This window comes from Oryza brachyantha, chromosome 6 (genome assembly GCF_000231095.2).
Source record: "Oryza brachyantha chromosome 6, ObraRS2, whole genome shotgun sequence".
In the NCBI taxonomy this organism is placed as follows: Eukaryota; Viridiplantae; Streptophyta; class Magnoliopsida; order Poales; family Poaceae; genus Oryza; species Oryza brachyantha.
The window spans coordinates 13,345,871-13,417,959 of record NC_023168.2 but is presented as its reverse complement, the minus strand read 5'-3'; the positions used below and the strand labels follow the sequence as shown (position 1 = coordinate 13,417,959).

The window sequence follows — 72,089 nt, the reverse complement described above, 5'->3', positions numbered from 1 at the left end:
CTGTTGTCAACAAGTATGCTATTTCTCTTTTGAAAGCACAAGATGGACCTAAAGCAGCAGCCATGAAGCTGACAGAAGTCGCCCACTCTCGGTTCTCCCTAGATAACATCACATGCATTGTGCTGCAGTTTCAACAACCAACAGCAAGTGATGTTAACAAAGTTGTCACCTTATTCGCAGGTCTACAAGAATTTAGCAAGCATGCCTTATTAGATTGGTTGATACTATTATTATTTAAAATGTAGGAAGCCTTTACAGCATGAGGGCAGGAGGGCGTCCACACAAGAAGATATGCTAGAAATGGCTAGAGTGTACTTCCAGGAGATGATGGCTCCGATTAATGGGGAGGGGGTCAACCTGAACCTGGGGGAGTTGGGTGTGCAGACGGCATATCTTGGGGAACTGGATGTGCCGTTCACAGCGGAAGAGGTCTGGTCGGCGGTGAAGGAAATGCCGGGTGACAATGCGCCGGGGCCGGATGGCTACACCGGCCTATTCTACCAGACTTGCTGGGAGACCATCAAGCCGGAGGTAATGGCGGCTGTGCAGAAATTTGGGGCGGGAAACTCACAGAACTTGGAAAGGCTGAATAGTGCTACAATTGTGCTTTTGCCAAAAAAAGGAATCCCCGACGCTGTTAAAGGACTTTCAGCCAATAAGTTTGATACATAGCTTTGCCAAGCTAGTAGCCCAGATGATGGCAACAAGACTGTCGCGCAGAATGCCGGAGTTAATCCCCTTCACCCAGTCGGCATTCATCAAAGGCCCATCCCTGCATGAAAATTTCCTGTTTGTGCAACGGTTGTCCAGGCGGTGCCATGTCAAACGCAAGCCGATGGCCCTCATGAAGCTTGACATCTCGCGAGCTTTTGACTCAGTTTCCTGGCCCTTCCTCCTTTCTCTCCTGCAGCACAAGGGGTTTGGGCCGAGGTGGTGTTCATGGATTTGCTCTCTCCTCCTCACATCTTCAACAACAGTCACGATGAATGGGGATCAGTGCGAGACAATAAGTCCCTCCAGAGGCCTACTCCAGGGGGACCCTCTCTCGCCATTGCTCTTTGTCTTGGTAATGGACGTTCTGCAGTCGCTGATCGAGAAAGCCATGGCGGATGGAGTGCTCGGGGGGGTTCAGAGGAACTGGCGATCACCTTCGATCTCTCTGTACGCCGACGATACTGTCATCTTCCTGAAGCCGACAGCCAGCGACGCGTATGCCGTGAAAGCAATCCTTGATGTTTTTGGGGCTGCATCGGGTCTGGCAGTAAATCTATCCAAAAGCACAGTGACAATGATCAGGTCTTCCGTAGAAGAAGCAGGGCTGGTTCAATCCATTCTAGGTTGCAAACTCCAGCCGTTCCCGATAACCTACCTGGGGTTACCTCTCTCCCTCTACAAGCCAACAAAGCCAGAAATCCAACCTTTGTTGGATAGATTCAGCAAGGAGCTTGCTGGGTGGAAACCCAAGTTCTTATCCACTGGGAATCGGTTAGTGCTGATTAAATCGGTTCTAATGGCTCTTCCCGTGCACTTTCTCGCGGTCCTAGAGCTGCCGCTGTGGGCGCGCAAAAGCATCGAGAGCAGATGTCGGGGTTTCTTATGGAAGGGGCAGGAAGAAGTAAATGGGGGCCATTGTCTTGTCGCCTGGAACACAGTTTGCACGCCTGTCGTGAACGGGGGTCTTGGGATAAAGGATCTAGCACTACTTGGTAAAGCAATGCGACTGAAATGGTTAGCTCTCCGGCCGGAGCAGCAGGAGCAGCCATGGGCCTTGCACCCGGCCAAACCCGAGACGGAGCTGGTCGACCTATTATATTCAGGAACCAGGCACATAGTTTGTAGTGGCAAGCAGACAAATTTCTGGCGCTCCGACTGGTTGCCAAGTGGCAGAATTGAGGTCACTAAACCACTACTCTACAGCTATGTAGAGAAGTCTGGGAAAACAGTGGCAGAAGGTTTGCATGATCAGGCCTGGGTAAGAGACATTAGAGGAGCCCCTTCTAATGAAGCTCTGGCAGAGTACTTGTTGCTCTGGGATGAGGTACAGCAAGTTCAACTGGTCCAACAGGAGGACGATTTGATAATTTGGAAGACGTCGCCCAGCGGTGTGTTCTCAGCTGCAGAGGCTTATAGCATGTTCTTCGTGGCCAGGACGAAGTCGACTAGTGGTGAGCTAATTTGGCAATCAAAAGTGCCGTCAAACATTCGCTTTTTCATGTGGCTTGCAGAAAAGGAACGATGCCTCACTGCAGATAATCTGGAAAAGAGAGGGTGGCCTAACCAACATTTCTGCCGGCTCTGTTCTAGCGTGCCGGAGACCTGCCAACATCTGTTCATCAATTGCACATACACGGCGGCGGTCTGGGCACTGATCAGAAGATGGGCAGGCGTGGCATTTAGCTTGCCGTCGGAAGCAGGAAAATCGTTGGCCGACTGGTGGGTTGATGAGCGCCTGCGCTGCCAGACGAGATACAGGAGTAATTTTGATTGCCTCATCCAGCTTGTTTGTTGGCTGGTGTGGAAGGAGAGAAACGCCAGGGTTTTTAATCAGTGCAGCAAGTCGCCGGCGCAACTGGTCCAGCAAATCAAAGAGGAAATTGCAGAATGGCGTTTTGCGGGAGTCTTGCGCGAATGCCGCGAGTAGTCCGCATGAGGTAGTTTGCTGGGCGGCCTACGCCCCCCCCCCCCCTAATCTGCCTGTAATGTCATGTAATGACTGTACATTCTAAAGCTTAATGAAATTTGGTTGGCCTCCTTTTCGGCCAACCCGGCAATTTACATGTGACCTGCCTGTTTAAATTGCAAAGTTTACCAGCTAAACGTCTGATGATTGTTCAATTTTGAATTTCCTGTTATTAGGGTAGCCGGCACCGTATTATCAGCTAGGGAATAAGATATGTTCCAAAAACATTTAGGAGGCTCACAACATATATCTGTTGGTTACTGTGTTTCCAAGCTCTGGCGGTTGCCACAAGCAGCTGCCATTGCAAGCTTATACCAAATTCATATATTGCACGAAGATCTCAATTTTCAAAGATAAAAAGGGCTACCTGTATGGGAAATGCAATTCTGCTTATGTATCCATGTATGTTCATAGACTAACCCAAAAATTTAAACCGCTCCAAGATTGTAGTAACTAACATCAAATTATTACGGCTGGACAGTTATCTAGAGGCTGTTTGGTTGGTGCCCTGGTCTGAGAGCCCTTACTCAGGTAGGTGCATCCTACCGTATGTGCGCAAAATTGGATGCATGATATTGATGTCCGAGTCACGATTTTGATGGCACCAAGCAAACAAGCACTTAATAATCTCAACTTTGCATCAACATTACAATAATATATGGATGTCCAATTTACATGACCAAAATGATTCCATCTTTGTAGTATTGGACGAGTTGAATGGTTTGCTATTGATATGGTCATTTTTTATAATATACTGATGAGTTTGTTAATTGTTTTACAATATGTATTTTCTTCAAAAATACCTAAAACACCGTAATATACATGTAAGATTAATGATTGATTTATACCCTTATAGGGTTAAACAAAATTATGATTTTTTTTACAACCTCCTTGCACGACAGAAGTTTTACTTCAATGTTTTCTTTTCAAAAAAAAAATGTATGCCACATTGCATATAACAGATAAATTATATTTTAAAAGTAAATAAAATACAAAAAATCTTGAAACTTATAGAAACTTCATGTCATGCAAAGAGGCTACACATAAAACTTTATAAATTTTTAAAACATCTAAGTGTATAAACCAAATGTTTAACTTGCAACTATATAATGGCATTTTTGTATATTTAAAAAAAATATTCCTAGCCTAATGGTATATTGTAGAACAATGGATAAACTCAATGATATATTATAGAAAATGACAGCATCGATGATAAATCATTGAATTGAGGCAAACTCATTGATATAAAGGAAATTGTCTCATAGAGATAAGATTGAAGTTGAAGCAACATATTGTCTAACTCTAGATGAGGAAGAGAGAACAAAATCCTTACAAACACAAGAAGTAAGAAGAAGAAAAAATTCTTCATTAACACGATAGGAAAGAAACAAAAGAAATAAATCAAAGTTAATTTTCCAAAAGGTTGGACTTTCGGCTCGTTTTTTCTTTTATGAAGTTGACAATTCTATATAGTAATATTTTCTTATCTTTCATTTGAACCAAAAGAGACAACAGGATATTCTTATCTTTCCTTTGAACCAAACAGGACAATAGAATATTTCTATATTTCCTTTGAGCCAAGGGGGCAATATTGAAAAAAAAAAATCCCAAGGCAGTTGAATGCTCCAAAATTTTTGTCAGCTCTCTAATCCAAAAAGGGCTTTACACTGACAAGAAATTCAGCTAAAATGGCAGGTAACGTAACTATTGATATCGGAATGTCTATAATAAATTCCCCATTAATATTAAATATAAATTGGCTAAAGATTTATATAAAACTCAAATAAAACCTAAAAATCCATTAAATCAGAAACGATGAGTGTCCCTCAAAGTGACTTCTATTTTTTACTACAAAGTAACATCACTCATGGATACCATTAATATCGATACCATTAGTATTAATACAAAACTATAGATTTAGTGCGGAAGCTACCAAATAACTTCATTTTTTATAGTTCCACTATTGGTTTTTTAAGTTTTAAAAGTTATAGTTCTATGATAAAATTAATGTAAAATATATAATTTTGTGATAAAATGTTTTAAATATATAATTTTATGAAAAACTAATGCTAAATACGTACCCTCCGTTTTATAATGTAAGATGTTTAATTTTTTTGCTTGCAATGTTCGACCATTTGTCTTATTTAAAAAATTATAAAAATATCATTTATTTTGTTTGTGACTTACTTCATTGTTAAAAGAACTTTAAGCACGACTTGCCATTTTTTATATTTGTATTAAATTTTTAAATAAGACGAATGGTCAAACATTGCAATAAAAAAATCAAATATCTTATATTATAAAACGGAGGTAGGTAGTAGTTACGTGGTGCTTACATTGGCTGCGTTCGAAGCAGGCTATTGCAAAAGCTGATTAGCAACATGGGAAATAATAAACATAATTAGTATATAATTAATTAAGTATTACTTATTAACATTTTTAAAAAATAAGTTTATTTGATGTTCTAAAATAATTTCTATATAAAAAATTTTCGTAGGAAATACGTCATTTAGCAGTTTTTATTAGCAGTTTGAAAAGTGGTTCATCTCATCGTGCCAAAACGAAAGCAGTAGGAGTATTCCGTAATAGAATCACTCTCCATTTCTCTCAAAACCCCCAATTCCTTGGGCAGCCGTCGTGTGTTAAACCCTAAACCCTCCCACCGCCGCCTCCTCCGCCATGCGGCGCCACCGCCACCTTCTCGGCCTCCTCCGCCGTGCCGCGGCATCGTCGACGCCCGCCTCCGCCTCCCGCCCCGCGGGCCCACCGCTCCCCAGCCTCCACCCGGTCCCGCCGAGGAATGGCGGCGCCGCCGGCCCCCGCTTCTTCTCCTCTCGCGCCCGCGCCGGTGCCGGCTCCGGAGCTGCCGCGAAGAGTCTGATCGAGGACGAGGCCGAGCTCAGCGACTGGATCAGCGACCTCAAGACCGACTCATTCCACCTCGGCCTCAGCAGTGGCGACGAAGGCGACGCCTCCTCCACCACGCGCGGGCCGGCTGCCTCGAGGGGAGGCCGGGGGGGCCGGGACTCCAGGGGGCCGCCGCCGAGGTCGAGATTTGGCGGCGGCGGCGAAGGGCGTGGGTTTGAGAGGAGGGGGAGGATGGTGAGCAGCGGGATAGATGATGACGACGAGGATGAGGATGAGGTTGGGTTTGCTTCTCCGAGGGGAAGGCGGGAGCGGGGAGGGAGGTCGTCAGAATTTTCACATAGAGGAAGGAGGGGAAATGATCGGGGAGGGAGGTCGTCAGAGTTTTCTCATGGAGGAAGGAGGGGAAACGATTTTGACGATGATGCTGGATTTCGGTCTCCAAGGGGGCAGCGTGGCCGGGGTGGGAGGTTGGCTAATGCGCCGCGGAGGGGCTACGATTTTGATAATGAGTCTGGGTTCCGATCTCCAAAGGAACAGCGTGGCCGGGGTCGGGGTTACAGTGATTTGGATGATGATGAAGGTGGGTTTGGATCTCTGAGGGTAAGGCAAGGTCGTGGTGGAAGGATGTCTGGTATGTCACGGAGAGGAGGGAGGGGAAGTGATTTAGATGACAGCGAGGATGATGAAAATGATTCTATGGAGTTTGGAGCTTCTAGCAGAAGGCATGACAGGGGCAGGAGAGGTAAGGACGTGGAATCTTTTGGATCACGGAGAGGGGGGAGAGGAGACAGTGCAGATTTTGGCGATAGGTGGCCGAAGGGTGGAAAGATGTTTGATTTTGGTTCATCAGAAGATGATGGTGAACTGGAGGAAGTTGATGAGGATGATGGTCCATCAGGTTTTGAGGATGATCTCTCCGATAACGGGAGTGGTGAGAAGGATTTGGTGAAGAGTCCAGCTAAAACTTTTGCCCCTTTCGAGTCAATTAAAGGAGAGTCAGTTGATCAGGAGGGTGTGGGTGTGGTGCGCACGAAGGAGAGTGGAGGTGGTGATTCATATTTGAGCCAAACGAGGTAGCTCCTCCTTAAATATTTTCTGATGCAATATTTTCTTTGATTTTAAATGAAAACTATTTAGATCAGCAGTTTATGATCAACTAAGTTTCTATGATTTGGTTAATGCTACCTTCGTAAATAGCAGATTTGTTGCTTATTTGATGACACAACAAATTATGTGCTTCTAATTTCTTGGATCCTTCTAGTTGGGGGCTGCTACAGTCTGCAGCTTTTCCTTAACACAACAACGTCTAGTTGGGGCTGCTACATTCTGCAGCCTTTCCTTAACACAACATGATGCATCCACAGTCTGTCTGAATAATATTTTTTAGTTCATAGGAGATCTTGGTCCTTATACAGTCCTAGTTGATGAAAATGTTATAGCTTATTGAATCCATATTAAGGTATTGCTCTGCTTGCCTCAGTGTATTTACGTACTATATGGTTATGGCACTGTGCATATATCAACTGTTATTTCTCTGAATAGTTGCAGACAGACTTGTATTATAACACTGGGTATGATTGTTGATTATGAACGTAAAAATGCTGGTCCTTTTGGATGTTCTCACCTTTTACATAATAGGTTTGATGAATGCTCCTTGTCTCCCTTGACACTAAAAGGTGTTAAAGCTGCTGGGTATGAACGAATGACTGCCGTGCAGGAGGCCACTCTTCCTATTATACTTCAAGGTAGATCCTAGTATTTTTTTTTAACTGTGTGCTCAACATTGTAGTTTTACTCTATCACATTTCACTTTTTCTCTCCTTGTCTGTCCAAATTTTTATGAGTCGTGAGTTTATAGATCCACCAGACTAGTACCCACTAACTTCACATTTTTAATTTCAAATGTGTTTCTTCATATATCCATTTAACTACAAATTCTTGTTTAAGTTTGACATTGATGTGTGAAGACCACCTATTAGTTCCCATCATGTGCATGTTTACCACAGTACCACCCAAGCAGATCTCTTCTTTGACTTGACACACTTCACAGGCTGAGCTGGTTTAGGAAATGAAATCACTGCTACATGGTGTCTATAATCCTGAGTTAAAAAAATCCAAAACCGATGGATTTAATTTCAAATTTGTTGGAAGAGGTGTAGCCATGTAGCCCCCATTTGGAAACAAAGATATTTTGTAATTTCCATAGTAAATTGTTTAGCATCTTGTATGGCACCGCAAATAGACCTTTGACAAAAAATGATAATCGCAACGATCCAATAGTTAGTGAAATCCAATTAATGCTGGGTATTGTATCGTAAACATTGTTTCTTTCTGAACAAAATTTGCAAAAGCCAATATAAATGTGATTATACTACCAAAGGTAGATTGAACTGCATTATTGCTATTTGGTCTTAAGTACTTTCATGCTAATAGTATTTAAGACGTGAAACATTACACACCATTTATGAGGTTAAGTTTTTTTTGGGGTCCTAATATAGTCTACAGCCAAGATAAGATGTCTTTAGTTTGGAACTGCCTGAAGCAAGTTAAGAAAAATAAATGTGGTCCATTTTGAATATGTATTCTCAACTTGTATGCTTGGTGGGGCCTATACATTAGGTAGTGTGTTGAAGAATTTTCTATACATAGGTGGTGTGTTGAAGAATTTTGCCCACCTTTGCTGATTCTTGGTGCATGATTCTAACTAAATAGATGTGAGGCTTTTGATTGCCTCCAACTAATGTGAATCATGGAATTTATGTAGATTCCTTAATTTCTAAAGTAATTTTTTAGTCTTCTGTCTTGTAGATAACCTTGATTGATGTAGGTCAGTAGGTGTTAAAATTGGAAGAGTTAAATTCTTTATTGTCAAAACTTAGCAGATGGTCTGTAAACCTTGGTGCCTCTTAAAACCCTAAAAACATATTGTCAGGTCCATAAACTGGGTTGGTATGAGTTACCAATGAAATTGAAGAGACAAATTTGGTGAGTTGGAGGTTTGAAATAAAGTTCTCTACCATCCTAATGCAAATCCTCGATGACATAACAGAACACATCACCTGAATGCCTCTTTGTTTCACAAAATTATTGACTCAGTAAATGGCTTTGAGGTGTGAGGATGTAAGTGGCAGCAACTCAAGTTTAGATACCCATGTCACAGTTTATTTTTTTGTATCAAACTCTGGACATATGGTGAAATAAACAATGATGCAATTTTGTTGATCCTAAGGTACAAGCAAAACAATGTGCAACTTGAGCCAATCTATTTTGAAATCCGTAATTGCCTTAAGACAGCCAAATAACAAAGCAGAACATCAACTGTTAGTACTGTATTTTTTAAGATATTTCTCATGATTGCAGAACCATCTTATTCACACTTGATGACTTGAATTGCAACTTTCTAGCCCATGCCAATGAACTAACAAGTCTACTTATATCTATAGGGAAGGATGTTCTGGCAAAAGCAAAGACTGGAACTGGAAAAACTGTTGCATTCTTGGTGATTACCATGCTGGCTTAGTGAATTTTCTTTTACTTTTTTTGTTGGTAATTTGTAACTTTTCAATGTTGCATGTATAGCTTCCTGCTATTGAAGTTGTCTCCAAATTGTCCCCTATTGATCGTGATCAAAAAAGGCCTCCCATCAGTGTTGTTGTGGTGTGCCCTACACGTGAGCTCGCTGATCAGGCTGCTGCAGAAGCTAACAAGCTCCTTAAATTTCATCCATCAATTGGAGTACAACTTGTAATAGGTGGCACTAGAATGGCTCTAGAGCAGAAGCGCATGCATACAAACCCTTGCCAGGTGATTGGAATTTGGAAGTAATTTGCTGAATTATCCTGAAAATTTTTACATTTGAATTATGTGACGTAAAAATGCCGCTTGTGTACAGATTCTAGTAGCTACACCAGGGAGGCTTAAGGATCATATGGAGAACACTCCAGGGTTCGCTACTAGATTGACGGGTGTCAAAGTTCTTATTCTTGATGAAGCAGATCGCTTATTAGATATGGGATTCCGAACTGATATCGAGAGAATAGTGGCTGCACTCCCAAAACAGCGTCAAACACTCCTATTTTCTGCAACTGTTCCAGATGAGGTATTGCCATTATAAATATTTCCCTTCTATAGGTCAACACTTCTGTTTGGTCAAAATGTAATAAATTTCTACTCTTTTCTAGGTACGTCAAGTTTGCCACATTGCCATGAAAAGAGATATTGAATTTGTGAACACTGTTCAAGAAGGAAGCGAGGAAACACACTCACAGGTATTTTTCAGAACATATGCATATCACCTGTTTATTTAGATTATAAGTTACAAATTTTGATGAGACATGTTATGTTTTTTTGAGCAATCCTTTTGTTACCGTGTTCAGGTGAAGCAAACGCATATAGTTTCACCGCTAGACAAGCAGTTTTCTATCCTGTATGGTCTTCTAACTGATCATATTTCAGAAAATGTTGACTACAAGGTAAGTGAATTGGCATCTTTGAAGTTTCTCCTGTAAATATTATATGCGTACTTACAATGAGAAAGTGCAGGTAATTGTGTTTTGTACAACAGCAAAGGTAACAGGTCTCGTTGCCGAACTTCTGTCTGAATTGAAGTTGAATGTACGCGAGATTCACTCCAGAAAGCCGCAAAGTTACAGAACCAGAATAGCCAAAGAATTTAAGGAGTCAAAAGGTCTTATTCTTGTTAGCTCTGATGTATCTGCTAGGGGCGTTGATTATCCCAATGTCACACTAGTTGTACAGGTAACAAACTTCTTCACTGTAGTTCTTGAGCTGTTCATTTGCTGTTGCTTATATCTTCCAAACATGTAAAAAAAACCAGATTGATTTGTTGATCATCCAGCACAGAAAGATATTTTTCCCTATATTTGGCTTATAAACAGTTTGTTGAAATAAATATGACCTTGCACATTTTTGTCTTTATCATAAACCAATGTCAAACTGATTATCATGTTATTGCAGATGGGAGTGCCTACTGACAGAGAACAATATATCCATCGACTTGGTAGAACTGGCCGCCGAGGAAATGAGGGGAGTGGAATCTTATTATTGGCACCATGGGAAGAATACTTCTTGAGAAGTATCAAAGATCTGCCTATTACAGAGGCAACATTACCTTTAATTGATCTGGACACTAAAAGAAAGGTAATTCAGCTTATTTACTAGTCCACATATTATAGTTGGTGGCAGTTTAATGTACATGCAATAACAATCATCTCTACTATTTAAAATTGGAGTCGTCTATCCTCCTTCCCATCCCACATCACGCAAAAACCAATCGCTTCAAAAACCAGAAAAAAACAAGTGGTTTCTTTAAGATAACCGTTTCTTTTCTCCATGGGCCCGTCCATCATCAGTTGTACGAGCCGTTTCTTTTCTCTATGGGCTTGTGCAGTTCATCATCCGTTGTATGGATATATTGTAATGCACGGGTATATTACTAGTATTGTGAATACCAAGGATAGGGAAGAAAACACTTTGATAAGATTATGAATTCTTGCATCACCTAAGAATTGGAAATCAGTTGGTTCATATTAGTTGTCTTGATGTCCCCTTCTTTCAATGTATTTCTTTTGAAGTCATGTTTAAAATCCATAAACCAAAGGTGCATTATCCACCACAATGAGTTATAGTGACTTATAGCTGCTGCAAAGTGGTTGGTTGACACTATTGTTTTGATTATTGGTTCATCTGCACTGAACCGTCTACCTGGCATCTAAAATCTGCATCACGGAGAGAAAAAAAATACATCCTAAAGTATTATGTCCCTACTTAAGATTAGGGTATTCTCACAATTACGCATAACCAGTCTGGATTTCATGGTGAAATTGAGCTTGACACCATGCTTTAGTTGTACTTGTATGCATTTGTGGCTTTCAGATGGTCAGAGTCTTGTAATGTTAGCTTTGCTAATTGCAGTATTATTTTCTTGATAGGCCAAGCTATGCAAATTTCCTCTTAATATTCTTTTTACATGTTGGAAGGGATATTGTTTGAGACAAATATATATTGATCTGGAACCCTGATATTCTCTTGGGTCTCTAATGCATAGTTAGTGTGTGGTACACATATGTGTGCTGTGATTCCATTTCCAGTAATAGATTATAGATGTAATGATAAAAGTCAATTTTTGCTGGGATAACCTCTCGGTGGGGTAGAGTTGTGGGCACACAACTTAACCCACCAGGATGAAAACCTTTGTCCCCATCCACAAGTGCATTCCGTAGGAATTTTATGAGGTTCATGGGTTTATCCCTGGTCTAGCCTTAATCTGTTTGAGCTTGTGTTGGAGGAGCAAAAAAAAAAAAAATCACAGAGCAAGACATGACATCCACTATTTGGGGATAATTGTTTCGTACATATTGTTGGTTTAACCATGGAAAGGCTATGCTTCTGTAAAGTTATGTTTGTATCAGAGGTTCTTTGACCAAAAACATTCTTGAGCAGGAAAACAGAACAATTTGTTGCATTGGGCTGTGGAGCTAGTCAAGGGAGTGATACCAAATACTAATTATAGTAAAAATATCTAATTTGTCCCTAAAACTGAGGCTGATAATTGATTGTATCTAAATAGCAAAATGAAGATGATTTTAAAAACTAAACCATGGTACCAAATTTTAAACCCCATATGGATGGTTTGAGTCAATGATGTTCAGAATGTCCTTCACGTTTTGCATCTCTGCTGATTGTTCCTGCTTAGCTCCATCCTTCATTGACTGTTATACTTTGTATGCCATTTTTCGTGCAAAATACCCACAATGATATTCTAGTAGTTGGCATATCGATACATATTTGCATTTTCTTATTTTTGTAGGTGGAAAAGGCTCTTGCTCATGTGGAGGTTAAGGATAAGGAGCTTGCTTACCAAGCATGGCTCGGTTACTATAATTCTAACAAGTACATTGGGCGTGACAAATACCAGCTTGTATCACTTGCCAATGAATTCAGCAGAAGCCTGGGTCTCAACAACCCTCCTGCAGTGCCTAAGCTTGTCCTTAGAAAGATGGGTCTGAACAACATTCCAGGTCTGCGATCGAAATAATCTGCCTTGAATCAAAGTTCTCTTGAATACACACAGCACATTATTATCGTGCTTCACAAGGGTACGAGTTTTGGAGGTCTAGTTAGCAAACAGGCTGCGCATGAACAACAGTTATGATTAAGGTCATAACTGTTATTAATCTCATTCTTTTGCCGTGTAGCATGGAAATCTGCTTGATGAAGGTGAATGTATACACAAGTGATATGTAGTATTGCATGCCTTGGACAAATATTTGAGTACTGGCTGATGTAAACATCATCTGAGTTGGTGGCTCACGGAACTTTACTTGTTTCTTTTCATCTTCATGTGCCTGCATATTTAGTGGACAGGAGCAGGGGAATAATACCCCTGTGTGTGCGCAGAAGACAGGATTGCGCAACAGCTCTGCTCTCCATTTGGCATCGTCAACTGGTTTTGTTTGCAGAATGCCATAGGCCCCGTTTAGTCTGTGCTATATTGGACATTTGACTTAGATTTTAGAAAGGGTTTTTGAACACAAATAAAATAACGAATTTTATAGCTCGTCTATAAACAGCGAGATGAATCTTTTAAGCATAATTAATTTATTTGTGTCTTACTGTAGCTCTTATGGTTAATTATGAAATAATTAGGTTTAAAAGATTATCTTATGATTTCTCCCCCAGCTTTGCAATGCAATTAGTTTTTTATTTTATTTATGTTTAATGCTCTATTTAGGTATCTAAAGATTTGATGTGATGTTTTTAGGAAAAAAATTGAGAACTAAGCAAGCCTTATTAATTGCTTTGTTCGTAGGGTTAGAGAAAACTATTAAATGTAGTTTTGCTGCGTATTGTTTGTGTTAGGTTTGGCCGCATGCATGGGTTTGTCGATTATAACCACCTGTCCTTTTTTTTTTTGTCATTTCTACTTTTTTTTTGGACTATATGTATATCCCATCTGAAAGGTTTCGCGCACGACAAAAATGTGAAGAGGTCAGTACTAAGTTTGCTTCATGACAGATTAAATTCTTCGGCACGAAAGAAGAACAACGGTACATGTTGCAAAAATCCAAATATAAAGTTCGGTTTTAACCTTTACCTTTTCAGAAGGAGCAATGATTGTTTGGTAGCGCTGTGTAGTGCGCAACTGGGTTTTCGAGTTCGATACCGATGGTCTATCTAACCTAAAATTTAAATTTTTAATGTTAAATTTAGAATATATTTTAGATTTTTTTATTGTAGTTTATTTTTACGTGGACCTTTAATCACTAAAAACACATATATATATATACAAATTTTATTTGTAAATTATTTTTTATTTACATTTACGCTTTATTGGCTTTTCCTTTAAAAAACAATCATCCTGATGGCTGTTCATCCTTCTACAGTGCACGCTACCACTTGGTACTTTACACAATGTGCAGAATACAAGAGAGGGTTGGAGTGTATTTAGAGTAGATATAATAGTAGACTATAAACCAGCTATAAACAGCTATACAAATATTTTAAAGAGATAAGAAAGGAGAGAAGACAGTGTGCTATTAATTTGTAGCTAGCTACAGCACGGTCTGCAAGACATTGTATGACTTATGATATCATGTATTAATATTTTGTAGGTAACTATTGTATGAATTGACTATTGAATTGGCTATAGATGAATTGGAGCTAATAGTTGACTATTAAAACGTGTTGCGTCCACGTATTCATCGAACTTTTTTTGAGCCTAACTACTTAAAAATTAGGGGCTATTTCGTTTCTGCCCCTGTCTTAGGTTTTAATACTGATTTTGCCCCTTCTTTTTTAGGGTTTTCGTTTTTGCCCTTATTTTTTTAAATTGAACGAACCACTTGCCCCTCCTTTAGATGGAAGGACTAATGATGCTAAATGACATGTTAAAGGACTATTTTACCCCTGCATGAGAATATCATTTTGATTTTTTTTGTCATTTGTGTTGTTACCCTCTGTTCTAAATCATAGAAATATACAAAACAATATATTATTAATTCAAATGACATGTTTAAAAACTTGTAATTTTTTTAAAATATTTGACAGCGTTTCAAAACTATGTCAATTTTTTTAAAAAAATTATAAGTTTCATAGAAATATACAAAAGCAATACATTATTAATTTAAATGACATGTTTAAAAACTTATAATTTTTTAAACACGGGTAATTTTGTCATTAATTATTTTGGGAATTAAATCTTTTATTTTTTAAACTAAATATATTGGTCAACTAACAGTCAACATAACTTCCATCCAAAATAGGGACAAACGGTTCATTCGATTAAAAAAAAAGAGAGGCAAAAACGAAAACCCTAAAAAGGAGAGGTAAAACTAATATTAGACTTGAAAATTAGGACATGAACGAAATTGTCCCTAAAAATTACTAGTGGTTAAAGTTGAAACACTAAATGAAATGGTAAGGGTAAGTGGAGGTAGTACTTTTTACGTTTGGATGTCTGATCCTTGGACTTGTTTTGCATGCAGAAAAAAAAATCCCCAAGTTATGTGTTTCCAATGGTTACACTCGAATGTAAGTAGGAAACCAATAATCTTAAATACGTTATCCCATTTCATATAGGAGCACATCGAGATTCGAGCAGCAAAAACCAAGGAAATATTTGATTGTCGGATTAATTACATTGAAAACATTTATAGGTGACCCATGATTCCAAATGAGTTATTAAGGTTCTAGGACAATTCAAATATATTTTTGGCTAACTTTGTTTTGATCTACCTAGCTAGTAAGAACCAGTTATGAACATAACAATTCAACCTAATTTTCTATAAGGAAATAACTTTCCAAAAGACAATGGGCATTATATATCTTACAAAATTAATTTAACCAAATATGAAGTCACTAGTACTCACCTTCCAGAGAGAGCAAAGATTTGATAATGTGATGTAGTGCAGGATTCAAGTTTGAACTGAAGTGTCGTTCATCCTTGTACAGTGCATGCTAGGATCCTTGGTTGATTATGCAAGAGCTTTGAGTTCATCAACCTATCTTATGGACCAAAAAAATTGAGTTGCCTCTTCTAGCTTTGTGCTTTAAGTCAAGAACAATATATAATTAGTGATAATGGGTACAAGCAGATGTTAGATTCATGCAATCTTAGGCTGAACCATTTCATAGTATCAAACCGTAAAAACTAATGAAATATTTGACTAGTTGGAACACACAGAAACCACTTTAAGAAATCCATATGATTCTTGTGTTCACGATTCCTAGCTATGCCCTGCCCAATAGAAGTTCTAAGGCTCTAGGACAATTCAAATGTTTTTGGGCTAACTGTTTTTTGGTCTACCTAGGTGCCAAGATCTAGTTAGGGACATAATAAATCAAATGGAATTTTCTCATGGGAAATGATTTTTGAAAACAATGGACACTAATTATATCATAAGACTAATTTAATCAGAGGTCATGTAGCAATCTGTTGAAATTATTGCATTTGAAATGGACTCATAACCTCAATGCTACCATTTTTTTTTGTTTTTTTTTATCGGGAATCTGACAAACTAAAGATATGCAAGCATCAACAGGGGGAAAAAAGAAATCTAGGATGACTTTCATAAACAGCTCGGACGGGATGAGGGCACCACTAGTTTGATTAGTTACATAATTTTCTTTGGATGATGAAGGCAGTTCAAGACATCCCAAGATTCAACATGATAAAAAGATGCAAACATAAACGGGGTGATTGTTTGGCTTTTTCATAGAAAAACCAAACGACATATTTACAAGCAAAAAATAATTTATGAATAAAACATATATATATATATATATATATATATATATATATATATATATATATTCTTAGCTATCTAAAAGCCAATACTGAAGATAAAATTCGGTAAAAAAATTCTCAAAATTAACTCTAAATTTAAGATTAAAATTCAAATTTTGCCATATAAACATAAGCATAATCGAAAATAGGGATGAACATATGTTAGCATCACAGAAAAAAACCTAGGATGAATATGGTAAACAACTCAGTGCCCCTATCTTTTTACTTTTACTTATACTTATAAACCAAAGTTTGAATCTACAAACTTAAATTTGAAGTAGATTTGGGGTTTTTTCATCACATTTTATTTTCTAGCCTTGGGTTTTAAATCGCTAATAATACATATGTAATAATTTTTATTCATAACTTATTTTTTATTTATAAATATACTATTTGGCTTTTTTCATAAAGGACCTTAGATGCCGGAGGACAACGACAGTTCAATTTTATGGTATGAGTGCAAGACATCCCTAGACTCTACACGACAACATGAAAAAGCGAGTACTAAGTTTGCTCGATCATGGCATAGATTAATTCATCGACACGAAAGAAGAAAGACGTACAGTACATGCATGTTACAAACATCCAAACATAAAGTCCCCTTTTAATCTTTACGTTTTCAGAAAGAGCAATAATTAGATAAATGTCATGCATGTAGCCGATGAACAGGTGCTTGTTCAGTTGTGCACGCGCACCCGGGTTTCATGTTTGATACTCAGGGGCCGTTAATCCTTGTACCGTGCACACTATAGCCTCTGCACTTTACACAAGGTGAATAGGACAAGAGAGGAGAGACTATAGTATACTCAAGGAGAGATTTGCTCCGGTAAAAGAAAAGTATCTTGAGGTACCGCTACATCGAGGTACCAAATTATTTCTTACCATTGGATCTAGCTGAATAGGATGTGCGCCGTTAGATCCTACGATCAGAAACGATTTGGTACCGCGAGGTACCGGTATCTCGAGGTATTTTTTGTTACTTTTTATTGAACCGTAAAATTGCTCTTAAGGTAATGATGTTACCAAAGCGTGTTGCATCCTGATATGCATGAAAGTCTTTTTCAATGGAAGCCTAACTATTTATAAATTACTAGCCCTCAATGTTGAAACAGTAAATGAAAAGTAAATGCAAATGGAGGTAGTACATGTTTTGATATCTAAACCTTATACTTGTTTTGAACTAGGAAAAAAAACCTAAATGATGTTCTTTCTATGGTTACACTTGAATCTAAGTAGGAAAACAGTAATATTAATAAATTCTCCAATTTCATATAGGAGCATATCAATAACTAAAAACCAATGAAATATTCAACCAATTGGAATTACATCGAAAACAATCATAGGAGATACATGAGCCGAAATGAGTTATAAGGCTCTAGGACAATTCAATTTGTCTTTTTGGCTAACTTTGTTCTGGTCTACTTGGCTATTAAGTACCTGCTAGGAACGCAATAACTTCAACGTAATATTCTAGTAGGAAATAATGTTTCAAAAGACACTGAGAATTATATATCTTGCATAAATTTGTTTAACCAAATACAACATAGCAATTCAATGAAACACTTGCAACCAAAATAGAGTTAAATATATAACCCATAATACCATTTTCAGTGTTTATATATTAGGAATCTCGACAAACTAGACATATGATAGCTTCACGAAAAAGAACTACTTTATGATTACGATAAACAGTGCAGATGGCATGAGCTCGCTAAAGGTTTGGTTAATTTATATTCTTTTAGATAGGCCGCGTTCGATACAACCAATAAATTATCTACACCTTCTCTTTTTCTACGCGCACGCTTCCCAAAGATACAAGCAATTCAAGCACACAGTTTCCTTCACACAAGCACAAAGCAAATCACCGGAACGGTTATACCGCTGGTGATATATACCACCCTTGTTCTTGCTAGCCTCTTCCATCCCATCTCGATCGACCAGCTTCTAAGAGCAGTTGATCTTCTCTTCCTCCTCGTTGTTTTCACCGCTGCTAGTGCTAGCTGCTACATTCCCAGATGGACGGTGCTGCAAGAGGAGCGTCTGCAGGGAAGTTTTCAGTGACGAGCCTCCCGCGGGCGCAGTGGAGGCTGGCGGACGAGCGGTGTGAGCTTCGGGAGGAGGAGATGGAATATGTGCGGCGGTTCCACCGCCATGAGCCCAGGAGTAACCAGTGCACCTCCTTCGTTGCCAAGCACATTAGAGCGCCCCTCCAAACGGTAAGCGATAAACATATATCATCGTATATGGCTTGTGTGTGTAATCAAATAAATGTCCATGGATCATCATGTGGAATCAATTCCTGCATGTATGGTTCTTAACTGTGTTTTTTTAAAGATTATATGGGGTATTTCAGGTTAATTCTATGTTTGTGTGTTCTTGGGTGGGTACGGAATTGGGGAGTGGGTTTTTGTTGCACAGGTGGTTGATATATATGGTTTCATCATGGAAAACCACAAGTTTCAATTTAGGTGAACACTTAAATCCACACATAATTTGATAACGCTTGAATATGAGTTTTGTAGCTTTTCAATTTGTGGTTTTACCAAAATACCATCTAATAGATTGCTCTATATACCCCGTTCAGTCATAAATAATTGATATATAGGATTGCAACATGGCCACCAAGACACTCATTTTATTATTAGTTACTGGTGTAAAACATACAAAAACATAGTAACTTTCTAATATTTTAAATCTTTTTAGAGGCAAATCTTTACATACCAAATTTAAAGTTGAATTAAAATATTCAAAGAGATATTGATGGTAAAGGTTGAAACGTATTGACTGTGTGTATTCGAAAACATCATATATTTGTGACTAGAGTGGGTATGTAATTATTTTATTCTATCATAATAAATATGCATTTTTAGCATATTAATATAAAATTAGAGATCTATAAAAATATTTAGTTGTTACCACCTCAGTAAGGGAATCTTATATACCACATATATTTAATCATGAAAGTAATAATGTTGATCTAAAATGGCAACAAAAAACTCCCATCTCATCTTGCTTGAGTTGAATGTTTTTCTGTCTATTGTCTGTGCATGACAGTTTTGAAAAGATTATTTTCTCCCTTCATATATGGACTGTAATGAATCTTCCATGTTCCTCTTTATAATTCAAAAGGAAGGTATGTATCAAACATGTCCTAATTAATTTAATGTGATAAGTGTATAATGCACATTGATGTTCAAATTTTATGTATATATATGTGTGTGTGTGTGTGTGTGTGTGTGTGTGTGTGTGTGTGTAGAATTGGAGGTATTATAATTTAACGAATAGGATTGGTTTTCAACATTTTCTGAATTACTTAAACCATTTTAGAGTATAGTGTAATGATTTATTTCAACACACACACACACACAAACATTTTGTTTGGATTTTTTGATTCACATGAAAATGTGTACTTGGAAGCTAGATATAATTCTTCTTTTTGGCTAGTTAATATGCATTACACACTTTGCAATATGTGTGACAACCATTTGAAAATGAGTCTTTTGGGATCTTTTGTGAAAACCAACCAGGAAAGAAAGATTCTAAACAAACTAGCTGTATTAATTAGTATTTGACACCCTTTGATCTCTTCATTATTATTCAGGTTTGGTCAGTGCTGAGGAGGTTTGACCAGCCACAACTTTTCAAACCATTTGTGAAAAAGTGTGTAATGCGAGGAAGCATTGAGGTGGGAAGTGTGAGGGAGGTCACCGTTCAAAGTGGGCTTCCTGCCACAAGGAGCATCGAGAGGTTAGATTTGCTTGATGACAATGAACACATCCTCCATGTCAGGTTTATTGGGGGCGATCATATGCTAAAGGTACAGTTTAATCCTGCTCACCTTGTCTAAGGTTTTCGTTTGTTTGGTTATTCCTATAAAGTGAATGTGTAACACACAATATACACATTTTAATATAACACAACAATATAAATATATAAATAATTATGGAGAAAGAGTTAATAGAAGTCCATAAGTACTTGGCACCACACTGTTGCCACTAGTAATTCACGTGATAATTTTTTTTGTACATAATATCTCACTGACTAGTATGCCCTAGACCCAAATATGTTGTGAGAATGTGGGCAAATAATAAAACATGCCAAAATTCAGGGGCAAACAATCATCTTTTTTTTAAAAAAAAAAATTTCAAATATGCTTATATTTTCAAAACTCTTTGTAGTGATTCTGACAATATATGTTTTTTTTGTTATTATGCCAGAATTACTCATCTATACTGACCGTCCACTCTGAGGTCATCGGTGGTCAGCCAGGGGCATTGGTGATCGAGACATTTGTGGTGGATATTCCACAGGGAAACACCAAAGATGACATCTGCTATTTTATCGAGAACTTGCTCAAATGTAACCTTAGGACCCTTGCTGATGTGTCCGAGGAGTGCCATGCTAGCCGTTGATCTCACTCTTTCTTGTTGGTTGATTGCATGATCAAAATAATCATCATCTCCTTCAGAGAATTGGTGGAACATGTTAAAATTTTCAGAAAAAAAGCTCCTTGGTTGACACTGGTCAGGAGTGCAACTTTCTAGTTTAGTTTGCAATAAATCATGTCCCAAACTAAGCGAAAATAAAACAACTAGACACTGAAGGATTAATTGTTTTAAGACATAATGTGCCTCAATATGTTTCTGATCTTCTTGGCTATTGAAATGTTCCTTAGGTACGCCTTTGGTGTAATTTCTTTAGATTCAAGATGAGGTCGCATTTTTATATTTTGTTCTAATTATTATTAGTGCACATGTAGCTAGGCATGATTTTAGCACTTGTTTGAGCTAATATTGTCATAATTACAGCAACTACGCTTTAGTGAAGTACATCCAATTCCTACGTACACTGGTCCAAACGTACCAACAACAAGCAAAGTTCGGCTAAGAGGTGCGCTGGGCTGTAGGCCCATATGGTACCTCCCTATATTTTCATGTGAAACAACATATATATGGAAGAGTTCAATACACCCTTAGGTTCTACACGATGGAATATGTTTATGCCACAAATTTTGATTAAATGAATGTGTTGCTCCCTTGAATGCGTCTGGCTTGGTGGCTAGCTTCCTACCCCCCGCCTCACGTAAGCACGTACGATCGCCATGATTGAGCTCATGACCATCCATTCCAGTGGGTATCACCGAGGCAACAAAACAAGCCACGCACATAGCTTGTTTAACACAATTCACAAACCAGATCGCCAAGAGGACGACTACACCATTAGTTATATATAACACCCTCGTGCTTGCTTTGTACTCACTCTGTCCCCAAAAAGCCAATTCTCCGGTTTTCGTGTCCAACGTTTGACCATCCGTCTTATTTGAAAAATTTTCAGAAAATTAGGAAAAAAATTAGTCACACATAAAATACTATTCATGATTTATCATCTAATAAAAACAAAAATATCAATCGCAAAAAAAATTTGAATAAGACGAAGAGTCAAAAATTGTAGATAAAAAGTGAAAAATTGGTTTATTTTGGAACGGAGGAAGTAGCCTCTTACACTCCACCTTGCTGATAAGTCGATCTCCATCTTTCTCCTCGTGTACGTCCTTATCACTCCTGCTACTACTGCATGCCAGCCAGGAGATCGATGGATCGTTCTGCTAGAGAAGTTGATAGTGGTAAGCCTCCGGGGAAGGAGTGGAGGCTGGCAGACGAGCAGTGTGAGCTCCAGGAGGAGTGGTTCCAACGCCACGAGCCTCAAATCTCCCTCTAAACTATACACAATATGTATGTATAGCAACATCAACTAGTTTGTGTGTGTGCTCACCTAACTATTCGTTGATCATGATATGGATTGAATCAATGCATGCACCCTTCTTTATATGGTTTCAACATTGAATTGTTAGGCTATCAACATTTTTTTTTATAAATATAATTCTAGGTATTTTTATCTTTGGATTAGCACGCCAATTGCCAAAATACTGTCTAATTAAATTGCCTACATACTCCCTCCAGTCATAAACACAGCACTTGCTCTTATTATTAATTAATAGTATAAAACCAACGAAAAATGTAGGACCGACATAATATTTGAAACTATTTTCAAAGGAAAATCTATCTATATCAATTTTAAAATTTGATTTCAAAATAATCAAAATAATATTGAAGATCAATATTTAAACATGTTGAACACACATGTTCCATAACATTCCATATTTGTGACTTGAGGGAGCATGTAAAAGCATCATAAATATTTACTATTAGCATATTTATACAAGATTAGAGATGGGTAGAAATATTTAGTTGTTAGCACCTCAGAGAGGGTATCTTATACACCACATATATTCACTTATGGAAGTAAAAATGTTGATATAACATGCCCAAAAAAAAAGCCCTATTTCAACTTGCTTAAGCTGAATAGCTTTCTACTTATTATCCACACAACACTTCCAAAAAAACATGTTTTTCTCCTTCATACTTCCATGCTCCTCTTTATAATTCGAAAGAAAGGATGCATCACACTGATCCTTATTAACCCATTTTGGTAAGTGTATAACACACATCAAAGTTCAAAGTTTATGCACTATGTCAACATACACATATATGTCTTAGAATTACAAGAAGTATTTGAATCGATACCCACAATTATTTATGTTCTTAGAACAAGAAGTATTGTCAATTAGAAATAGGATCTGTTCTCCACATTTATATGAAATACTTAATATCATTTAGATCATCAAGTAATGATATATTTTAATATAGTCATACACACACAGGCCCACATTCACACATATTTAGACATGTAACTCATTAGTTTCTCACTTGACTTATTTTTATCTTCACAAGATATGGTTTACCTGGGAGCTAGCTAGTTCCCCTTGGCTACTTAATATACATTACACACTTTGCGACGTATGTGAATACCACTCAAAATAATTTTTGTTGGCATCTTTTGTGAAAACCACTTATGAACCAAAGATTCCAAAATAAATAGTTATATTAGTGTTTGATACCCTTCAATATCTTCATTATTATTCAAGTTTGGCCACTGGTGAGAAGGTTTTACCAGCCACAACTTTTCAAACCTTTTTGTTATAAAGTGTGTAATGCGAGGAAACAATGAGATTTGAAGTGTCAAGAAGGTCAATGTTCAAAAGTGGGCTTCCAGCCACAAGGAACATTGAGAGGTTAGAGTTGCTTGATTATATTGAACACACCCTTGGAGTCAATTTTATTGGGGGTGATCATATGCTGAAGGTGCAGTTTACTCTTGAACACCCTGTTCAAGGTTTTTTTTCTGTTATTTCGCTGCAAGAACTTAATTTGTGATACACAATATGAATATAGACCTATTTTTAATATAACAATATATATATATATATACACACACACACTATACAGCGCCGCAGGTGCTGTTTAGTATGTAGCGCGTGACACATTTTCCATATCCCGTCCCCACAAACTGACCGCCCCTGCTTCCAACCACCGCTTGCATGTTGACTATCACGTTAAATTTTTACTAACGACTACGACAGGCTCCACCCGTGTCCACCGCCCGAGCTTGTTGGCTAATAAGTTTTTTTTACTAACGATTGCGATGGCCTGCACCTCATGTCCATCGCCCACGCCCGTTGGATAACAAGTTAAATTTTTACTAAGACTGCGACGGTCTCCACCGCGCCCACCGTCCGCGCATGTTGTCTAACACATTAAATTTTTACTAACGATTGTGATAGCCGTAAGTAAGTTTTTTCCTCGTCTTCTTTAGATTAACTCGTCGTAAGTAAGTTTTTTCCTCATCTTCAATAGCTAAAAAAATCATGCATACATACTTATTAGTTAAGTTTTTACTAAACGTGCATAGAACGTAATACAACATATCATCTAAACACTAGTTAAATTTTTACTCATCATCACATATCAGTTAAAAAAATACTCATCATATAAACTATTTGTTACCATTGAGTCTCTGCACCTATCCTTTTTTCTCAAAACACGGATTTGGCTTAGGATTGCCCCTTTTTAATTCCAGGGTTTCTCTAGATTTGGAAGTTACCACTTAGCATGTTTCCATACCAAGGCTCAATATAATCAAGTCCGTAGCGTCTACCGATTTCGCCATATCTCCATTTTCTTTTTCTTTGAGACCAGGATTCCTTGTGCAATTTCCTCCATCTGTTAGTTTTTTTGGAATCGTTGAATTCATTAATCGATGTAGTCTAGCGGTTCGTCTTTAGTTGAGAGACTCCGCTTATTGCAATTCAACATTGAATTGATTCTATCGTTGATGTATTTGCAATTCAATGTGAATCAATACATCCCAAGGTTTTTCTCCCCCCACCTACCGCGTTACTTTTTTAGAGTATTCAAAATCATACTTGATATTCATTCTTTTTTTGCTAATCAGAATTAGCAATTTCATTTGCTATGATTCTATGTTCTCCTTAGTGAAATATTAATCATTAAATTATTAACAAATAACAAAAAAATATCTCAAAAAAGTCTGTAATGATGGACTGAAAATACCAAGAAATTCGCGTGTTCTCTTTATTATGTCTTTCATATATATATATATATATATATTATTCTTTTCCATGTGTTAGATTATTCGTCAGAGCCATATCAAATTCAAAATATCTAAAATCAAATTCAATATAGAAATTGGAATAGATTCTATTCTATTAGAAAAATAGAGTTGCGAATTAGAGAAAAAAAATAAAGTTGCGAATTAGAGAAAAAAAATAAAGTTCAAAAAAAATCTATCTAACTTTATGAAGTTCTAGTATTTTTTTTCTAAGTAGAATTTTACTCAACGCCTAAACATATCAGTTAAAAATCTACTCGTCGTATACATCCTAATCAGTTAAATTTTTCTCTCTAGTGTCCGTAGTCAGGAATCACTATGTAAAAGTTGGAAAAAACATACATCCGAAAGTAAACATTTAACTGAAGAAAAAAACGCAACACTGAAGACCTTTTAAATGCTGCCAGCATCCCTGAGTTATTTTTTTACTCAGTGGTTAAATAGTAGAAACCCAATTCTCACAGTACTAAGCGCCAATTGTTCTCTGGGTACAGTATGCGTTAAATTTTTACTATGAAGGAGGATGCGCGCGGGGGAGGTGGGGGTGAAACTGGCGGAGGGAGTCGTCTGTGAGATGCGCTACCTTGTTTCGTAGCGCACAATGCTTCTGTGTCGCGCTATGTAGCGCGACCATGTGTGTGTGTGTATATATATATATATATATATATATATATATATATATATATATATAGCCTCTATTCACTATCAGGTGTAGCTACTCTCTTCATGTCTAAGATACAAAAACACTTTCATACATATTTCTGCTTTTTTCCAACGGAAAATATAAAATTCAAAACATATAGTTGTATCATTCAAATAAGATTTAACAGTGTCTATACATATATATATATATATATATGTGTGTGTGTGTGTGTGTGTGTGTTGTGTGTGGAGAAAAAACATTAGTAAAATTTCCATAATTAGCTTGGCACCACATCCTTACTTGCCACTAGAGATTCACATGAATCCTTATTTGTGAATAGTCATTGATAGAATTGGCCAAAACAAGGAAGCAAGTAACGATATTCAGGTCATGTATTAACATTTTCAAAATCCTTTTTTTGTGGTACTAACCATTATGTTTTGGTCATTATACGAGAACTACTCATGCATGGTGACCATCCACTCCGAAGCAATCGACGACCATCCAGTAACACTAATGATTGAGTCATTTCTGGTGGATGTTGCAGAGGGGAACACCAAAGATGACCATCCAGGAACATTAGGACCCTCTCGCTGATCATGTGTCCAAGGAGCGCCTCGCTGGCCGGCCCTTCATCTCACATTGCCTTCTTGCATGATTGATGATCAGAAGAATCTAGATATCAAATTGGAGGAATTTTATTTATTAAGATGCATATAAACAAAATGTTTCAAGCAAGAATTGACATAATGTCCAACTTAGGGAAGAAACAAATATACTACATGGTTTAAATTACATAACCTCATAGCACCAATAGGAAATGAACGTATATAATACACTGTCATACTATTTTTATGCAAACAATAATACACTACATTTTTGGCTCTGAAATGATTTTTATACGTTTACTTTGAAACTATATAGAATTCTTGTGATGCACATTTTTTTATTTTTAATTGATAATGCTTTACAATATTGGTTGACACAACTTATTTGAGTTGACAACATTTTTGAGTAGCCTCTGTAGCATTCGGGTCATAAAGTGTGGCTGTTTTCTAGGACTCAAATATCAGATTCAAATAGCTGATTAAAAAAATGGAGGGGACTAGGGGGAGAAAATTTGAAAGTGAACTAGGAGACCTCTAGTGCTTCGTGATATAGAAAAAATCACCAACTTTCTTCAAAATTACTTGTATACCGCCTAACTAGCCCAAATAGGAAAAAAACAAAAATATAAGAAATGCCATTGACAGTCACCTTATTCCATGTTTTGGTATTGACGAACGTAAGTTCTAGAAAATACCATCGTGCAAATCAATTATCCAAGAGATGCTACCGCCGCTCCATAAACCATTATTTTGTCAAAATAGCCAAAGTGCTCTCACCATCATAAAAAACCCAAATACTAATTCGTGTATCCATAATGAACAAAAACAAATGACCCGCTCCATGAACCACAACGGTAGGCCAAGTAGAGCGAGGCGTTGGAGCACAACAAAATGCAAGGGCTGATTGTGTTGTTGAGGCCCTATGTTAGCCCCTAGTTTTGACAATCGGAAACCTACATGTACACAATACCAATTCCCTTGATTAGTATTTTGGTACACTCATGACATAGATGGTAGACTGGCCTTGGGTTTAAATAACTATTACACTACAGAAAGATACATATGGGGTGATCTTTGACTTTGAGGAAGCCCAAATAGCTTACAAATGATAAAAAGATAGGTAAGTTAGACCAAGCCCAAGTGTGATGGTCATAGGTTCTTCACAGGCAACGACTAGGAACTTTATCCCTATGGTGCCTCCTGCGGTTCCTCCTCCTCGGGGTAGTGAGTGTATGGGTCACTCTCTTCTAACCATGAAGAGGGGGAATTATTCAAGGATGAGTATTTAAGTAGTAAGTACTTGCAAGTCACCACTATGATACGATTTATGCACGTAGGATGTAAGGGAGACTCAACATTATACGCATACAACTAGTTTTCGCAAAGCAGTTCACAAGCCTATGCCTAGTTATTTTTAGAGATCCATAACAAATGAGTCAAGTTTAATTCACACAAAAAGTTTATATCCACCTAGACAAGCTCTGGTTGGTTTGGTTTACCTTTGAATCCCAAACCAATTTTCCATTGGCACCATCTTTTCCTCATCCCATTGCAAAAAGACTCTCAACCAATTAACATCCCATCCACATCTCTACTCAACATCTCTACTCAAGTTTAAAACATTCAAAGGTTAGTCAAGATGTAGTAGAAGTTCTGGTGCTCCTTTATCAGTGAGCAGGGCTATCCAAATAGTTTAGTTTTGCTCACACTGCAGTGGATCTTTGCTTTACCTGTAATCAGCAGCCAGGCACAACACATGTGCCAATCCAGCCTAGTCTTTCAGATCCCCTAATGTTATGGCACCAGCTCCAGAGACTAGCTATGTGCTCCAATGCACCCTTTGTCACCAATTCCACCTTACTAGTGGTGCGAGGAGTCTTTGACACAAGTGGTACGAAGGAGCAGAAGCAAAATAAAGTTTTATGGACATGCCATTATCATCATTTTTCTATCCTCTCTTCTTCGTTATCAGATCTGACCATGGCTAGAGTGCCGCCCTAATAGGGTCACTTAATCCCCCTGGGTCTATACCCATGTAAGGAATACAACCGCATTGGGTTCGTTTCTAGCCAGTTTTCTTGACTCGATCCTTTGACAAGGGGTTGATGCTAACCTTTCCTAAGAACCACATAAATAGAGACATGTCACCTAGTCTAAATCAATGGTTTTATTAACAATTTGGTTTTTGCAAACAATTTTGCATACCATCAGTGAGTGGTATATCATGTCAGCTCCCGATCAACAACAACTATTTCCTACCCGAAGTAGTCATCACCCAATAATTGAAGAGTAAAAACAAGTGTATATAGCAGGGTATAACTAACTGGCAAAACTAAGCAGTGCTACATGATCAACATTACATATGGAAACAAGATAAATTATAAATATGGCATCGATATCAAGGTTGGTAAAATGAGCAGCATGTGTCGTTTTAATATAGCATGCAATTTATTTGTAAACAAAACATTTCATAATAGATACTACCATCGATTAAAACGTGTGTTGCAAAAGAGGTCTAACAAAAGGGAAAAATAACAAATATAAATAAAATGAGAAAAATATCAAACCAGTGCCAAAAGGTAGAATCTTGATTATAGAAAAAATGTTAAAAGTTTGGTCCGAATCGAAAAGATATAACCTTTCAAAGGTTTAAATTTGAATTGAATCAAATAAATGGGAAAAGTTCACAGCTTGAAATATTTTATTTTTCAGAATTGTTTTCTTTTTAAAAAAGAATTTGTTTGGCTGGCTGGCAGTGGGGGGGGGTCCACTAGTCAGCCGAGCAGGAGTATGATTGGTCAAAGTTGTTTGACCGAGGTGAGGTCCACCTGTCAGTGAAACTGGAGAGAGAGGGAGGGGATTTTTTCCCTTGCTCGCTCTGCCACTCATGGACAAAGGGGCAAGGGCGATGACCATGGCCCGGGGTGGCGGCCAGGAGATGTGACTATTACCAACCGTGCGGGGGAGCTCTAGTGGTTATTTGATATACTTGTTCTATTTTATAATGCAATGATGTTTGATTTTTTCTTTGAAATGTTTGATTATTTGTCTTATTTAAAAAATTATAGAAATATTATTTCTTCTGCTTGTGACTTACTTTATTATCAAAAAAAAATTTAAGCACGACTTGTTATTTTTTATATTTGTACTAAATTTTTGAATAAGACAAATATTCAATATTTAAAAACGTCAAACATCTTACATTATGAAACTGACGTAGTACTGAATAATTTTAAACGAAAGTGTAACAAAGATGTATGTCTTGTTGAGATCTATAACTTAGTTATAATGTTGACATCATCTCCATTAGAGATCATTTGAAATGTAGACGTGAGGTTTTGTGATAACCCATTTGAAATTTTGTAATGATAATTTGGTCATCCAAATGATTTTAAATGAAAATTCTGTCAACTAGAAAGTTGTAAATCTCTTCGAGCTCTACAATTTTGATATACAATTAGACTTAGGCCGCACTCGGCACGAGAGATATGAGGTTTAGTTATCCGGCACGGAAAATATAGTAATTGATTAGTACATGATTAATTAATTATTAATTATAAAAAATATAAAATAGATTAATATGATTTTTTAGAGCAACTTTCCTATAAATTTTCGTAAAATATACACCGATTAGCAGTTCGGGAAACGTGCATAAAAAAACAGGTGAATCTAGAGTTAGAAGATGGATAGCCGAACGCAGCCTTAAGCCGACTTCATATGACAGATTAAAATTATAGAAGCCATATGTACACAACTATATAGGAAATTTTGAATTAGGCCCGTCTCGCCCTCTAGAAGGAGTTGAGGGGTCCAAAGTAATTTTTCTCATATACCAATAAATATATGGCTGTCATATTGTAGTTAGCGCCTTTTATAGGTCGTCTTTTAAAAAACAAAACATCTTCCTAGCGTAGGGGTATATTATGCAAATGCTGAAAATGGAAATATGTTTTTGTAATTTAAAAATATATAAAAATAAAAATATTGCTCAGAACAATAATGACCCCTGCGGGCTGCTGTGCTGTGCTGTGCAATATGCTGGTTTGAAGGGCCAACAGTAGTGATGGGCAGATCATGTCTGTCCATCTAGTTCTCAGCTATGTATACATACATACTTCCTCCAATGGAGAAAAAAAATATCTAATTTTTAAGAGACGAATCTGTATGTCTACATTAATTTGTCCACAAAAATTCGACCGCTTTGCTGAGACGGAGGCAGGCAGTATGTCACGTTAATCGATCTGACAATTAAGAGAGAAATATTTGCAAAATCTATAAATTTAATTTGCATGACAATTAAGAGAGAAATATTTGCAAAATTAGCACGTACGTACGTGCATGAACACAAGATCTGAAGCGAAACAAAAAATGATCAGTTTATCTCGCAAATGCATGCAGAAACACGTCGACTCTAGTCTAGTACCGCTCCCTCGGCCATTCGCTCTGTTTGTGCTGTGCTGCTATACTTAATTTTTCAGCTGGTCGATACTTGCTTCAGTCATGTGAATGTTTGCTGAATCTCCTGTACCAACTCTTCAGCGCTGAGCTGGCACTCGATTCCAATCTGCCCATAGATATTTGTAAATAGGAAAATCGTAAGCAATGGAGATCTTATAATTCATTACTCACAATATTAAATCATAGGGTTAATGTTTTTGACTTGATTTAAAACTTATTATCTCTGTCCCCGGAAAAAAGGAATTTCAAATCTATGTCTTGATTTGCTTTTAAAAATTTATATCTTTCTAGGACGAAAAGAGTACTGTATAAGGCAACATTGCACCTTCTCTTCTAGAAGGAAGTGCTTCACGCATAGAACCCAAAGGAAACAATTCCAGTAGAATGGTCCAAAACATTCAAGATAATCAGGAAGCACTAATATGCAGAAAATTAGTAATAACTACGGAGAAGGTCATATATAATTATTATTTTTCTTATAGTACATGTGTACCAAGATACTATAAATATAATTAATACGTGTTGCTGAGTAGCATCTCTCCTGAGAACAGTACATGGAAAAAAAATCTCCCTTTATAGATACACTATGAGCATGTAACGACAGTGAATGGTATGCGAGCTTTTTTTTAATATTTTTGAAAAGATATCTAAAAATATCATATTTTTCGACGTAAAAATTTAGTATCTCGAGATACCACGTATCTTTATATACTAAGGTGTGTTTAGATTGAAACTTTTTTAGGAGAGGTGTCACGTCAAATGTTTGATCGGATGTCGAAAGGAGTTTTCGGACACGGATGAAAAAACAAATTTCACGGCTAGCCTAGAAACCACGAGACGAATCTTTTGAGCCTAATTAATCCGTCATTAGCATATGTTGGTTACTGTAGCACTTATGACTAATCATGGACTAATTAGGCTCAAAAGATTCGTCTCAAGATTTTTTCCATAACCGTACAATTAGTTTTTTGGTTCATTTATGTTTACTGCTTTATTTAGGTGTCTAAAAATTTGATATGATGTTTTTGAAAAAAAATTTTGGAACTAAACAAGTCCTAAAATTCTAAGGAAGGCAAAAAAGAAAAAAACCCATGACATGCAGTGACGAAGTACTAGTACACTGTGTGGTCTCTGATATGTACTGTACAATATATACAGATGTCCGGCCAGAACATAGACATTTGTAGACCCTACCACATTTATGGGCAGTGCAGCTTCAACATGCTTTGGCCAGTTGCTGTTAGAGGTAGCCATACATGCATCCAATGCATGGGAAGCTCACATGAAACAAATGCATTTCATTTGATACGGCTCACTGTACCTCAAACAGTGTCCTATCAAATGTTCCATTCATCTTTACTGTGTCCTTCACTCACATGGCCGATGGCTTCAAGCAGTGTATTCTATGAGTTAGGATCTGTTGCTCGTGTATATATAGGTTTGCGTTCTTTTGATTGATAAAAGATTATTTGGTTCTTTTATTGTTATTTAAAGTATAAACAATAAAATTAATTACTATAAAATTGAAAATCTATTATACATATGTAAGATGATGAATATCTTTATAAAAAGTTTTTTATAAAAAATACACCGTTTAACAATTCGTTGAGTGTGCGCGTGAAGCTGAGAGATACTACTAATATGTTATACTATAGGCTATTTTCAGCTTATTTGTCGCTTCCAAAAGAAATACGTTTTCTCTAAACTTTCTTGTGTTCCATTGCTTAGATCAATTTGTTTTAAATTATTGGTTAAGTTTATTCTATCAAAGTATTTAATTTATCTCTATAATTAATCTATAATTAAGTAGGTATATTCTATCGATAATCTACTTTATAATATAAATCAAACACGGCAATGTAAGGAAACCTTAGCGACATAATATATCTGTCCAGGATCTAATTAATAATTATAAATGTTATGCCGATCGAATTAAAATTGTTGCAACATATTTTCTTCTCAAATGAATGGTAGAACTCAAACCTTAGTTTTGAAAAAAAGCACTATAAGGAGAAAAAGAGGGTAGTAGTAATTATTAATTCAGGCTTGATTTTTGTATAAGTATGATTAGGACATAATCACGTAAGGAGTGCAGCACACCTTGACAGTGAAGGAGTTGACGGCGGTGTCGTCGACGGTGCTGATCTTGGCGTGGAGGATCTCCAGCGACCGGCCCTCCAGAGCGGCGATGATTTTCACCGCCTGCCCCGGCGAGCGCTGCGACACCGTCTTCAGCACCAGGTTCGCGCCGGCGAACTCCACCTTCACGTCGGGGAGGAGGCCGGCCGCCGCCGGGGCCAGCGCCTGCCTGTTGCCGTACGCCGAGAGCTCGTTGGCGATGGCGTCCAGCGATGGCAGCTGACCGTACGCAGACGCCGCCGCCGGAGGCTCGTGTGTCGGGGTCATCGCCGGGGACGCGTAGTTGGAGCCTGCCGACTTCGGAGGAGGCGGGGGCGGCGGCGGAGGCAGCCGGAGATGCATGTAGGGGCTGCCGGGAGTCGGCGGCGTCCTGGGGCTGATCGGCACGGCGAGCCGCGGGCTGAGAGGCGGCGGCGGCGTCGACTTGAGCATCTGCGGCGGCAGCCTTGGGCTGAGCGGTGGGCGCGGGCTGCAGCATGACGCCGCCGGCGACGGCCGCGGGCTGAGAACCTGCTCGGTGTAGACCTTGCGCTTCTTCTTGGCCTCCAGCGAGTGCAGCACCTGCTGCAGCTCCTTGATGTAGTCGACCACTCCTCCAATAATCGACGCCTGGTCTCCCTGATCATCAACCAACATGGCAAACACATCCCTGCCCATTAATTCAAAAACACACATGCACTCGCTACGAATTGTGTGCAACTTAACTTAGTCCAAAAATCTAGCTTCAATTAAGGTTTCTCTGTTCTGAATGGAGATATATGAATGCATAGTATGCTCCTGCCGCAGCGTACTGCCTGAATTCTAAACTGAGAATTTTCATGAAAGTTCAGAGTAGCTCATACTCCTGGTTCGTTTGCTATAGGTCGGTCCACATGCATGCATTGATGCATTCATGCGTTTGACAGAGAGTGTCCTAGTACGTTACGTAGGACCGGATATGCATGCATGCCCGCATGCCTGTGACAATAGTGATGTGATATGATCGATCTAGCTTGCAGATAAGTGGTGTAGGACGAGTAGAACATGTAGTCATAAATGATTGAGTTGATACCCCAATCCATGGGGAGTGGAGATGATCTATCATTCCATCTTGTTCGTGCAGGAATATACGTACATGCTTACATTGTTATAAAGATATATATATTCTTTCTGTTTCACGTTATAATACTTTTAGATTCATACATGTACTAGTAAATATAAACACACATATATATATATTGATAAATTATATAATAAACTCAAAAGGTCTTATAATAGATTACGGAGGGATCGATTAGTATACAGCCAGAGCAATATAGGAGTAGTGATATACTACGTCCAAAAAAAAGGATTTCTGGCTTTTGTAGGTCGAGCGTTTGACCATCCGTCGTATTTAAAAAATTTAATAAAAAACTAAAAAAAATCAGTCACATGTAAAGTATTATTATTCATGTTTTATCATGTAATAATAATAAAATATTAATCATAAAAATATTTCAAATAAGACGAAAAGTTAAAAATCCTATAAAAACTCATAAATTCGTTTATTTTGGGACAGAGTTCGTAATCTTACTCGCTTGACGTAGAAGCATGGCATGAGGGAGCGCAGCACGGCGAGGTTCTCGTTCATCTGCTTCCTCCGGTTGCGCTCCACGGCGATGTGCGACGTCGTCTTGGGCGTCGCCGCGTCGTCGGTCGTCGAGGCCGCCGGAGCCGGGGAGCACCTGTGCCTCTTCTGCGGCGAGCCCTCGACGCCGCCGCCGTCAGGCAATAACGACGGCGCCGGCAGCTGCCGCTTGTTGGCGGAGAGCGGCGCTATCTTCTCGGCGGCAGCTTCCAGCAGCAGCTGCTGCTGCTGCCCTCCACCGACGGCGGTAGGGCTCATCAACGTCGCGGTGGAGGCGGCGCCGCCGCCGTTGGCACAGTCCTCCCACGTCTCGAGGATGCTGAAGAGGTCGTCGGCGTCGGCGCAGGCGTGGTGAGGAGCGACGACGAACTCGCCGCCGCCGTCGCCGTCCACGAGGAGCTGATCACACAGCAGCGTGTCTCCCATGGGCAAAAGAATATTTGCAAGATGCAGATTTTGGCTTTCTTCAAGCTGTGACGACAGGATCGATCGAGCTTTGAGGTAGACCGTTGTTTGATGACAAGAAGGGGCATGGATCATCCGAGTGAAGTGACATAAATATAGGAAATGGCCAGCATTGGCATTTGGGAGTACGGTAGGAAAGGAGAGAGAGGCAGAGTGTAGAGCCCACCATTTATGCTTTGGCCATGCTGGACAACACCTCGGGCCCTCGATCGGGGGCCAAATTAAAGCCCAGGCCGCGACTATTTTACTTACCAAAATTTTAGCAACAAACAATGAAAATTATTTCTGCAAATAAAATTGCTACTTCTTCTGTTTCATATTATAAGATTTTTTAGTTTAACTATATTTATGTATGTATCAATGTATATGTGTATAGATTCATTAGCACACATATAAATCTAAGCAATGTCAGAAAGTCTTATAACATGAAACGGAGTGAATACATCTTCTAGAAATTTCTCCTTTTAAAGGGGGAAGTCATGAGGGAGGTAGGAGGGAATAACTTTCCACGTATCCCCACCCTCTGACATAAGAACCTAAGGTTTAGGTTTCAGGTTAGGGATTGAGGTAAGGGGAAGAGGAAGATGAGGGGGTGGGGGGGGGGGGGTGTGTGGCTTAAAGGAATGGCTAGGGTGCTGCAGGACCGGCGGTGGGTGACTGCGATGGGTAGGTCGCTAGGCGGCAGGGGCGCTATTGAGTCACAGGATGGAGGCCAACAGCCGGGCTAGTCCTGACTCTTTAGAGCCCCAGTGTAAAACTAAACATAGAGGCCTGCCCTTATAATACTATATAATAATAGTCAATAGATATATACTTTATATATATATTATATGAATTATTATCATAAAAATTAAATTGCATTTAAAAATAATATTTGTATAGAAAATATTGTACATGTTATTTCAAAAATTTAGGAATGATGACACTGCGATTTGATGGCCCAGAGCAGCCGCACCTCTCGCCCCCTCTAGGGCTGGCCCTACCCAACAGTGGGTGGGGTTAGTGGCAAGGTCAAGGATCCCTATGAGGGTGAGGAGGCAACTAGGCAACGAGGAAGATGGTCGGGAAGGAGGAGGCCTCACCAGTGTGTTGGCAAGCTAGGGGACGGTGCCGAGACAGGGGAGATATATGATCGCGTGGATCGACTTGTGCTCACGTCAGAAAGGGATTGAGATCCCTTGCCATCACTGCATCAAGCCTTTGTCACTGACATGTGGGCCCAAAGAACCCCGGGCCCACATGTCAGTGACAAAGGTATGGTGACTTTAACTGCATGGGAACTCGATCCGTCATAAAGCATGGGAGAGAGAAGAGGATGGGGTGCGCGCAATCCTAGCTGTACAAAAATTTGGACTTAAATTTATGCTATTTGCACGTAACTAAAAAAGCTAGACAATTCCTTATGCAAAACTAATAACAAACCATCCAACCATGCCTGAGAATAAGATGGGAGGCACGCTGCTATAGGGCCTATAGCCTATATAGCCGTTGTTAATGGTATTTTATTATCATGTCGTTGTCATGTACACTCAGTTACTAATAGAGAGATATTATCCTATTAACTAGATAAATTTGCTAATTAAAAAAAGAGAGTGAAATATCAACATTAAGTTTAACATTGTCTTTTAGCCTCTATAAATGGAATTTTCTCAGAATGATCAAACTGAGGAAAACGAAAGAGGAGTAACAAAAATTACTTTATTAATGGTTAGATCTTTTGTTGTATCCATTGTGATAGGAAGATGAGCAGTGCCAGATCTGCGAGCGCATGGGCGTCGATGGTGAGCGGCGCTGTAGGGGTGGCCATGGCGAGTGGCGCGGAGGGGCTGGCCAGGACAAGCAGTGTGCCATGGGTGGCCACGAGCGTCCACGGTGAGCAGCAAGGGCGTAACCAGAGGGCAGTCCAGGTGGGCCTATGACTACCCCGAAATTGACCCAGCAATAGGAAACCCCACAGGCAACAGCCAACCCGATAGAAAGAGAAAGAGAAGCTAGGGTTAGATGCCTTGCGCGTGCATGCGCTGAGGCGCCCAAGCAGCGACGACGACGCCTCTCTCCCTACAACTGCGAGTAGCCGAGTATGGCCTCTGCACCCACCACCGGCCGCTCGCCTGGCCCAGCGCCCGACGCCCAGCCCCCGGTGCCCGCGGATGCGTGCTTGCACCTGGCACCTGCTTGTCCAAGTGCCTTGCGACCCGCTGCCGGTTGGCCGCTGCCCTGCGGTCCTCGCCCCAATACGGCGCTGCACGCCGGCCGCCCGCCTTCTGGCCCCCGCCTCACCGCCTGCCCTGTCCTTGCTCGGCTTCATCACCACCGGCTAGCGCCCGTCGCCCGACGCACCAGCTAGCCGATCTCCTTCTCTGCTTTGATTGCTCTCTCAGTCAATGAGACAATAACCGTGTCTAAGTAAAGTAAGCCCTTACTAGTACTCATTACTCACTCATTAAATTCCAATTTGCAATTCAAACATGAGCAGTACTATAATTACAATGGATTGGATATTTCATATTTGAATTGCAAATTGAAATTTAATGAGTGAGTAATGAGTACTAGTAAGGGCTTACTTTACTTAGACGCGGTTATTGTCTCATTGACTGAGACAGCAATCAAAGCAAAGAAGGAGGTCGGCTGGCTGGTGTGTCGAGCAACGGCGCTGGCCGGTGGGGATGGAGCCAAGCAGGGACAGGGCAGGCGGTGAGCCGGTGGCCAGAAGGCGGGCGGCCGGCGTGCAGCGCCGTAGTGAGGCGAGGACCGCAGGGCGGCGGCTGACCGACAGCGGGTCGCAAGGCACTTGGACAAGCACGTGCCAGGTGCAGGCACTCATCTGCGGGCACCGAGGCTGGGCGCCGAGCCAAGCGAGCGGCCGGTGCAGAGGCAGTAGTCAGCTACTCGCAGTCATAGGAAGAGAGGCATCATCGCCACTGCTTGGGCGCCTCAGCGCGTGCACGCGCAAGACAACCCTAGCTTCTCTATCTCTTTCTACTAGGTTGGGTTGTGGCCTGTGCGGTTTCCTATTGCTGGGGCCGATTTTGGGGATAGTCACAGGCCCACCTGGACTGCCCCTGGCTACGCCCCTGTATCTCTGTCGGCCGGGTGCTCAGGCTGGCACTGATGACTATGTCTGGATTTTGTCCAGGGCCTATACCCAGCAATGATGGAACTTTAAACCTAACACTGATGGCTATATCTGTAGTAGTAATTATATTATACTTTTATTCTAGCATTAATTGCCTAGATTAACATGAATCCTAATGAATCTAGATATATGTATAAACAATAATATACATTGATCAAAAAATGAATCTATGTATAACCAAAACGTCTTAAAACGAATGGAGTAATCTATTCTATAATGTACTATTTTTATTATCTAGATTCACATGTATACTAATGAATCTAAACCTATATATCAATAAAATATATATATTAATCAATATCTGAATCTTGAAATACAAAAAAAAACTTGTGATACAAAACGAAACCAAGAGAGTACGTACGAACGTCGATCGATCGTCCTGGAGCTTAATTGGAGGGAGAGAGAGGGGGGATGCATGCAGCATGCAGTTGCCTGCATGCATTCTGTTATCGTTAATTGGACGCTAAACTAGGGCTGGACGAAAAGCTCATGGCTCGGTAGCTCGATCAGCTCGTGGCTAGCTTGGCCTGGCTGGACTCGTCTCGTTTCAATTTCTTAACGAGCCAATCCACAATTTTAGCTCGTTTGTGATAACGAGCCAGCTCGAGTTGGCTCGTGAGCTACTCGTGAGCTAAACGAGCCGCATCAAAGTAATTTTCTAGATTATTTTGTGCCTTGATACTTATAATTTAAATAATCTTGATCATAAAATTATGGAGGCATGAAATTAAATTTAGATTATGTTTTCATATTTTAATTAAATTTACATTATATTTTTTATATTTATATTTTTATGGTAATTGTAAATTTATAGTGCAAAGAATTCATGTAAATGTTGTGGCTCGCGAGCCTAACGAGCTAGCTCGAGTTGGCTAACGAGCCGAGCCAAGCTGGTCTGCTAGCTCGTTTAGTTAGCGAGCCGAGCCAAGCTAGCTCGTTAACCAAACGAGCTATAACGAGCCGAGCAGGCTCGGTATCTAGCCCTACGCTAAACCTTAGCTCCTAGCTGGCATAGCATCATCATCAACGTTTAACTTCAATGTGCACAGATGGACCGCGATCGTCAATACATGGTGATCAGTTTTATGAGGAATGTTTAAGAACTCACGTATTAGAGCAAGTATAATGGTAGGCTGTAAGCCAGCTAAATGCTAACGTGGAAAAGAGAGTGGAGGAGAGAGATGAGAAGTGGATTATAATCTTATAGCTAGCTTGGGCACATAAACCAAAAAACTCTGTTAGAGAGATATGAGTCCTACATTAATAATAAAGAGCTAACTGCTATATGGATAAGCTAAGAAAAGACTACAAAGACCTTATAGCCAGCTTGTCGGCTATATCATAGGCACATGAGTGGTAAATTGTTAATGGTCACCACTTCTATATATAACAGTTTTACCTAATGTATTTCATATTACAAGTCCCTTTGGTTTTTGTCTAAATCAAATATTCTTAAGTTTGACTACTATAAACATACTAACATCCGCCAAACAAAATTAGTTTCATTATATCCACCTTGAATATATTTTTATAGTATATTTATTCTGTGTTACAAATAGATTTTTTTATTAACTTAGGCATCAAACTTAAAAGAAAATTAACTTAGAACAAAACTAAAACGACTCATCTATCAATTCAGGAATTCGATCACTGGCTGGCTAGCCGCCGCCACCACCCGAAACAGGAGATAAACTGGTAGTGGTTACGACACCATTAGGGTTGGCAAAATGCCCACCGAGGACGGGGCCCCGGTAGGGACCCGGGCCATCGGGGCCGGGGACGGGGAGGAATTCGGCCCCGCGGGGAATCGGGGCCGGAGCTCCGGTTTGCTTAGGGACGGGGACATGGGTCCAAAAATCCCCGTGAGAATCCCCACCGGCTCCCTGAATTTTATAAAAGATAAAAACTTTGGCCATACCCAATTAGCAAATAGAAACCTTATAATCGTACATATCGCTTCTAGTCCTCCACCGTGCGCCCCAGTCCCTCTTGGCCTCTCCCTCACTCGGTCACTCGTTCAGTCCTTCCTTAACTCGGTCGCCGCCGCCTCCGGCTTCCTCCACCGTTCACCCGCCAGTCCCCTGTCTGCCACCGCCTGCTGGTCTGCCACCCCCCACCAGCCTTCGCTACCCGCTGTCGTCCCCCGTCCCCAACGCCATCAAGTGGCTCGGGCCACTGCTTAACTCGTCGAGTCGCACCCCAATGCCGCCAATGGTCCGCCTCCTCAGTTCGCCGCTGACAGCCCACCTCCGCCGGGCGTGCGAGTTTGCCCAAGTCCTGACGCCGCTGCCGCCCGACTCCGCCACGTCACATCGCCACCACCTCACCTCACCGCCAGATGCCGCCGTTGGTCCGTGGCCCACCTCCCTACGCCCGATGTCACCTCATGTCACCGCCCAACGCCACGATTCGGGGATTTCGGGGACACATTCAGGGACAGGGATGCAGCGGGGTGGGGGCGGGGACTGGTTTCCCCCCTATTTCAATTATGGGGCCAGGGCCGGGGACTAAAATTGGGGCCGGGGCCAGGGGCATTCCAGCCATCCCCGCCCCCACCTCGCCCTATTGCCATCCCTAAACATCAAGTTCTTATTTCAAGCTAACTAAAGATGCTCAAAATTTGTAAAATTCGAGCAAGATATCACAAAATTATAAACCCTAGTGGCCTTGTATGGAGTTGTTCACGAGAGAGGCTTAATTTAGTACTCTCTTCATCCCATAATATACAGGATTGGCTCTATGTTTTTAGGGCCCTAGGCAAACTCGCTATTGTAGACCCTTGAAGCTAATTATTTTATGTATAACTTTTTAATAGTTATATAAGTCATAAGACATAATTACACAAATAAACATTAAGAACCATGAAATTAAAGTGTTAAAATAGTATGATACCTTAAATTGTTGATAAGAAATACCCATCATCTTTTATAAAAATAAACTTCTGCGAGCATTTGTTGAAGCAAAATCATCAATGATATTTTGTGAAGTAAATCGGTAATTAGACCACAACTCAAATACTATTAAAATAATCATGTACTGGCGCTTCACACCTGGTTTTGAACCAAAATCGATGGGATAAGGGAGTGCGATAATACGCGAAACATAGGGGTGATTGTTTGGCTTTTTCGTAAAAAAATCAAATGATATATTTACAAATGAAAAATAATTTGTGAATAAAATTTTATATACGTATTCTTAGCGATCTAAAAGCTAGTGCTAAAAAATAAACTTCGGTGAAAAATCTTTGGATCAACTCTAAATTTATGGTTGAAATTTTAAATTTTAGCTTATAAACATAAACAGAAGCGAAAAGGCAGAAGGTGTAATCTAGAGTAAGTGGGCCCCATCTGGTATGGGCCCTAGGCCGTGACCCCGCCACCCATGCCTAGAGCCAGCCCTGATAATATAAGACATAACTAGTACATATCTTTTCTCTAAATTTGATTTATTTTAAATTTTTCACTATCAAAACGTTCAACCATATTACAAGCATGCATTCATGCACCTAGATAATCTAAACGAGGTGGTGATTATAATTCTTTCTTGTTCTTTTTTTATGTCAGTGGTAATGGTAGTGGTAGTTGCGTCTTATATTATGAGATGGGGAGTAGGATATAGTTCACGGCTGAACCGGATCGATTTTGTGGTTCATCGACTATATATGGTATCATGCTGCTTATTATTTATCACGCTTGGTGTGAAAAACTGTAATAGTTGATCATGGCTATTTTGAGCAGTCCAGGAAATTATTATTCTATTATATATCTTAAAACTCTATAATTAAGTAATTGACAAGGAATTCTAAATGCGGTGCAGTAGTTAGCTAGATAATTAATTCCGTACAATACTGTTAGATAAAGAACGTTGGATCTATATCTAACGGACCAAGCATATATTCGCCTCCATCCATCCATACGTTGGATCTATATCTAACCGACCAAATTAATGTACATCGCTAAGTAGTCGCTAACCCACTAATTTTGTCGACAGATATACGTATAACATGTCTGGCTACATAGAATTTTCAGGCATATAGTTTGCCAAAACTCTTTACCGACATATAGATTATTACCAATTAATGATGGTGTATTGCATGTAGACGTGGATGCAGTTTGTTAGCACACGGGTGGATGTCCACCCGTTGCTTGCATGTCATCTAAATAGTTATCAAAAAATATGAAAAATTTTAATAAGATAGATTACTATGAGTTATATCACTACACAGCATACACGTTTAAATTCGACTTATACATGAGGTAACAAAAATAATTGTTAACGTGCATATACTAGTTTCAGTTTATTTTTTTTTTGCTACTCTACTTATACAAGTTGAATTTAAACTTGCATGTTTGTAGAGTGATATAACTCATATTAATCTATCTTGTTAAATTTTTTTATATTTTTTGATGACTACTTAGATGACATGTGAGCATATAGGTAAATGTCCACCCGTGTGCTCAAAACAGTTTCCCATATAGATGGATGCAGTTTTTTAGCACACGGGTGGATGTTCACCTGTTGCTTGCATGTCATCTAAATAGTTATAAAAAAATATAAAATTTTTTGATAAGATAGATTAATATGAGTTATATCACTACACAGACATACAAGTTTAAATTTGACTTATACATGGGGTAACAAAAATAACAAAAATAATTGTTAATGTGCATATACTAGTTTTAGTTTATTTTTGTTTTTTTTTGCTACTACATGTAAAAGTTGAATTTAAACTTATATGTTTGTAGAGTGATATGACTCATATTAATCTATCTTGTCATTTTTTTATATTTTTCGATGACTATTTAGATAACATGTGAGCACATGGGTGGATGTCCACCCGTGTGCTCAAAACAGTTTCCCATATAGATGTCCGTCGGTAATCCAATATGATGGGTTTAGTGCATATTTTTATAAAAACATATGCTTATGCCATTATATATGAGCCTCTCCACTTTGAAATGCTCCTTAAGATCTTGAACATTAATAATGAAAAGTCCTAGCTGAACACATATAAATTAAATGGAAGCAGAGTAAGGTAAATTCAGAGGTACATGCATGAACTGCAGGTAGCACACGAAATAGCTAAGGTTTACAGCAATGCAATAGCTGCTTCTCATTACTGTGTCTCTCTTTGATATTAATTGTATTAACTCTCATTCGGGCCTGGCCCTGCATCCCTTAATTTTTGCACACATTCTTCAATTCATACTCCATTTGCACGCTGCCATTCAGACGTACTGCAGCAAACTAGAGTAAATCTCTCATTTAAGGCAGACTGCATACGCATTATTAGTACTTATTAAGATGACATTCCTTTTGCTCTACAGAGACTATAAGATTCAACCACTGATGCTAGTCTGATAATCCCTTTATTTGCACATAAATTCTCTAGCCTTCTGACCCCCACAACTAATACAAAAAAAACTGCTTACACAATAAACTGCAAGATTCAAAAATGATAATAGAATATCCAAAGCTTGTATATACCGTACATGTCGAACAGATTAAGATCAAGTTAATTAATTTAGAAAGTTGTGTCCTATCACCTTCTGGATGTCTCTTTGTGTGTGTCGTGTTGCCTTTCATGTGTGTACATCTAATCGATTTTGTTCTCATGCATGATCTGTTGGTCCACCACTGACCACACCAAAAGATGCACATTATTGGTAACGATTGGTGCCCAGTACGTACGTACGTGATCGAGATGAGCTGCTAGCTAGCTTGCAAGAAGATAAAGACAATGCATGACAGTATGAGTCAAAACCAAGTGGCATATAATATATCTTAGTTGCTTAATGATCAGAAATCTTCGATTTGTTCTCTATTAAAGTTGTATGCGGTTGAATAGTCTCATATTGGTCGTGGAAGAGCAAAAGACCTAAGATATAATTAGGGAAACCTCTCACCTCAATGGCTAGCTTTTGAGGTGGGAAATGCTCTTTACGATCCTACAAGTGGTATCAGAGCCTGACTAGTTTAACATCTCAGGCCCAATAGACACAGTGTATGAAGGCTTGATGGACCATAGGTGCCTGCGGGGCCCGTATACCTGAGGGACCGTAGACATGTGGAGCCCGTATACGGTGAAGAGGTGGTGAAAGGCTGAGGACACCAATGTGTGAAAAGATAGATTGTTTAATAGTCTCACATTGGTTGTGGAAGAGCAAAGGATCTAAAATATAAGTAGAGAAGCCCCTCATCTCAATGGCTAGCTTTTGAGATAGGAAAAGCTCTTTACGATTCTACAGGTGCATATTGCCATGTTATTCTTCCCAGGTCTGCTCAATCGATCATGATCCTACGTGCTCATCATGACCACTTTATAGCTCACCTTCCACACGCTAATTAAGGTGATACTTTCTCCGTTTCAAAATATAAAACACACATTAATTACATTGCTACATGCATTGGTAAAACAATAAACTAAAGTAAAAATAGATAACACGCATTTGTTGATTTGTATTAAGTAAATGTATGATTAAATATTTCTTGGTATTTGTATAAGGTGGTTGTCCCTTATATTTTGAAACGAAGGGAGTACTTAGCTAGGGATGTTAATTAGTGGATGGTAGCCAGATTTTATATTTTACATGTGAATAACTCATACTCAATTTGATATATGTGTAGATATTGATTTTGCTTTTTCTCTCCGCCCTTTTTTCATTGCCACATTAAAATCTTAAACTTTCATTAAATTATGCTAGCTTGATAATAATTTATGATAAAACAATTGGTGATAAGTTGCTCTTTGCTAAATTATCTATTTATTAAGATATTACTCATATAAAACTACTATGTACCTATTCGTGCCCGAGGGACGTGGATCTCTACCCACCAACCCTATTAGGCATAGATCGGGCGAGCGAAGGGGGGGGGGAGTATTGGGTCAGACTCGGAGATGAATTTGCTCTACCCGTGTCTGACTTGACCGTCGTATTTGGCCAAAGAGATAAACTCTTTTATATTTCTGCTCTTATTTAAGCGTTAAAAGTGACAGCACTTCTACAATGTGGGATACTATAGTACTCCCTCCATATTTTTATGTATGACGTCGTTGACTTTTAGATTCACGTTTGACCATTCGTCTTATTCAAAATATATATTCAAATATGCAAAATTATAAGGCACACTTAAAGTTTCTATAATAACAAATCATATTATAACAAAATAATTAATAATTATATAATTTTTTTAATAAGACGAAGGGTCAAACGTGAACCTAAAAGTCAACGGTGTCATATAAAAAAATATGGAGGAGGTATATAATAGTGAGAGAAACATATTAGAATCGGATTGATCTATTTTGGAGCTGCTACTTGATATTCCTTCCCTATACCTTGTTCTGTATATAAACCGACAGCGATCATCAATGCAATATCCACACATACGCGCTACAACGTCTACTGCCCCTTGCATGTTTTAACCCATGTTCTAGTGAAAGTGCTATGTAAACCCAAGCTAGTTATCTTATGCATGCATATATGCTTCCTAAATTTCTAAATATTTCAAAAAAAAAACATGCAGAGGCACTAAGGACATATCTTTATTTGGTGGTAATCGCAACTAACTAGTTTTATACTTGTCTATGAATCATTAGCTTTTGTCAACAACTAGATCGACCCTCTACCAAGTGTCATAAATCGGTCTTTTTCTTGGAATAAAATAAAGCACATACTAATATTAATAATATTAAGATGGGGATTTTTTATCATTTCTGAGAACTTGTCTAGTACCTCTAGGCAGTGGGTATCTCAAAGAATCCAAATTTTATGATGTAAAGTTTGGTATCTCGATCCATAATTCCATATACTATCTTAAGGGCAATAAAATTTATCTTTCGAGTATAAAAACTTGGTATCTCCAAGTAAATAGAGACCAAAATTTTACACTAAAAATTTAGCATCTCAGATTACTTTCACATTTCTTGGATGCCAACTAAACAACACTCATAAGTCATAACTCCTCTTTAATTTAAACCTATATAAATATTTAGTCACAACACCCTATTTTATCTAGTTTCTTAGATAAAAGGTTAAACAACGGATTCTTTAATCTAAACCTATATAAATATTTACTTTTTAAATAAAAATAGGGTATAATTTTAGGTTTTGCAAGGTACTCGCTCCATTCCATAATATAAGATATAATCACATTTTTCTTTGTCCCATAATATAAAGTGTGATACAAGTATGCATTAACTAGTATATTTTTCATCAGCAAAATATCCAATCATGTTACATGCATGTATATATACACTTAGATAATCTTTAAAAAAAAGTAGTTATAACTCTTTTTTGTGTTTGGGTTAATAGTGGTTGTACCTTGAATGGAAGGAGAGTAAAGTTTAGGTGGCAGATAGCCACTGAATACACGCGTAGCCAGACATAATAATAATATTTTTTTTTTGCGAATGTTAATACGTAGGTATCTAAACTGTAGCAAGTACTAACAAGAATATTATTAGTGTTCAGTTTGGCGACGTGGTTGATGAGATGAATGAACCATGAATTATGCAGGACACGGACAAGTCATGGCAGAGTTAAGTAACAAGTAACATGCCATGCATGGATAAAAATATACTGCTACATTAGGGCACTCACAGTGTTAGCTAAAAACTACTATGATTTCTATACTCTAAGACATTGTGGTAAGAAATTATCTTTATCAATATAATTTTTATGTCTTGTTATTACATAGCTTACTTGTCTCTCTTACCAACAGTCTTATATTACTTGAAAACACTAGGTCTTACTCTAGAATCAGTTTCTTCATTTTTATCATTCTTCCATAAATAATATGTCACATCAATAAATTGCTTTCGTGACATACTGACATAAAATACTGATAGAAACTAATCTTGGGTCAATGCGCATTGGAAGTGCCCTTGTATATGGTCGATCGACGGAAGAATCCATAGCATCCATCGATCGATGGAAGTAAAGGCAACTGCAGGCCGTATTAAGTGATGATCAGCCGTCGTCTGACCTCTACATTTACTCCCAGCATTAATCCCCATCAACTACCAGAATTGCATGCCAAAACTTTGCTTATCATTCCCTCTCATTATCCATCATGCATATATCGATCGCCAGTACGAACACTCGATCACTCATTTCAGAGCGTAACAGAGATCTAGAGCAGCAGGGAAACACATTTCTTGTGATCAGTGTGTGAGAGGTGGCAGGAGCATGATTTTAATTACTCACCGGAGTTCAATTCATTACGCCTATATATAAACACGTATACACTGAAACGTATTTATCGGTAAACTCCATCTCTAGTTGCCCAACAAACCCTGTACGTAATACGTTTTCGTTGGGAATTTAGTGACTCAAGTACTGCTCCCTCCATACCATAATATAAGGCATGCATAACCACTTTTTCTTTGTCCCATAATATAAGACGTGCATACAAGTATGCATTAACTGACACATTTTTCATCATCAAAACATTCAATCGCTTTACATGCATGCATATATGCACCTAGATAATTAATCTAAACAAGAAGATAGTTATAACTCTTTCTTGGTCTTTAGGTTAGCAGTGGTTGTGTCTTATATTATGAAACGGAGAGAGTATTTATTTATATTGTCACATTTGTTGGTATGTGTGCGTATATATGGGTCTTCCATGTAATCACACATATGGATGCAATATAATATTTCCTTCGTTTTATATTGCAAGTCATTTTGGCTATTTTCATTTCATATATTGATGTATATTATTTATATAAATGTCTAGATTCATTAACATTTATACGAATCAAGCCAATGATAAAAAGTCATATTGTGAAACGGATGCAATACCATGCAGTGGGCGTGTGTACATGTGCATGCCCATGTAACATCCTACGCTTATAAACTAAACTTTAAATCTGGCATTGATTTTGATGTTTTTTAATCAAAATTTATTTTTCAGCCTTGGTTCTTATATAGCCAAGAATACCTCTTAAAAATTTTATTTTACAAACTATTTTTTTATAAATATGCTCCAAACAATCACAGTATAAAGTAAGCATGAGTCACAGCTAGCATGCACACACACATGGAGAGGAGTACATGCAGGCACTGATGTTTTGGCATGTCATGCGGCCGGAGAAAGAAAACAACAGCGAGACGACAAAAGGGGACTCTCTCCTGTCCTGCACTGCATTGCGTTGGCGCCGGTGACCACGAAACAGAATTTGCAGGCCAATTTGCATATATGCAGCTAGCAGCAACAATTGCATATGTATATTATGCATATATGTCAGGAACTTCAATTTTCTCGTGGCAGAAGCAGACCCCATTAATATTAGGGTTTAATTCGCCGCGGATCGACGTATGTCCCGATCCACGTACACCAGTTATCCTTTCACGTTACTGTTCGCGCAGTACGTAAAGTATTCATCGCATACTATTCCACAGTATAGTAATCAGATTCTGCTAGTGTAGTACTATTGCATATACTCTACTGGTGCAGGTTAATGCCCTAGATCATCCCGATAAGTATTACCACTGTCCTAAGTTATAGGATTTTTCGGTTATTACGTATAGAAAAAAGTACGAATTACCCCTCAACTAATTCGGTCGGCTGAATTACCCCCGAACCACGAAACTGGATATTTTACACCTTTAAGTATTCATACCAGACAAATTACCCTTCGTGGCATACATGTGGCATTCACGTGGGAATCCAATCAACTAAAATAAAAATTTGAAAATAGGGCCCATAGTCCCGGCGGTGGGCGAGCGAAGGCAGGGGGCAGAGGGCGATGGTGGGTGGGGGCGGCAGAGAGGGCGGCGGTGGGGAAGGAGGTCGCTGTCGCCGCTGCCACCGGAGTCGGCCGGGTGCATGGACCGCGGGGTAGGTAGAGGGTGAGGGTGGGCGGGGACGGGGACGGGGAGAGGGAGAGGGCGGCGCGCAAGGAAGAGGTCGCCATCGTCGCAGCCTCCGGAGCCGGCCGACCGCGGGCAGGCAGAGGGTGAGGGCGGGCGGGGGCAGCGGCCAACGGCGCATAGGGCGGGGGCGAGGGCGACCCACGACGGCGCGTGGGGAATGGCATGGGGGCGGGGGCGAGTGTAGCGGACGATGAGCTCGGCCGGCTCTGGTGTCAGCGTGGAGGCGGCGACCTCCTTGGCGACCGGACAGCGGGCATTGCGGCGGCCGCTCCTCTCTTCCGCGCGCCACCGTCCGCCGTCCTCGCCCTTGTCCCCACGCACTGAGATCGATGGTGCCGCTCGCCGCTGCCATGCTCCACTTGCAACAGCGCAACCCCTAAATCTGCATAGCATACACTACATATTAAGTGGGCTCACATGCACACCACTTGTACTTTTGTTGTCGCTTCGTATTAACCTTGAGATACTAACCTAGAGATACTATGTTTAGAGTGAATAAGGTATATAAGCTTCTTATCTACACATTTAGTGGATCTATACTTATATAGCAGCCTACTTAAATTTCCGTCGTCGCTTTGTGTAAAAGCATAACCCGGAGGTTCTAAATAGGATGGACCAGGTATTGGAGCTAACACAAACATATCTAAACACTTTACATATGCATATGATTAATCCCACCAAATGAATACTTCAACATATTGGATCGAAACCATAACCCCTACAACAAACATGTACCTGGCAAACCAGACTACTAATAGCCTAGGGTTTTACAGTACTACGCCCTACGTAGTAATCTATTTGTTTGAAAATATAATATGTAGTTTGTTTTATTAACACACTATTTTGAACTGCAGTTATTATGTTAGAATATTTGTGACATAAACTTAATGTTATTATATTTGTATTAAAAAGTATTTTCTTATGAGTACACTTTTGTATAACATTTTATTCATGAAAGGTTTTTCCTAACAAAACAAAATTATTTAAAATAGAGAAATTAGTACAAAACGGTTAATTCTTTTAACTTGATATTTTGGACACACTGACACAGACTGTAAATGACATGTTTTATCTTTATTTTCATAACTATGTGGGGATAAAGTATTAAAAATGTAATTTTTCATCTAAAGATAGAAACTAGTGCCTGTTTAAATGTTTTGAGGTTGCTACAAGCAACCTCGAAACATTGTTTTCTGTTTAAAAAGGGAGCTACTAGCATTATGATCGAATATCCAAAATAAATATTTGAAGGAGTACCTAGCATGACAGATGCAAAGCTAGCTCTAGCCCAACACTTGCATGGATACATGAGAACGGTATAGATAGCTAGGTGATCGATCTAGATCATAGTTCTGCATATACAGTACTGCAATGGTACAGTTTCGGTCACATGTATTTTCGAGCTGGCTGAAGCTTCATTGAATCCAAGCTAGCCCAGTGCATTGAATGACAACCACGAAAGAGGTATGACACGGAAGGGAAACTTTATATTCATGTTGGTTCAGGAGGTTGGAAAGGTTTGTACTAATGCTCTAGCGCAAATTAGGAGAACATGAATTTTCACACACACACACATATATATATAGGTGCTGACTATACATCATGTGACATAAAATCTCACCTCATATTATTCATATTTTGGACCATTGGATCTGCTTTAAGATTCGTGCAAAGCCTAACCCTATTTCTTTCTCCACCCCTTTTTCTCTACTCACCACCACCCCACCACGCCGCCACCATCGCCCCACCGCGGTGCCGCCGCCCCACCGCACCGCTGCCCGCCTCGCCTGCTGGCCGGAAGGAGTCAACGGCGCTGGCGAGCCTCCTCCCCCCGACGAGCCCCCTCCCCCTCCCTCCCCCCTTTCCCTCTCTCTTTCTTCTCAAGGTGGTGACGACGCCGTCCCTCCCCGCCCCGCCGTCTTCCCCGTCTCCGGCAGCTCCCCGCCGTCGGATCCACCACCACCGGCCGCCGCCTCCTAATCTCCGCTTGCTTTGCCCCCACCGCCGACGCCGGCCCACCGCCCTCCTCCATCCCTGCGGTTTTGACGGTGCCGTCGCCGCCTCGCTGCCCACCGCCGGTTCTCCGCCGCCCACGGCCATCCCTCTAAGCCCAGACGAAACACCCCTCCCCTCACCCTAACCCCAAACCCTAACCCGTATGCTCACTGCCGGAGTTGGAGGAGAGAAGCTCATGCACGAATCTTGACATAGATCCAATGGTTCAAAATCTGTAAGATTTTATTCTCAAATTTCATTTGAATGTGATATAGCAATTCGGATATATATATATTCAGCACGTACGTACTTGCTGCATTAATTCATGCATGGGGCCGGAGACCAGTCGATGGATGGATCCATCGCTCTGTATGCATATACGTCCTGTGCAGGTCCACGCACTTATATCCTTGGCTCTGTATCATAAGATATATGATGTCACGTCTTTTCTTACCTAATAAATACTCACTATAATGTATAGGTGGATTGGTGGAAGAATTAAGATGAGTCTTAATACATAGTTTCATGGCATAGTTATCAATATTGTAAATTAGATAACCGAGTCAGATGAGTTTTATGTGGATGAAACTCCTCTCATCTCATGAAACTCTCTGATTTAATTAATGGTTCTGTCAAGTCAACAATTTTACTGATGTAACACTCTATTTAATGTGCATGAGACACTCCTATAAAACATGCATTGAAACCGACATAATCTTAATAATAAAAACAAAACATTTTGCAATACTCCATAGAACATAGAGAGGATTAATTGAGGGATTGAAGGGGCTTAAATGAGAGGAAATCAAGGGCGTGCAGGAGCAGCAGCAGCTAGTACTACTACTGTAGTAGGAGTACGTAGCAGCTGCAGCGGCAGCTGCTCTAGCTTGTTGGTTGGTTTGGGTCCGTCAGATCAGATGAGTACGTGGAGGGGATCAGGGACACTGCAGTGTGCATATCTGAGCTTACAGCTAGGTTTAGCCGGGATGTATGTCGGCGTGTGTTCCAGCAGGCCCCAGCCCATTCAATGCGAGGAAGTTTTCAGTCCCTGGCCTATTGGTTTGTGAACTTGTGTAGTAGAATTTGGTGAAGGATATAAACTCCATATAACACAACACCATCTCATATTAATACGATCTAAAGCATGTATATAAAAGCATTAATCATGACATATATAGATCAAATATAGGTAACATGACTGAAACAAACCGACAGTTTTGTAATGAAGTGTTTGCAACAGCAGTCACACGAACTTTATGTAACAGCACACGTTGACGATGTCGTGTCACAACAAGAAAAAGGAAGACATACCGCGGTGGACAAATAGTGAGCCTTCATGCATAGCGCTTCCTAGAACTTTATTCGTCCTCTCTCAATGCATGACATTGAAGGTGATAGTTCCAAAGATCTCCTCTCTTGATGCACCGGTGCACGCGGACGAGCCAGACAGAGTAAACGATGTTCGACGACGCATTATAAAGGAGGTGGGAAAACCCTATGTTGTTTTCACATTTGTTGTTTGGACGCGACAACTCAGTATACATAGAGATCAACATACATGATCAGGACACTTCTGTTCTTTCTATGACTCATAACCAAACCGGGTAAGTTGCACGTTACCTATGCAGACTCCACATGTACTAGATAAACAAGAATTCCAAAACAAACTTTAAATAAACCCAGTAAAATTTTTAGCAAAACAAAATTTCAAAAGAAATATGCATTTGCACAAGTGTGAGAAGCCTGTTTTGGCGAACCATCCACACACATGTTGTGTGCACGGCTCCCCATGTCCGAGCGTAGACAGGCGAGACGGGCGAGCGTCCAAGTGTGGTTATCTAGTTCTTTTTCGCACCATCGCTCAAATGGCTAGAAGAATATCCTCTCTTTAATGGGGGTCATTATGTCCTAGAATAAACAAGGTGAGAATTCAAATTACTCACTACTTCCAGCAGGGTTATTTTCATCTTATATGGCGCTTAAATCACAATAGTTAATAATTAGTCTTGCGCTTAAACAAGGAGCCGGACAAGTCTTGCGCAGGCAAAAGCAAAATAAAAAATGATAACAAAAAGGCCAGCCCATGCGTTGGCCACGGGCCACGGCCCAACAAAATTGGCGGCCCAGGATGTGAACCGTATGACCTGCATACTGGCTCGGCTGCTTCGACAGCTGGACTGCTGCTCGGCCCGTTTGATTTAGATTATTCAACGAATTATTGCAACGATTATCTATCTGATCATAAAAAGGCATTAAATATTTTAATATATATAATAAAGGAGTAATTTAAAAGAAGTAGATTTAACGAGTCATTGAAAATAAGTTTTTGATTTTGTTTCTCCTGTTCAATAATTCAAATTTTATATTTATGGATGTAATTGTTTGTGGGGAACAAAACAAAATAACGACCTTCCACCGAGAGAGAGAGAGGAGGGATCACTTTAATTCGTGATTTATCCGAGGCTATTTAGCCTTAGTTTGAGACAGAAGGGTAGGTAGAAAGGACGAACATACTGAAGATGAGGTGAGTATTAATTAATTATTAATTATTTTAAACCTAAAAACAAATCAATTTGATTTTTACACAACTTTTCTGTTGAAAATTTCATATAAAAAAGTTTAACAATTTAAGAAGCATGTTCACAATAAGAGAGACAATTATTGGCCTAAACCGTCCTGCCGAACGTTCCGTTGTGTGATGTTTACCCGGGGAGCATGCCAGCAAAAGTCAAAATTAGGGTATTTCTTTCGAAGAATGCAGGATTTTAGAAACATGAGAATAAGAAAATATATAGGATTAGATTGTTGTGTATAAGAAAATCTCGTGGAAATGCAACACAAATGAATTTGCAAGATAATGTGTTTCGATTTGCAAGATAAAGAGGGAAGAAGCATTGGAATTATCGAAGGAAAATCAAAATGAGGTTGGAGCTCATGTGAAAAATTCCTATAAAATTGGGGGTATAGGATTGCCATCTAAAGGAATTTAACCATGAAAATTTTCTTAGGATTTAAATCTTTTGCAATTTATGTGAAAAATCCTCCGTTCCAGAGGAGACCTCAAACTCCACGTGCCCTGCGACTGTGGCTGAGGTCAAAACACAAAAGCACAATGTTGTCAAAGGTGATTATGTTTAAGCTTGCTATTTTTTCTGAGAAAAAATGATTCTCATCTTAATAAAGAATAACTGCTTCCACCGTATTCATGAGTAGGTTTTAATATTTTGAGATATCTCTGAGCAATGCACGGAGATCATATAGTCGATACGGGTGAGATCTGTTATATAGATGTCATTAGTTATGCCAAAACATCACAATGAGTATGGATAGAGTAAAAAAAAATGAGTTCCAAATGTTAAAAAAAATATATAAGGACATTTATTCTTATGGACAACTCATATGGCTATAGACTAATTTAGCAACTAATGCATAGAGACCACACTCTAATGTATAAAAGCAGTCCATATAAGAATATTTATTATATAAATGATAACTTTTATAGTATATTGTGGATGTTCTAACTGCTGGCTCTCTCCCTTCCGTGTGAATATCACATCGCTGATTTCAAACGATGCCTTGTGCTGCTCATACTCATGTGACAGTAATTTCACAAAATCCATTATGTATCTCTAAAATTTTACTCCCTCCGTTTCATAATACAAGATGTTTGAATTTTATACTTGTAATATTTGACCATTTGTCTTATTTTAAAAATTATGAAAATATTATTTATTTTACTTGTGACTTACTTTATTATTGAAGGAACTTTAAGCACAACTTGTCATTTTTTATAGTTGTACTAAATTTTTGGATAAGACGAATGGTCAAACATTGCAACAAAAAATTCAAACATCTTACATTATGAAACAGAGGTAGTAGCTAATTTTTTATGTCTTTGAATTTTTCTTACTTTCTTGTATGCCCCTAAAATTTAATTTTAATCTCTTCCATGCTCCTCCCATAAGTTGACCATCTAATTTTTATAAAAATTACTATCTTACCATTTAGAAGAACATAGAAATGTAAAAGTTTGTCGCATGGAACTATTAATAGTTATGAGTTTGTTGTGTGATACATTATTTATGACAAAATTTATTTTTGGATAATAAATAAAAATATGTATTTATTTTATTTTTCAAAAAATCATAAAAATGAGGAGCATCCAAACAAACATAGGACTATCAATACTAACGATATTATTTTTAGAATACTCTATATAAAAATATATTTTTCTATTAAACTTTCTCTAGTTTATTACAATTGTTTATTTTTAAAATTTATGTCAAAATTTTCTGGACTAATTATTTAGTTTCATTAGTTACATAAAATGAACATATTGTGCACTCAAATAAAATATTTCAATCATTTTTCAAGCTTATTATGTGATATCCGGATACAGGGTATATTGTGTAATGTAAATGGGCCCCTAATTAGAAAGAAAGAAGTAAAGATGTAATCTCAGACCAAGTTGGTTAGGCATATGGTAATATTCGGATTATATCGCTGGGTTGACGGATCTCTGATCATATCTAGAACGAATAGGCTTGATGTCGTTGGATTAGCTTTCTATCTATAATACAGATATTGCCACTGAGTATATAAGAGGGGGGCAGGGGTCCTAAGGGGGCATGTCTTGTTTGATTGGAAAACTTGTTATTACGGTCTAGTTCATACTAGATACAAATTTTGACAGGGTATTATCTAATCCTGAGAGCCCAAACCTGTATAATCCTCTATCTACTACATAGCCATTGATTTTTGCTTCTTATGTGGCACCCTGCAGTATTACCGTCGATCTCAATCATCGACACTTATATTCAAAACTAAATCATCTAGGGCATTACAGACATTTGCCACCAAATTTAACAGTGAAATGAAGAAAAATATAAAGATAGAGGCATCTAAAAGATCAAGTTAAAATTTTAATGGTATAGAAGTGATTAGGTAAGTTTTGAGGATATAAAAGAGATCGAATGAGTTTTAACGTATACAGAGAATTTAATCAATTAAATTTGTGTGGTGTCACCCTCCGAAAGTAATGTTTGTGATTAATTAATCCATAAATGGTATATCCGCAACTATAACTACCTTCGTTCTATATTATAAGATTTTCTTTATTTGTCTAGATTCATGTGTATATATTTTGTATATATATCTAGATTTATTAGCACATATATAATTCTAGATAAGACCAGAAAGTCGTATGTTGTGGAATAGAACGAATACTTATTAGTTTATTCTTTAATTTTGATTGTTATAAAATTTTCTTTTAACAGAATATGCACATTTTTCAGCGATTTTAGTAATGTAGTTTAACTCTTGCCATTTGTTAGTTAGCACATGAAAAGAACACACAGAAGGGTGCTAGTTTTCTGAAATGTTTTGTTAGGTGATGTGTTTATGCAGACATGTTCACATATATTTTATCCATATACTTCACTCGCTAGTTAGTATTATATATAATTAAGGACTGCCTTATACTATTATGTTATACTTAACGATTGTATAGTTCCCACGTCATTTTCAGAGCCCGCATATCCTTTTAGATTAGTAGCAGTCTCGCGGACACTGACAGCTTCAAATAATTAATAGACCGCATATATGTATATATAATTAAGGGGGTGTTTGAGACTTAGTCCTTGTCCCATCAACACTTATTATAATAAACTAGACTATTAATAAAACACATCTATAATCTTAAACTAATTCGTGAGACAAATCTATTAAGCCTAATTAATCCATGAATAGCCTATGTGATGCTATAGTAAACATGCTCTAATTATAAATTAATTAGGCTTAAAAAAATTTGTCACGTGAATTAGCTCTCATTTCAGTAATTAGTTTTATAATTAGTCTACGTTTAATATTTATAATAAGTGGTCAAACATCCGATATAAGATGGGGCTAAAAAGTTTAGCCCATTTAAACAGCCCCCAAGACATACATGTAAACAAGCATGTCCGTTAAAACATGCATATAATTAACCATGTATTAGCTAGTAAATCTCTTCTCTAAGAGTGAATTTAATAGCAGACTATAAGGTTAAGCTGACGTAAAGGAGTGACGATAACAAAAAGTACGGTTGGCTCCTATGCTAATTAAAGGTAGCTCTACACATACTCTAATTAAGCAAAATACATTAAATGTATAATTGAGATAAAAACATAGGAGATAAAAATTAGAGCCAAACTTATAGGCTTATAGCAAATCTATTGCATGAGTTGACTCTAATATGAGCTTATAACTAATAGATTTGTTCCAAACTTAATTTAATTTAAATATTCTCGTCACAAAAATTTACGACCACATTTACATGTATACATACACCAAACCAATCTAGATGAGAACGTGGTTATAACTTGTTTTGATTCACGATAATTAGGCCTCATATTTTGGAATGTGCGGACTATAGATAAACTTTTCAAACTTTTTCCCTTCAATTTAATTACATTGCTTCAGCTTCTCGCCCACTCTCCATCCTAGGGTAATTAATCCATACGGTAATATACATTAAGCGCCCCTTTAGTCATGAATAAGTATTTATCGTTCTAGATTTCCAAATTCAATAGTATCGGAGTAATACATAACTTCTTGTATTTAGATAAAGAAATAGTTTCACATGTGTAATGTTATATATGATAGTTTTTGTTGTAACAAATCTGATGTCATTTTTTATATATATGCCCAAGACATATACACTATAAATGACTATTTAAACTAGATTTATGCTTATACTCCAGCAGAATTTATATTACATCCTCCATATTCCACCCAACTATATTTTATTAATATATATTAAATATCAATTTCTCCTGAAGCATATACTATTTAAGAAATACTATTTCATATCCATTTGGAGTAAGGAAGAAAAACTCTAAATTTTGAGTTTCTATCTCCTCATATAGACGATGGTTGCAAATGGAGGATGTGTTAGAGAAACGGTTAGATCACATTTTACCCTTCATTCTCTATTTTGCACATATGGTATGAGATAGATAAGTTGCTAGTCATACTTTAAGATATGCTATGGAACATAGAAATATTATTGTATTTTTTTATAGCAAATAATTCAGTTCCTCAAAAATTTGTGCGAGATTTGTTCAATTGAAACATGTAATAAGATTACAAGCACAATACCCTACCTTGACCCCGCGCTCTTTAATGTGGATCTTTCTCATATTTTTGCTCGGCTTTTGCGCTTTTCAAACTAATAAATTTCATCATGGCAGTCTCAATGGTAAAAACCGACACGGTTGTCATAGTATATGTATAAAAACCATTTTCACAATAGAAATGTCTTTGAGTAATAATAATTTTCTCTTTCTCTCTCGTATATTCCACCAATGGAACATGATATATATGCTCTTAGAAACTAGTTGTTTCTCCTCAATGGTGAATTTATGCTTTCTTAGTGCATTGGGTAAAGAGAAACTTGGTTTTTTCATGAGAAACCATTTCTAAGCTTTTTCCTCTCTTTTTTCATTAATTATGTTGCTATGTTATCATTTTACTTATGTGGCAAGCTATTTAATGATAATAGAAACTACCATATATATATATTAATGCATCATTGGGACTGCTCTCATGGTGCTTTCTAAAATAGTTCTTTTTACCTCTGTAGTAGCTAATTTCACCGTTTCCACTATGAAATAACTTTCACAAAAATCAGATAACTTTCATCTAAAAGTTGAAATGAACGCAGCCGCTGCCCACGTACGTAGATAGATCGATTAGACGATTACTCTAGATATATGTGGCGCATTCGCCTAATACTTGGCACCCATACTAGCCAAATGGTCAAGCCACTCAAGTGACTTAATTAAGCGCTTAATTACTGCACTTGATAAGAATGCATTTACACCTAATGAACCAATCATCACTGAACATCATTATCAAAGAAAAAAAAAGCTCTCATCATCAATGGACTTGTCAATCAACAATGAAAAATAAAGTGATTTCCACGTAAGTATATACTACCTCCGTCTCTAAATGTTTGACGCCGTTGATTTTTTAATAAACGTGTGATCTCATTTATTTTTTTTAAATATGTAAAGCTATATATATATGCATAAAAGTATATTTAATAATAAATAAAATAATATAAAAATAATTAATAATTATGTAAAATTTTTAAATAAGATAAATAATTAAACATGTATAAAAGTGGTAGATAGAAATATATCTTTTTTTTTTCTCGCGTGCATGCCGCGCAAGTGGAGCAGTAGTGGAGACGATCGAAGGGCGCCGTACGTCGTGTTCGCTCGCCGTGACAAGATCGATTGAGCTTCTCTTTCTCTCTTCCTCGTCTCGCCCTCGCCTTCCGCCTTTTTCGCCTCGGATCACAAGCTGCGACGCCGCGCGTTCATGTCGCCTCCATCCACTTGTTGTAAAGCTCGATCGACCTCGCCGCCTGTCACATCCTCTCTTTTCGGTCGTCTGATCGATCTCTGAGCGGGGTAAGCTATAAAAAAGATGTCCATGGCGAGAGACGACGACGACGTCGAGGCGGCAGCGGATGGTGGTCGTCACCGTCGTGAGCACTGGGCTGTGGCGGAGGACGGCGGCGGCGCGGGGGCTCTGGTGTGGGACTGCGGCAGCGCGCTGTACGACTCGTACGAGCTCACCTCCTTCCGCCGGCAGCTCGACGCCGCCGTGCTCTCCTGCGGCGGCGGCCGGTCGCTCTCCATGCCGCACCACCTGCCGTCGTCGGCGCAGACGCAGCAGCAGCAGCTGCCGGCGGGGAGGAGGAGGCGGAGGCGGCGCCGGATTCCGGAGATGCTCAGGAGGCTGTTCGGCAAGGTGCTGCTCCGGCTGCGGTTCCCGGCGTCGAGGGCGGCGCGGGGCGGCTGGTACGACTACGGCGCCCACGGCGACGGCCGCCCGGGGTCGCCGTGGTCCGGCGCGCTGACGTCAATCCCGGAGGAGAGCGCCAGCCCAGAGAACGGCGCGCTGCCGTCGACGTCCCCCTTGGTGGACGCCGGCGGCGAGCCGAGCGCGCTCCGGCTCCGCAAGGCGCAGTCGGAGCGCTTCGTCGGCAGCAAGACGGCGTCGTCCATGGTGCAGTTCGATGTCGTCTTGTAGCCGCTGCTGCAGCACAGCAGCAGTACACTATTTACTTGTGCAGTTTGTACAACTATTGAAAGTAGCTAGTGTTCTGTCTGATCATGTAACACTTGTAATATGTAAATAGGTAATTAGGTAAATTTAGTCATCATGGAAAGTAATTAATTAAGCTGGCTTCAGGTCTTCAAGCAGTGCAACAGTGGGGATTGAGACCTGCATTTTGTTTGGTTGTGCTCTCAAGTTTGGAAGATGGGGAATAGAAATTGAATAACGGGAGCTTTGAAATTCCGGCAGAAAATTTGCGGAAATTTAGATACTCCCTCCGGTTTTTTTGACGCCGTTTACTTTTGGATTTACGTTTGACCCTTCGTCTTATTTAAAAAATTTGTCCAAATATATAAAATTATAAATCATACTTAAAGTTAGTTTAGTAATAAATCAAATCATAATAAAATAGCCAGTAATTATATAATTTTTTCAATAAGATGAAGGGTCAAACGCAGATTAAAAAGTCAACGGCTTAAAAAAATCGGAGGGAGTATCATTCAAAAGAATTTCTCGACAACTGTAATTTTTGCCAAATTTCCATGCATGAATTAGTTATGTACTCAAAAATATTCGTTTTCCCCATGAATGATTATTCATGGCATGCACAAAAAAAATACAAAAATGTAATATGTTTATAATCACTAGGAGAATCAAAAACAAATATATAAGTTCCTGTACTTTGCTCGAGTAATTTCTTTTCTGAATTGAAATTTTGTTTGATAGGTTCGTCCAAAATGTTAGAATTCTACTATCTCATCTCCCACACATTGACCATAACCCTCCAAAAAAATGGGGATTTGGGGGGCCAATCTCTAATACATTATGTGATGATGTGAGAGCGACATAGATGGAGATGGCAGTGGCCAAATGGTTCCACATAATGCGCGCGCGGTCGTTCCACGTTGTGGCAAGGGTTAATTTGAACATAGGAGCAACTAGCTTGTGGTGGTTGGTGATGTTGCTTTCTAGTTTGACATCACCAGTGAGGTGTGCATTTGTTTCTGTGATTCCTGCTGTGATACTAATGCAGTTATATTAGTTAGGGATCCTGGTGTTGTGCTACCCTGTGACGCTGAAAAGGGACTGAGGCATGGTTCACTTCCGAAAATTTTTGGGAGAGAGGTTACATTGACACACGTACGGTCACACATTTAAAGTATTAAACATAGTCTAATTATAAAACAAATTTTGAAACCGCGAGACGAATCTTTTGAGTCTAATTAATCTGTCATTAGCACATGTTGGTTATTGTAGCACTTATGGTTAATCATGTACTAATTAGGCTCAAAAGATTCGTCTCATGATTTTCTCTATAACTGTATAATTAGTTTTAATGTTTATTTATATTTAATGCTTTATTTTGATATCCAAAGATTCGATGTGATGTTTTTAGAAAAAAATTTGAAAACTAAACAAGGTCTAATTGAGAACAAGGTCTGATTGAGGTTGGTACCATAGCACATCCTATGGTTATTGTCATCGATATATTTGAATTTGGTTCTGCTCCATGATTAAAGATGTTTTACTGAGGCGGTTTGACAAAGAGGCCCAATAAAAAAAACTTTCAAGTAAGCTAGCTTATGTTGTTGGAATTTTCGTATGAGCTGTTCATAAGAGAGATAATTCTTAAGAAAATCTCGAGTAAAATAGGAATAATTTTGAATTAAAAGTTTGAAACTGATTGATTTAATAAGTATTATCGTAAATAGTGACACAAATAATTACATTTTAATATAATATTTCAAATAACATGAATGCTTATATTTGTACACGGAGGAAGTATCCATCAATTTTTGTTGGTATGTATAGACAATTTTGACATACAGTAAGATGGTAAGATGGCGTTGTGTAGAGTCTACTGTCCACCGTGGGTTGGGCCGGCGGCCCACGCAAGTGAGGCATGATATTCAGCCCATTTCGCCTCTTCAGTCTACTCTCCTCTCCAGCTCTGAGGCTCATCTCCTCCCCTTTATCTCGCCGGCGCCGCCGTCCGCCGCCGGAGGAGACAGCCGGATTCCGCTACCTTCGCCCGTGGCACGCGCCGAGGCCCGAGCCGCAGACCTCGGATAATCATCCCCTGAAGCGGAATGGCGAGCCAGGAGAAGCCCACCCAGCCGCCGCCACACCCACCGGCGCCGGAGGCTGTGGCTCGTGTGCGCGGGCTTGGAGGGCGCCCTCCGGGCGGCGGCGCAGGGTACCCTAACCCGCCGGACGCGGCGATCCCCGACGCGGCGACGCTGCGGGAGCAGTGGCGCTTCGCGGTCCGCCAGTACAGCAAGTGGTACTCCCACGCGTGGGGCACCGCCATCCTCGCCGGCGCCGCCTTCTTCGGAATCGGGTGGCTCGTCAAGGGATCCAATCCCCTCCCGTCCCGCGCCGAGCCCCACGCCCCCAGCGCCAAGGAGGAGGGGTGACTGGTGAGAGCCCCCCAATCCTTGCCTTCAGTTGTTGATTTCTTGATCTGCTTCTAGATACTAGAATTGAATGGATGTTTGATAGAGAAACTATATATATTAATATATGATTCTTGTGAGCTAGTTTCGATAAGATTGGAGTGGCAAAGGGAACAGTTTGGGCATTTTGTTTGTGTGAATTTTTGTGTGTTTAGATGGGTGATGGATTCTATAGGTAAGTGGGGATGCTAGTTTGTGCACACTTGCAAGTTGATTGACAAAAGGATGCTATGCAACAGATGGTGTTATGCAAAGATATTGGCCATACTAGTGCTTTGTGCAACTCATGCCCATTTAGATGGTGCACTGCGCAAGTCTTTCGAATATGTTTTTGTGACCTGGATATAGTACAGCAAAATATGGTCCTTGCTTAGACTGTCTTAGGTCTTTTATGTGCTTAAATTTGCCAGAGGAGTGTGGGCATGTTATTACAATCTTAATGTTGCTTATTGTAAGAGGGATAGTTAGGTAATGCTTACAAAATATGCTTTTATTTGTGACATAACGTTACATGTTGGTTTAAGATTTATAAGAGTATACGTTAAGTTAGAGCGGAGGCTATTTTTTTCTTGAGCATTTTTGGATGAATAGGATATGCGTTGGAAATCTGCACCATCTCCATCATTTCACTTTTTGAACTAAACAAGGATGATACAAAGGCTGAGTGAAAGTATGATTCTTAGATTAAATTGTTGTATTCAAGTTTAGACAACGATATTTTTTAATGTATGGAACTATTAACTGCTAGAATGGTCCTCACCAAATTTATTTTGCTCTGTTTCTTTTCCATTGTTACTTACTATTAGATTTGGTTTGAAAAGCTTTCAATATATTGATTAATCATTTCTTATATGAAAAGTTGAAATCTGGTTTTTATCTTCCAAAAACTTCATATTGGAAATGCCAATATTGAATTTTGAGTACCATCTAAGAAGATGGATGACTAAAGAAACATTGGTCCTCTTGCATGAAGTTACTGCCAGTTGCTTCGGATTCCTCTAATTAATATAGAACCAGTTCAGGGACTTGTTCTGTTAAGTTACTCTTCTTTTATAAAGTTTCTACCAATTGCTTCAGATTCCTTTAATTAACAATATAACAGGTTCAGGACATTGTTCTGTTAAGTTATTAACCAAATTTATCTGCATTGATTAAGGTTTTGTCTAGAATGGGTAATTGGCTTGTCACAATCACGCATAACTGGGATCTGTTTTTAACTTTGGCAAATTCCTTGATTTCAGTAGTTTTGTTTAAACGTTTTCGGTATTTGGTAAACTTGTGACCAACTGACCATCTTAAATTCTACTTAATTAAACGCTTATGGTTTTTGTGTTCAAATCCTTCTTCTAGGATTTTTTATGGACAAAATACCACCACTACTACTGTAAGAAATGCTAATTTGTACTCATATACTGTTAGTTGTGTGTAGAGTTAGCAAGAGCAAACAATATCTTAAATTCTACTTAATTGAATGCTTATGCCTTTTTGTCATGTCATTTTATTGTTCATATGTGTCAATAATAATGTCTTCAACAATGTTTTCTTGTTTGTAGGTTGAAATCATACATGACAAAACATGTACAGATAACACATTTTTTTCAGTGCAACTTACAACACGATGCCACTTCTAATGTTCTCTTGTTTATTGAGCTTTCTTTTGATAAAAGGTATATATCAGAAAGTCCTTGCTTCTGACGAGTGCAAATTTAAAATGGGCCGTGATGGGTAAAGAGAAGCTTGAGCAAGCAAGAAGTGGAATTCTGCATGCTGCTAAATGCACACGTACACTTGAGTGCTGGACATTGCTCACTTTGTCTCATGTTCCTCCTATGTTGTATAGGAGTATTTGGTAAAGTCTGCAAAATAAGGGAACATGACCTTAGTGTTTTGAGTGAAGCTTTGGAGTATCCTGTAATTATGGACCAGATGCTGCTGAAATGTTATGAATTGTTGCCGGCCAATTAAATTATCTCTATCTCTGGTATTTATCATTCTTGGATCGAATTTATTCGATGCCGCGTACGGGGCATAATGCACTAGTGCAGTCTGTAGTGCAGTTTGTATCTGTATCTGTTCGAAAGATCTGTTCATGACGGCATAGCATGTTGCACGCAATATCAGGGCACACACCTTAGCACCGAGGTGGCAATGGCAAGGAGCTCTAGCTTACCACGTTGACACCTGCTCTCCACATACACCACATCGGCACCAGCTCTCCACGTAGGCATGGACCGTGCCCTGGGAAAGCGCCTTGTACACTACAGATTGCATGGGGTGCTCTAGCAAAAAGAGGAGAGAACAAGCCTTTTTGTCAGAGAAAGCAGCACCGGCCAGAACTCACCGTGTGGAACGCTGCCACGCCGTCCCCGAGAGCCACCGCCTGAGCGCCGTCCGTCCCCGCTGATATCCGCCGCCTCGACGCTGTCGCCCGCGAGCTCCGTCCTGACGCGGTCGCCGGTGAGCTTTGCCCCGACGCGCGCCACCGCCCAAATCCACCACCCGTCGAGGCTGACCCGTCACCGACCTCGCCCGCCCGCCACCATCAAATCTGCCGCGGGACGTGCCGGCGCTGAGCTCTGCCGCTCAACGTCGGCCGCCACCGCCGAGCTCCGTCGCTCAACATCGGCCGCCACCGCCGAGGTCGCCCGCCGCTGGGACGCGCCACCGCCGCCAGTGGCTAAGAGAGAGCGGAGATAGAGAGAGAGGAGAGATCGAGAGAAAGAGGGGAGAGATGGAGAGGAGACAGCCGGGAGCCAGGGAAAAGTAAATACAAAAGTTTTGGTGCGGCCCATATGCAGTAGTGTGTATTGTGGAGTATGTATCCTATCTGTGGCTTGTTCCTATGTGGCATCTCTTTTTTACGTGACACTCATCGGCTGCTCGTACTGTGTATGCCCTCGGGCTTTTTCAGAAGATTCCAGTTCACTCTGCACGAGCATGTATGTGCTTGTTTTTGCGCATGAGCTTCGATTGTAGATGTCGTCCAATTTGCTATATATGGCATGGGCTGAATTTTCTTCGTCCAATTTAATTTACCATTATTTACGTCAGAAGCAACTCAATACGATATTTCTAAATCATTCTCTTCTTTTAGATTCATTATTCAATTTCTCAAGTTCTGTCCAAACTGAAAACAGAAGCTAAGTAGCTGAAACACTCATGCTTCATATATTTTACTCTGTCAACTAAGGTATCTCCAGTTATACAACACAAGTTGATAACTGATACTTACATACCTGCAAATTCCTCTTTAACAGCAGATATGTGAGGCAATCAGACAGGCTACAAAAGAGACCCATACTTGCTTACCTCCGGTATATCTCGCCTCCTGGAAATTCTTCATTTCGTGCCAAGAAAGAAAGGCACTTGATTATGCTTACAAGTTTACCTATGTATGACCATAAGGTCTGAATCAACACGTTTTTTTGTCAAAACTTGGATGATTCGGTTGCATGCCAGTGGAGTTTTCAGTTCATCTCTAACATCTCCATGATTATATCATTCCATGCATCGATAGGACCGGGTAGGCACCAGTGCAGGCAGTCGTTCTGAACTTTGCTGGTCGTCCCCTTATCGAAAGGATGATATGTCCTGTAAGGTCCAGAGTGGCCGTCAGGCCTTAGCAGCGAGAGCTCAAATGTGTCAAGCAGCTTCAGACGCCCAGCATTGTTGGACCTGTCATGCGCCGCTGCCTTGGCAAACTCTTCTCTCTCAATCCTCCACATCTTCTTGTCCGATTCTCTATCGCCAGCTTCCCCCGGCTTGAATGGAACAGTCCTCTTGCAAGTCCCACCACTGGACCACTCGCCGTTCTCGAAATGTGACGGTGACCATGTTCTGTAGAAGACCACTGGCTTGTGAGGTGAGGATGTGATGAACTGAAAAGCTTTTCTGAGTGACTTGCGGAAGGCGTACTCAAAGGTCAGTTCCGCTATGTTCTTGTTCTTGCAATAGTGGCAGCCAGTCAAAACTCCATCCTCCCAGTAGACTGCGGTTTTCGGGAACCATTGCCCTGTTGATATCACGACATAGTCAAAGCTGTTCCATTGCCTTGTCCAGTTTGAGTCAAGTATGTCAAGGTGCAGTTGGAGCTCAGAAGTTGATCTTCCATCATCATCTTCAAATATTTCAGCTTCGACCAGGAACGGTGCCCAGATAAGAGATACTGTGATGTTGTGTGAAGCGAAGTGCCACCGCCTTGATTTGAATGTCCTGTCATGGTAGACCTGAGTAGGCTCTTCAACCTGAATCAGGTTACAAAATGATTTATTCTCTTGAATTTCGGGTTTGTTAACAAATGCTATTACTACATACTCAAGTAAGCACAACTGATAGCACATTAGCATCTACAAAATACAGTAGTAGCATGACCTAGAGAAATCTGCATGTGTACAAAGGCAACACTAGCATCAGAAATTAATGTTTACTTTTTAGTATAAAAAATTAACACATTGGACTGTCTCGGTGTTCACAAAAAAATTCACCTCCATGTCAAGGAATTTGCAGGCAGAAATGCAAAGCCAAGGATTGGATTACAGATGACAAATCTGCTGTTTTGTAGATTAGTCTCTTACCATCAGAAATGAGAGAACGGATGCTCATCCTTTTTACAACAGCATGATTCTTCTCCATATACTGTCTCCCCTTCTTTAAGTAGTTTGCTTTAGTTCGTTACACATAATTATAAAACCTTTGCAACAAGGAGGCAATTAACCCATAATCCCCGCTAAACCACTATGCATAAATTAAGAAAATTATATCGCTGGCAAAGATGATATTGTCTTTCAATCATAGCTGGAGAAAACAATAAATCAGGCAGATACACACAACAGCTAGCACCTGATTATGTTCAAAGTAATACAAACGACTTTATAAACTCTGGTATAATAAATTCTCAAGAATACAGTGATGGATATGGACTGCCAAACTTGAAAGAACAAAACAAATACTTCACATAATTAACAGGTATATTTGATGAAAATATGACTGATCAAGATCATCACTAAAACATTGGGCAAGCACTGGCTACTAAGATAACACTAAGTCAAATGATGAAATGCTCCTTAATTTTAATTACTGGTAGCCAACAAGGTTCACTGTAAATTTGGCCTTCAGGGATATGCTAAATACTAGTACTTAAGTAGATAGAAAATAGATGTGTGTAGTATTAGAACTACACAAGTGTGCATGTTTTGCTAGTATTTCAGTACACATTAGTTACCTTAGTGAAGTACTAAAAGATTTTTTAGATAAGTGAAGTATTACTTCCGGAGATGACAAAACCTCTTTTTTCTGAAGTATATAGTATGAAGACTTAATCACATAAACCACGGAATACCTTAGCAAGAAGGCAAAGCAACGATTGGACATGGTTTCGGAGGATTGAATCACCAATAAGTGCCCAATGTTTTCCCCGCATGGCCTCCAAAAACTTCTCGCCCTCAAACCGCGGCACATCGCAGCCATATGGCTTCCATCTCCAATAAAGATAACCACTGTCAGGCCTCCCATTTGTCATACAGTTCTGCGGCATCTCGATGAAGCGGCAGCTGCCATTGGTGTAAGATGGGCCTAGTGAATCAGGGACCCATTCACCATGGGAAAGATCACAACTCCCTGTATTTCTCAGAAAATGCATGCTCATTAAATTACAGAGGGAACAATGTTAAAAGTAAGTGTAACTAGAAAGTATGGAACAAATTGAGGTTACACGCAAAGATGCCCTTTTAACAGATAAAAAGGGAAAAGCATCCATGGCTCTAGATCCCATACCGACACTTCCACGGGGGATTTAACCACATAAGGTTTGTTTGTTTAACTAAACTAATGAAAGTGATCAGTCAAGCCCTTACACCTGGAGTCATTAGTCATCTCATCCTCCCAAAAGCATGCAGTTATTAGCATTGTGCCATTGGAGACTACTGTTGAAGCATGCACCCTGGGGTCAGACACCACACAAATAATGATCGAAAGAATCAAGACGAGATCACAGACCTCGCACCTGAACAATATACTATATCGGAAGTAATCAACTATGGTGCAGCGTTAAGAACATGATAAGCAGAGAGGAAATGCTTGATCTTCTTACCCGAAGAAGAAAAGATTTACTCTTCTTTTTATTGGTAAATAAGCATTTCTACATTTCTTCCCCCTGATTAACTTTAACCGAGAATCAAGTGTTCTCTCCATCTTCAAGTTCCATCAATGGAAAATTATCAGGAACCAAAAAAAAAAAACATTTCTTCACCTCTCCAAAAACAACAACTTTTTTTCAGGTTGCGAATCCCCTTAATTCGATGAAAAAAAAGACCAAATTTGCTAAAAAAAAAAGATCAATAAATGTGAAAACCGTACTAGTACTCCACTCCACTATTACTACAGCTGTGTTACTACCTTGAGCTCAAAATTAAACAAACAGAAAAGAATAAAAACAAGAACAAGAAGAAGAAACAAAGCGGCTAAAGGAGGGAGAGCAAGCATGAGCATTGATCCCAAGAAGCGGTCACGTACGTACCGTCGGAAGCCACCTCCCCCTCCGGCGCGGCGGTGGCGGTGGCGGTGTCCGACAGGAGGTACGCGGAGGGGCCGACGAGCAGCCGCAGGGCGAGGCCGACGAGGAGCACGCACAGCAGCAGCTTCAGGGCGGCCAGCCCGCCTCCGCCCGCCGCCGCCGCCGCCTTCCTCTGAGACGCCGGCGTCTGATCACCCATCCCCAGCCCCATCCCGCAATTAGCGCTCGCTGTCGCTGGTTTGTTTACCTCACCCGCAGTAGTAGCCCACGGTGGAGATCGAGCAGCAGCGGAACGGGTTGGTTGCTGCTCTCTCCTCTCTCGTTCGATCTTCTTGTGGTGGTTTGGTGGCCGTCGGCGGCGGAGGAAGGGGCAAAAACGGGAAGAGGTGGAGGTGGCGCCGGGGGAAGAGGTTAGGAAGCAGGTGCTTTCTGTGTGAGCCACCTCAATTTCAGATTAAAAAATTTCAGATAAAATAGTTTAATTCTTTTTTTTTCACTGAAAATCCTTTCAACCGAAAAAGCCTTCAGAGTTCCAAGAGTAATATTCTCGTGTATTAGACTATACCCATATAATTAAAAGATAAATTGCACAAGTGTACAAACTATATATATAAAAACTGGTTTTAAAGGAACTATTGCTTTTTTTTATGAGGTTGATAGGTGTTTTTGCGTAAGGAGGAATGACGAGGAGGATGGACGACTTCACTTTTAAATACTAAAGATAGATTAAAAGATTTGATCATAATTTTTAATTTTTAAAAGCTTGCACCGTATCTTTTCACTTTTGCCTATGTTTATAAACTAAAATTTTAATTTTTAATCTTAGACTTAGGGTTGATTTTAAGGTTTTTTTATTGAAATTTATTTTTTAATCTTGGTTTTTAATCTCTAAGAATACATATAAAAATTTTATTCACAAATAATTTTTTATTTCAAAATATGCAATTTGGATTATTTTCATGAAATAGTATTGCAATTAAAGTTCAATACGTAAGTGAATGTGCATATTGCTGTATCCGTACAGTTTTAACCAACGTACGGTCGAGCCGAGAGTGACAATTAAAGTTCGACGAAATCATCCATATTCCGCCTTCTCATTTAAGAAACAGAGATGACCAATACGTATTGCTAAATTGATGGCCAAAACGTAACAGGACTGCTACAATCGTGTCATCATTTTTTTTCAAATAAAACTAGTTAAATATTCTACAAGCTATATCCACAATAAACTCATATTTACATTATATACTTTTTTAAATTGCAAATATTGTATGGCAATTCATCTTAGAGCCTATAGCTTTTGAAAAAAAAAGAATCACGGACACATCGACAAATAAAACAAAACTAAAACAAAAGTCAAAAAGAAAAAAGAGTGAAAAGAAACATGCAAACAAACCTGTGCATACATATTGGACGCTAGCAAGACACAATAAAAGGAGCGAACAAGTCCAATGGTTACAGGGCTTTAATAGTATTTAAGGTCCTGGTTTTAACGTTTTGTTACAATGAATATTCTAAGATTTTAACGACTTTATGCTTTTAGAGATAAGATTCGTTTTCCGCTGATCAGGTTTCGGAGATACTAGAGAATAGGGTTTGCGTGCTGTTATAAATTCGGTTTCCGGAGTTGCCTTTTCGGCGCCGAATAGAGATGGCTCCAAAACGTGGGTGGAAGAAAGAACGGTGGGTTCATGTCCTACGTGGCCCGGATGGGTGCCACGTGTCGGCTGGCGCGGGAAACATGTTGGCTGTATAGCTGTACGTGCCTGTGATCACCGATCAGCGCGTGTCCTCTGCTGCACTGTACGAAGTCTGCGCTCAATCTCTCATCACCCTACAGGCCATGTCATTTTGTCCGGGCACGAATTACTTTTACTACTTCCAAAAAAAACATGTTCAAGGTTTGACCTGACCGTCTGTCCTATTTAAAAAATTTATTAAAAAATTAAAAAAATTAGTCGTACGTAAAGTACTATTTATTTATACTTTATGATACAGTAATAATAAAAATATTAATTATAAAAAAACTTTTAAATAAGACGAAGAGTCAAAAATTCTATCAAAAACACAAAAAATCGTTTATTTTAGGACGGAGGTTGTACTTATTCTACGTACCAGTGAATATGATAACTTATCGTAAGCTGGCTAAATGCTATGATAGCGATGAGATGAGAGAAAAGAGAAGCGAACTGTAAGTTTATAGCTGACTCGGACACAAGAACCAAAAAAATTATATGAGAGATAAAGTGAGCTATGTATTAATAATAAAGAGCTAACTACTATAGTAATAGGCTGAAAGAAGTCTATAAGAACACTTACGACCGACTTGTTAGCTATATTATTAGTCTTGCTCTACTGCATTCATCATTATTTAAATCGTACGTCTAAAATCATCTCCATAAGATTGGATGGTTAGAACTGGCTTCACCTCTATTTACATGGATTTTCTATAAATCAATGATTTTCCAAATTATGATTATCTTAACAATTATAGAGTTTTTATATATTAAAAAATGTATTTCCAATTAGAAACACTTTTTATATACTCCCTCCATATTTTTTATATTACTCTGTTGACTTTTATGTTTAAATTTAACTATTCATCTTATTAAAAAAATATATAATTATTAATTATACGTTATAATTTGATTCATTATCATGGGAACTTTAAGTGTGACTTATAATTTTACATATTTCGATAAAATTTTTGAATAAGACGAATAGTCAAATATAAACATAATAGTAACGGTGTCAGATAAAAATATGAAGGAAGTATTAGACTTTATATAAGATAAACATAAAAAAATTTAATCATAAATATCTGCAAATATGCAATCTATATGTTTAGAATCAAAGTTCAATCACATATTTTAATCATGCCGCTAGAACACCGACAGTAAAACAATTACGATGAAGTTCGTGATCAATGCCACATGACATCTGCACTAAACCATATCACAGCTGCACTAAACATAAAATCGATAAAGGCACTACACCACTATTATTCGATATTCAAATAGTCAAATTACTAACAATAATATCAGATATAAATCTCTGATAAAATAGAAATAAGTATGTAATGTTCTAACAATATTTTGTTAACAACATGTTTTATGTTAAATAAATATTTTTTTTATCTGTCAAATTGTTGTAGAATATTTTTTAAATCATGAAAAGACTTGTGCACCTACTGGTACTAA

The 72,089-nt window shown here is 39.0% G+C and overlaps 5 protein-coding genes across 5 annotated transcripts; 3 read left to right on the top strand and 2 right to left on the bottom strand.

Annotated features, from left to right (window-relative positions):
- The first annotated feature begins 5,282 nt into the window (after nucleotides 1-5,282).
- Nucleotides 5,283-13,138, top strand: LOC121054807 (DEAD-box ATP-dependent RNA helicase 31). Its single transcript, XM_040525588.1, has 10 exons — nucleotides 5,283-6,621; nucleotides 7,187-7,293; nucleotides 8,992-9,047; nucleotides 9,128-9,352; nucleotides 9,441-9,647; nucleotides 9,730-9,816; nucleotides 9,925-10,020; nucleotides 10,091-10,306; nucleotides 10,526-10,708; nucleotides 12,378-13,138. The coding sequence occupies exons 1-10, from the start codon at nucleotides 5,360-5,362 to the stop codon at nucleotides 12,603-12,605; spliced, it is 2,667 nt and encodes an 888-aa protein (XP_040381522.1). The 5' UTR covers nucleotides 5,283-5,359; the 3' UTR covers nucleotides 12,606-13,138.
- Nucleotides 13,139-18,370: 5,232 nt separating this feature from the next.
- LOC102699417 (abscisic acid receptor PYL3-like) lies at nucleotides 18,371-20,767 on the top strand. Its single transcript, XM_006656952.2, has 3 exons — nucleotides 18,371-18,571; nucleotides 19,957-20,172; nucleotides 20,573-20,767. Exons 1-3 carry the CDS (start codon nucleotides 18,371-18,373, stop codon nucleotides 20,765-20,767), a joined length of 612 nt encoding a protein of 203 aa, XP_006657015.2.
- A 9,846-nt stretch (nucleotides 20,768-30,613) lies between these two features.
- LOC102722970 (transcription factor SPEECHLESS-like) lies at nucleotides 30,614-34,764 on the bottom strand. The gene is made up of 3 exons (XM_040525608.1): nucleotides 34,285-34,764; nucleotides 32,694-33,350; nucleotides 30,614-30,699 (listed from the first exon to the last, which is right to left on the bottom strand). Exons 1-3 carry the CDS (start codon nucleotides 34,762-34,764, stop codon nucleotides 30,634-30,636), a joined length of 1,203 nt encoding a protein of 400 aa, XP_040381542.1. The 3' UTR covers nucleotides 30,614-30,633.
- A 24,253-nt stretch (nucleotides 34,765-59,017) lies between these two features.
- On the top strand, nucleotides 59,018-60,164 carry LOC102722688. The gene has a single exon (XM_006656951.3). It carries the CDS (start codon nucleotides 59,287-59,289, stop codon nucleotides 59,893-59,895), a length of 609 nt encoding a protein of 202 aa, XP_006657014.3. The 5' UTR covers nucleotides 59,018-59,286; the 3' UTR covers nucleotides 59,896-60,164.
- Nucleotides 60,165-65,786: 5,622 nt separating this feature from the next.
- LOC102722132 (protein trichome birefringence-like 24) lies at nucleotides 65,787-69,281 on the bottom strand. Its single transcript, XM_006656949.3, has 3 exons — nucleotides 68,893-69,281; nucleotides 67,717-67,994; nucleotides 65,787-66,622 (listed from the first exon to the last, which is right to left on the bottom strand). Exons 1-3 carry the CDS (start codon nucleotides 69,098-69,100, stop codon nucleotides 65,846-65,848), a joined length of 1,263 nt encoding a protein of 420 aa, XP_006657012.2. The 5' UTR covers nucleotides 69,101-69,281; the 3' UTR covers nucleotides 65,787-65,845.
- Nucleotides 69,282-72,089: the final 2,808 nt, after the last annotated feature.

What these genes read in the sequence shown, in the direction of transcription:
- LOC121054807 (XM_040525588.1), top strand. Translation starts at nt 5,360, where the DNA reads ATGCGGCGCCACCGCCACCTTCTCGGCCTCCTCCGCCGTGCCGCGGCA. An exon ending in CTGCAACTGTTCCAGATGAG is followed by an intron (nt 9,648 to 9,729) that starts GTATTGCCATTA and finishes ACTCTTTTCTAG; the next exon opens with GTACGTCAAGTTTGCCACAT. An exon ending in CAGAAAATGTTGACTACAAG is followed by an intron (nt 10,021 to 10,090) that starts GTAAGTGAATTG and finishes GAGAAAGTGCAG; the next exon opens with GTAATTGTGTTTTGTACAAC.
- LOC102699417 (XM_006656952.2), top strand. Translation starts at nt 18,371, where the DNA reads ATGGACGGTGCTGCAAGAGGAGCGTCTGCAGGGAAGTTTTCAGTGACG. An exon ending in TTAGAGCGCCCCTCCAAACG is followed by an intron (nt 18,572 to 19,956) that starts GTAAGCGATAAA and finishes ATTATTATTCAG; the next exon opens with GTTTGGTCAGTGCTGAGGAG. An exon ending in GGGGCGATCATATGCTAAAG is followed by an intron (nt 20,173 to 20,572) that starts GTACAGTTTAAT and finishes TTATTATGCCAG; the next exon opens with AATTACTCATCTATACTGAC.
- LOC102722970 (XM_040525608.1), bottom strand. Translation starts at nt 34,764, where the DNA reads ATGGGAGACACGCTGCTGTGTGATCAGCTCCTCGTGGACGGCGACGGC. An exon ending in CATGCTTCTACGTCAAGCGA is followed by an intron (nt 33,351 to 34,284) that starts GTAAGATTACGA and finishes GTTGATGATCAG; the next exon opens with GGAGACCAGGCGTCGATTAT. An exon ending in TCAACTCCTTCACTGTCAAG is followed by an intron (nt 30,700 to 32,693) that starts GTGTGCTGCACT and finishes ATCTATGGGCAG; the next exon opens with ATTGGAATCGAGTGCCAGCT.
- LOC102722688 (XM_006656951.3), top strand. Translation starts at nt 59,287, where the DNA reads ATGTCCATGGCGAGAGACGACGACGACGTCGAGGCGGCAGCGGATGGT.
- LOC102722132 (XM_006656949.3), bottom strand. Translation starts at nt 69,100, where the DNA reads ATGGGGCTGGGGATGGGTGATCAGACGCCGGCGTCTCAGAGGAAGGCG. An exon ending in GGGGGAGGTGGCTTCCGACG is followed by an intron (nt 67,995 to 68,892) that starts GTACGTACGTGA and finishes TGAGAAATACAG; the next exon opens with GGAGTTGTGATCTTTCCCAT. An exon ending in TGCTTTGCCTTCTTGCTAAG is followed by an intron (nt 66,623 to 67,716) that starts GTATTCCGTGGT and finishes AACCTGATTCAG; the next exon opens with GTTGAAGAGCCTACTCAGGT.